Genomic DNA, 72,089 nt, shown 5'->3' on the forward strand with positions numbered 1-72,089 from the left:
ATTGGTAAAATTTTAAACGACAGCAAATAATGACTAAGAAAGCAATAAAGAAAGGAAAGATAGATTACGAAAGTAAACTTGCGCAAAACATAAAAACAGATAGTAAAAGCTTTTCTCGATATATAAAATGGAAAAGAGTGACTAAAGTAAATGTTGGTCCCTTAGAAGATGAGAAGGGGGATTTAATAATGGGAAATGTGGAAATGGCTGAGACTTTAAACAATTATTTTGCTTCGGTCTTCACAGTGGAAGACACAAAAATCATGCCAAAAATTGCTGGTCACGGGAATGTGGGAAGGGAAGACCTTGAGATAATCACTATCACTAGTGGGGTAGTGCTGGACAGGCTCATGGAACTCAAGGTAGACAAGTCCCCTGGTCCTGATGAAATGCATCCCAGGGTATTAAAAGAGATGGCGGAAGTTATAGCAGATGCATTCGTTATAATCAACCAAAATTCTCTGGACTCTGGGAAGGTACCAGTGGATTGGAGACCAGCTAATGTAACGCCTCTGTTTAAAAAAGGGGGCAGACAAAAGGCAAGTAACTTTAGGCCGGTTAGTTTAACATCTGTAGTGGGGAAAATGCTTGAAACTATCATTAAGGAAGAAGTAGTGGGACATCTAGATGGGAACAGTGCAATCAAGCAGACGCAACATGGATTCATGAAGGGGAAACCATGTTTAACTAATTTACTGGAATTCTTTGAGGCTATAACGAGCATGGTGGATAGAGGTGTACTGATGGATGTGGTGTATTTAGATTTCCAAAAGGCATTCGATAAGCTGCCACACAAAAGGTTACTGCAGAAGATAAAGGTACGCGGAGTCAGAGGAAATGTATCAGCATGGATCGAGAATTGACTGGCTAACAGAAAGCAGAGAGTCGGGATAAATGGGTCCTTTTCGGGTTGGAAATCGGTGGTTAGTGGTGTGCCACAGGGGTCGGTGCTGGGATCACAACTGTTTACAATATACATAGATGACCTGGAAGAGGGGACAGAGTGTAGTGTAACAAAATTTGCAGATGACACAAAGATTAGTGGGAAAGCGGGTTGTGTAGAGGACACAGAGAGGCTGCAAAGAGATTTAGATAGGTTAAGCAAATGGGCTAAGGTTTGGCAGATGGAATACAATGTCGGAAAATGTGAGGTTATCCACTTTGGAAAAAAAAACAGTAAAAGGGAATATTATTTGAATGGGGAGAAATTACAACATGCTGCGGTGCAGAGGGACCTGGGGGTCCTTGTGCATGAATCCCAAAAAGTTAGTTTGCAAGTGCAGCAGGTAATCAGGAAGGCGAATGGAATGTTGGCCTTCATTGCGAGAGGGATGGAGTACAAAAGCAGCGAGGACCTTCTGCAACTGTATAGGGTATTGGTGAGGCCGCACCTGGAGTACTGCATGCAGTTTTGGTCACCTTACTTAAGGAAGGATATACTAGCTTTGGAGGGGGTACAGAGACGATTCACTCGGCTGATTCCGGAGATGAGGGGGTTACCTTATGATGATAGATTGAGTAGACTGGGGCTTTACTCGTTGGAGTTCAGAAGGATGAGGGATGATCTTATAGAAACATTTAAAATAATGAAAGAGATAGACAAGATAGAGGCAGAGAGGTTGTTTCCATTGGTCGGGGAGACTAGAACTAAGGGGCACAGCCTCAAAATACAGGGCAGCCAATTTAAAACCGAGTTGAGAAGGAATTTCTTCTCCTGCAGGGTTGTGAATCTGTGGAATTCTCTGCCTGAGGAAGCAGTTGAGGCTAGCTCATTGAATGTATTCAAATCACAGATAGATAGATTTTTTACTAATAAGGGAATTAAGGGTTATGGGGAGCGGGCGGGTATGTGGAGCTGAGTCGACGGCCAGATCAGCCATGATCTTGTTGAATGGCGGAGCAGGCTCGAGGGGCTCGATGGCCGACTCCCATTCCTAATTCTTATGTTCTTATGTTCTAAACCAGTGTCTAATGGTAAGGCAGAGAGAGCAGTGCAAACCATGAGCAGGGCTTGAAGAGGGTAACGGAAGGCTCACTGCAGACTCGCCTATCCCGAGTCCTGCTTAGATACACCACTCGCTCATTGGGATCCCACCTGCTGAACTGCTCATGAAAAGAGCACTTAAGACAAGGCTCTCGTTAGTTCACTCTGATCTACATGAACAGGTAGAGAGCAGGCGGCTTCAACAAAGTACATACCATGATAGCGCCAATGTGTCACGCGAAATTGAAATCAATGATCCTGTATTTGTATTGAATTATGGACAAGGTTCCAAGTGGCTCCCGGCACTGTCATGGCCAAAGTGGGGAGCAGGGTGTTTCGGGTCAAACTTTCAAATGGACTCATTCACCGGAAACACTTGGACCAAATCAAACTCAGATTCACGGACTATCCTGAGCAACCCACTTTGGACCTTACCTTTTTTGATCCCCCAACATGTACACCAGTGGCAACCGGCACCACGGTTGGCCACAAAGCAGAACCCATCATCCACAGCAGCCCAGCAGGGCCCACCTCACCAGGCAGCCCAGCAAGGCCAGCTGCACAGCAGCCCAGCAAGGGCCCAACAATTGATTCTCCAATATCAGCTTTCACATCGAGACGATCAACCAGGGCAAGAAGGGCCCCAGATCGACTCACATTGTAAATAGTTGCACTATTGACTTTGTGGGGAAGTGTTGTTATATTTGTGGACTTGTATTTACTCTGTACAGCCACCCTTGGGAGCACAGGTATTTAAGGAAGACTCAGGTTGAAGAGGCACTCTGGAGACCTGCAATAAAAGACTAAGTTCACACTTTACTTTGAGCTCAGTGTTCAGTCTGACTCTTTCTCCATACATAACAATTTCAGTTTACTTGAAGTAATAATATACATAATGTTGGTTTACTGGAAAAAATACTGTTTATTGGTTTACTTGAAAAAATAATGCACATGATTCTCGTTTACTTGAAAAAAGAATTACGTTTATTAAACATTTGTACATTTGTACTGCACTTTAATAAAAACATTTGTATCAAACTTTAAAGTTTTCAATTAATATCACTTAGATAACAATAAAAGAAGAACAAAAGAACAGCAAAACAACAACCGCAGCAAACAAATTTTAGCTGCAGCCATCTCTCCTCCACCTTATTCAAACACTGCTGCGCCGCCTGCCCTTATTGCCCTTGTCCCTCTTGCACTTGCTACTACCCTTGTCCGTTGGCGCAGCTTTAGCCCTATTGCCGGTGAGCCCAAGATATTTGTTCCTGTCTCGGGTATGGGCTGCACTTCTTGGTTAACAGACAGGAGACGGCAATATGGAAGGCCCGGCTTGGGCCTCTTCAGCCTCTTTGGGCTGTGGATCAACCAAGGTTGGTGTGGGGATTGGAGTGGGAGTGGCATCAATTGATGCCGTCAATTGCTGCTGGTCAATGACAGCCTGGGCGTGTTCCCGTATTGCACCAGCTATCTCGGATATTCCCTCCCTAATCTCTCCCGATAGTGTTGCAACTCCTGCCAACAGTCTTGCTTCCATTCCTCGTGGCAGTCCTGCTACTTCTGCCAACAGTCCCGCTATTTCTCCCCTCATCCCACTCATGGTCTCAATAAGCGATTTGGTTAGCTCAATGCTCTCCCCACTCATTCCCATGAGCTCTGCCACCTTCGATGTATCATGCATTTCAGGAGAGCAGTGCTTAGCTCGTCACCCGTACCCTCGGTGTGGTGTGCTGCAACCCATCGGAGGATGTACAACCACGAAATGTCGCTTGCGTCATAGTGTCATCAAAAGGGCTTGCCTCTCCTCCAGCACCACCTCCTCCAAATTCAATGTCACCATCTCATTATTACCGGCATCTTCCTGCTCCCCCTGATTCAACTCCTCCTCCTCCTCTTCATGCTCGTCCTCATTGAACTGTGGAAGATCTTGCTCATCATCCACTGGTTCTGGTGCCATGGCGGAGGGTTGTCCTTCAATCAGTGATATGTGTGCAACATCTGCAAAATATAACAGCACAGTTGAATGGTTAGCAGCAGGGGAGGGGGCAGGGTGACATGAGTCGGCTATAATAGCGCAGCCTCATTTGAAGGACCACGATGAATGATAGCACATTCATAGCCGGCAGAGAGTACATCCCATTTAAACCAAAGCGTAGCCCACACAGTACTTAACATTTAGCCAACCCAGACTGTGGAATTTGCAGGACATACCTTCTGTCAGGAAGCTGGGCCCAGCTTGCACAAGGGTGGTCGATCTTCTGGAGCCAGCACCAATCATATCAGCGACCCTCATTTCTAAGGGTGTTAGTGGGGGCATATTTGGTACACCTCCGCCGTTTTTTGTCCACTCACGATTGTTGTGTGACAACTTCTTCTGCAAAGTTGAAAATACAACTTTTTAAGAAAGGGGCCTTCTGCTGTCCTGGCACACTCAGATAATCACTTTTCCAATTCTAGTAATTGCAGTGCATACATAAAAATTTTAGTTACACTAACGACTTGGCCAAGGTCCTGCCACTTCTTGCGGCACTGCTTGCCGTCCCTCTGGATGGACACCACTGCCGAAAACTCCTCTGCCACTCGGTCCCAAGCTTTATTCATTGTTGAGGATTTCAACTTGCCAACACCCTTCTTGCCAATCTGCGGCCATCTCCTTTCAATGGCATCTACAAGGGCCTCATTGTGGTCCTCAGTAAATTTCTTGGCCCCTTTCCTTTCAGATTCAGTCTCCATTGTTAGGATATATATGAACGATGAGTTCTCTGGATTTCTTTTTTACTTTTGAAGCTCCCCGATTTCACAGGTACTCACAGATCTGCTGGCTCTTTAAAAATGGCAGACTCGTGATGTGGGGGTTGAAAATGGGAGTTTTTTTCCCGCATGCGCAGAGGACGGGCCTCCGTTTATCGGCGCTATAAATTGGCTCCACCCACAGAAACTAAGGTCTTACTGCGCGGTGCCAAATTTAAACAGAAAAATGGCAAACTTTGGATTTTATTGGGCGCTGCCGCGGCTTATAAATATCGGCCGGTAATCTTACACAGCGCTAAAAAAAATCCATGTCGAATTTTGGGCCCCAGAGGTTTGTAGAATTGTGTTATTTCCTTGTATATCTTTATATGTATCCATGTACAGTTAACTTTTCTGGTCAGAAAGTTGTAGAATTTGGAAGGCATTTTGAAAAGTTAGCACAAGTTTTCAGCCTGTAAAAGTGTTAGGAAAAAAATAATGTGGTTTTAAAATTAAGTACAATTTGCAAAAGCATTCAAATATGTTGTTAATAATTCAACTTTTAAAATTATTTTTGCCTTTTCCCCCTGAACTTTCCAGTTCAGTAAATCTAAAGGTCTTTGGCAGTCATGGGAAGCAGTAATCCGAATAAACAAAATCTTGCATCTAGTTACAGTTTGATATGACTTAACTGGGGCAGAGATGCGAACTCAGAAACTCACAGGAGCTAATTACTCTGTAAGGTGCTAAACACCAACTGTATATTTTACAATGCACCGAACTACCCATAGCCAGCTAGAACCTGGGCAGAATTTTCTGAGCGACATTGGTGGGTCGGGTGGGAAAGTGTTCTTTTTTACAGCATGTCGGCACTCCTCTGTTAACCCACTGCCATGTGCCTTTCCCAAATGTCGGGCCTGCCAGCGTTGAGCAGACCTGACACGCAGTGGCGGGACAGGCAATTGAAATCATTCGTAGCTTGTTCATAACCACTTAACAATGCTTTTTTTCCAGCTTTTTGATTTTGACAGGCGCGCACCGGTTTCCTGCTGTGCCGAGACCTCATCAATTAGGCTGAAACATAGAAACATAGAAAATAGGTGCAGGAGTAGGCCATTCGTCCCTTTGAGCCTGCACCGCCATTCAATAAGATCATGGCTGATCATTCACCTCAGTACCCCTTTCCTGCTTTCTCTCCATATCCCTTGATCCCTTTAGCCGTAAGGGCCATATCTAACTCGCTCTTGAATATATCCAATGAACTGGCATCAACAACTCTCTGCGGGAGGGAATTCCACAGGTTAACAACTCCCTGAGTGAAGAAGTTTCTCCTCATCTCAGTCCTAAATGGCCTACCCCTTATCCTTAGACTGTGTCCCTTGGTTCTGGACTTCCCCAACATCGGGAACATTCTTCCTGCATCTAACCTGTCCAGTCCCGTCAGAATTTTATATGTTTCTATGAGATCCCCTCTCATCCTTCTAAACTCCAGTGAATACAGGCCCAGTCGATCCAGTCTCTCCTCATATGTCAGTCCTGGTATCCCGGGAATCAGTCTGGTGAACCTTCGCTGCACTCCCTCAATAGCAAGAACATCCTTCCTCAGTTAGGAGACCAAAATTTAACACAATATTCCAAGTGAGGCCTCACTAAGGCCCTGCACAAGTGCAGTAAGACCACCCTGCTCCTATAGTCAAATCCCCTAGCTATGAAGGCCAACATACCATTTGTCTTCTTCACCGTTTGCTGTACCTGCATGCCAACTTTCAATGACTGATGTACCATGACACCCAGGTCTCGTTGCGCCTCACCTTTTCCTAATCTGCTGCCATTCAGATAATATTCTGCCTTCACGTTTTTGCCACCAAAGTGGATAACCTAACATTTATCCACACTATACTGCATCTGCCATGCATTTGCCCACTCATCTAACCTGTCCAAGTCACCCTGCAACCTCTTAACGTCTTCCTCACAGCTCACACCGCCACTCAGCTTAGTGTCATCTGCAAACTTGGAGATATTACACTCAATACCTTCATCTAAATCATGAATGTATATTATAAATAGCTGGGGTCCCTGCACTGAGCCCTGAGGCACCCCACTAGTCACTGCCTGCCATTCTGAAAAGGACCCGTTTATCCCGACTCTCTGCTTCCTGTCTGCCAACCAGTTCTCTATCCACATCAACACATTACCCCCAGTTCCATGTACTTAAATTTTGCACAACAATCTCTTGTGTGGGACCCTATCAAAAGCCTTTTGAAAGTCCAAATACACCACATCCACTGGTTCTCCCTTGTCCACTCTACCAGTTAAATCCTCAAAAAATTCTAGAAGATTTGTCAAGCATGATTTCACTTTCATAAATCCATGCTGACTTGAACCGATCCAGTCACTGCTTTCCAAATGCGCTGCTATTTCATCTTTAAGAATTGATTCCAACATTTTCCCCACTACTGATGTCAGGCTAACCGGTCTATAATTACTCGTTTTCTCTCTCCCTCCTTTTTTAAAAAGTAGTGTTACATTAGCTACCCTCCAGTCCATAGGAACTGATCCAGAGTCGATAAACAGTTGGAAAATGATCACCAAAGCATCCACTATTTCTCGGGCCACTTCCTTGAGTACTCTGGAATGCAGACTATCAGGCCCTGGGGATTTATCGGCCTTCAATACCATCAATTTCTCTCACACAATTTCCCGCCTAATAAGGATTTCCTTCAGTTCCTCCTTCTCACTAGATCCTCGGTCCCTAGTACTTCCGGAAGGTTATTTGTGTCTTCCTTCGTGAAGACAGAACCAAAGTATTTCTTTAACTGGTCCGCCATTTCTTTGTTCCCCATTATAATTTCACCTGAATCAGACTGCAAGGGACCTACGTTTGTCTTCACTAATCGTTTTCTCTTCACATATCTGTAGAAGCTTTTGCAGTCAGTTTTTATGTTCCCAGCAAGCTTACTCTCATACTCTATTTTCCCCCTCCTAATTAAACCCTTTGTCCTCCTCTGCTGAATTCTAAATTTCTCCCAGTCCTCAGGTTTGCTGCTTTTTCTGGCCAATTTATATGCCTCTTCCTTGGATTTAACACTATCCTTAATTTCACTTGTTAGCCACGGTTGAGCCACCTTCCCCATTTTGTTTTTATTCCAGACAGGGATGTACAATTGTTGAAATTAATCCATGTGATTTTTAAATATTTGCCATTGCCTATCCACCGTCAACTGTTTAAGTATAACTCGCCAGTCTATTCTAGCCAATTCACGTCTCATAACATCGAAGTTACCTTTCCTTAAGTTCAAGACCCTAGTCTCTGAATTAACTGTGTCACTCTGCATCTTAATAAAGAATTCTACCATATTATGGTCACTCTTCCCAAAGGGCCTCACACAACAAGATTGCTAATTAGTCTTTTCTCATTACACATCACCCAGTCTAGGATGGCCAGTCCTCTAGTTGGCTCCTCGACATATTGGTCTAGAAAACCATCTCTAATACACTCCAGGAAATCCTCCTCCACCGCATTGCTACCAGTTTGGTTAGCCCAATCAATAGTAGATTAAAGTCGCCCATGATAACTGCTGTACCTTTATTGCACACATCCCTAATTTCTTGTTTGATGCTGTCCCCAACCTCACTACTACTGTTTGGTGGTCTGTACACAACTCCCACTAGCATTTTCTGCCCTTTGCTATTCCGTAGCTCCACCCATACCGATTCCACATCATCCAAGCTAATGTCCTTCCTTACTATTGCGTTAATTTCCTCTTTAACCAGCAACGCCACCCCGCCTCCTTTTCCTTTCTGTCTATCCTTCCTGAATGTTGAATACCCCTGTATGTCGAGTTCCCTGCCTTGGTCACCCTGGAGCCATGTCTCCGTGATGCCAATACATCATATCCGTTAACAGCTATCTGTGCAGTTAATTCATCCACCTTATTACAAATACTCCTCACAGTGAGGCACAGAGCCTTCAGGCTTGTCTTATTAACACACTTTGCCCCTTTAGAATTTTGCTGTAATGTGACCCTTTTTGCTTTTTGCCTTGGGTTTCTCTGCCCTCCACTTTTACTTTTCTTCTTTCTATCTTTTGCTTCTGCCCCCATTCTACTTCTCTCTGTCTCCCTGCATAGGTTCCCATCCCCTTGCCATATTAGTTTAACCCCCCCCCCCCCCCAACAGCACTAGCAAACACTCCCCCTAGGACATTGGTTCTGGTCCTGCCCAGGTTTGTACTGGTCCCACCTCCCCGAGAACTGGTTCCAATGTCCCAGGAATTTGAATCCCTCCCTTCTGCACCATTCCTCAAGTATTCATCTGAGCTATCCTGCAATTCCTACTCTGATTAGCACGTGGCACTGGTACCAATCCCAAGATTTCTACCTTTGAGGTCCTACTTTTTAATTTAGCTCCTAGCTCCCTAAATTCGTCTTGCAGGACCTGATCCCGTTTTTTATCTATATTGTTGGTCCCTATATGCACCACGACAACTGGCTGTTCACCCTCCCCCTTCAAAATGTCCTGCACCCACTCTGAGACAGACAGGAGGTGGCTTGCCATTCTTTCAGCTGATGAGTTGACAGCTTCAAATGTCAAGTCAAAGCTCCCAGCTGAATCAGATATCTTCCCTTAGTCACGATCATCTCTAAACTGCATTTGCACAACATATTGAATCAGCATGCTGCAAGTCTTCACACAAGTCTCCATCCAGTCTGACCTCATTACCTCTCTCACCATTGACAGATCTCTTCTGTCATCTCTGCTTCTCCTGCCATCTATTCCATCAGCATGGGTGCCCTTTATACTCTCTCACCTTGTTCCTTAGAATTCCACCGCAATCAGCCCCAACAATTTCAGTAGCACCAGGCACACCAGCACACACACCAACAAAACCAACCTTCTCCACAATCAACTGATGCTGCACAGGACGGAGGGTATCAGCACCCGACCATATTGCTGCCTGGGAGGCCAGGGATGGCATGATCCTGGGCAGATTTGCTTCACTTGATGCAGTACACCCTGGCTGCCACATGATGCGCCAGGTTGGCACCAGCCCACACCAACACCATAAAACATCCCTACAATGTCCGCGCCATTCCTTTCACATCACCATTGTGGGGGGAGGTGGGGGGAGAAGGGGGAGGTACCATTACGTCTTACCATTCACTGCAACTCACTAAGCCACTTCCAAAGGTGCATACAAATCTGTCCAAGAATTCAAAGGGCTAGATTTTCCATTATTTTTGCATGCATGATGCCCACTTAACATCCATTTTACCGCTGAAATAACATGTAATGCCCAGATAGCACCCATTTAGTCACAAAATGGAAACTGACGCCCATTTTTTGTACACTTATTGCCGAGCATTACTTTCGCCATATGCGTGACGCTGGGGAAAAAAAATATTGGCCCGCCCACTTTTTGGGGGCGAATCATCAGAATGAGTGAAACCAACACCCTTAATATCACCCAGCATTACTTTCCGCAGATAATTAACGCCGAGATTCAACTAGACCAACTGCCCACTTTTTTTTGTCGTAAAGATCACATTTGGCGAAACTAACGCCCAGGAGATCGCCCAGCGTCACTTTCACCACCTCGCACACATTTCGTCCACAATATCGCTCGCCTAAAACATCGCTCTGAAAAAGTGAAACTGTTCTGAAAGAATCACAGTGGTGCAGGTCGCTTCATTGAAAAGTCTGCTTCAACTTCGGGAGAGTTTGGATTGACTCTGGAGTGCTTCTCAGTTGAAGTGACCATCTCAACAGACATATTTTCAGACTCTGCACGATTGGGTTTTGTAGTAGGTGTCTTTTAGTTTGGAAATTATTGCTTCTGATCAATCACTATTATACTTTCACTGGAATGGGGCCAGCCATTTCTTAGCCTGCATCAATTAATACGCAGACGCTGCAGAGTGCAAATGGCACATCTAATGCACATCATTACGTGCCCAATCTAAGCCATGCCAGAATGAGGAGGAGGACCAGGCCATACACACCCTGCACTTACAGGGACAAGAGGTCTTACCTTGATGTGTCCGAGCACCACCTGCCTTCGGAGACTGCGATTCCACAGGGTGGTGATCAATGAAATATGCAAGCTCATCAGGTCAGATATGCAGCCTGTCATCAGGACATCACTGTCGGTCAAGATCAAGGTCAACGCAGCACTGTCATTTTACGCGTCTGGTTCCTTTCAGGCCTCCACGGTCAAGATATCCTCTCTGTCTCACCATGCCACACATCGCTGCACAGAGGCCCTGTACGCTCGTAGGATGAACTTTATCAGCTTCCCCATGACCACACAGGCTCAGACTGACAGGGCTGGAGCATTCTACTGCATTGCTAAGTTCCCCAGGGTGCAGGGAGAAATACAATGCACTCACATTGCCACACGGTCACCTTCTTAGGACATAGATCTTTTTTGCAAAAGGAAACGATTTCACTCCCTGAAGGTCCAACTAGTTGCCGACCACAACCAGATAATAATGGCAGTGAATGCCAAATGTCCAGGCACCTTCGATGAGGCTCACATCCTGCGTCAGAGCGCTGTCTCTGACATCTTTAAGAGTCAGCCACAAGGACAATGCTGGATGTTTGGTGATAACTGATATGGCCCAGCCACCTGGCTGATGACCCACCCTACGTAACACCCACACCGAGGCCGAGAAGCGATACAACCAGAGTCACAGAGACACATCAAAGTGGTCCAGAAAACAATAACTGTGCTTAAGCAACGCTTCAGATGCCTGGAGCACTCAGGAGGGGAGCTACAATACAACACTGAGCGAGTAGCTAAATTTGTGGTCATGTGCTCCATGCTGCACAACCTGGCTATCAGGAGGGGACAAGAATTGCCAGAAGGGACAGATGGTCCACCTCAGGAGAGAGAAAGAGAAGGACGAGGGGCTGGACGCTGAGCTAGGGTCAGACAATCAGGCTGGCTATTCAACCATGCCCACGACCCCCTCCAGACCGCAGGAAAGAGCCCGTGGTGACTACATAGCTGCAAGACATTACGTCAGGATTCATAACTGAATGATTTGCTTGAAAGAACAATGCTGTGATTGACAACGCTGACACACTGCTGTGTGTGTGCAGCTCAGACATCAATGGTGAGCATCACCTTGGTGCCAGTCAAAGTTTAAGTTGATTCAAGCTAAGTTTTATTTCACTCTTTCATGTTAAGGAATCACCAGTGTGTAACGGTCCAGGTATCTGAGATAATGCGCAACAAGGTTATGTTGAATAAAAAACATTTTATATGACCATTGATCTCAAATCATAAGTATCACGGGCAAAAACACCCCACCCCCACCCCACTTTTTCGACCATTGACATGAATCAAATGGTCAATATGTCCAGCAACACAGAATACAAATGCAAAGCAGAAGCGTGATCCCCAACCACCATACATTACACCAAATTGCATACACCCAGATGGAGCTATAACACAGCCATTACCTGTGGCATGCACTTCACTTTCCTTCCCCCCTCCCCTTCTTCTCCCCACCTCTACCCTTTCCCCTCCTCGCTGCACGCCGCCTGGTCGAAGAGCTCCTCAGGCACTGCCTCATTGGGGAGGGATGAAGGCAGAGCCAGTGGTTGCACGGGTACGGGAGCGGGGGGGTGCCAAGGTGGGAACATTCTCGGATTCAGAAACAGGATCTTGGTCCTGCATCTCACAAGTCATTAGCAGTGGTGCTGCGGATCCTAGAGGCGGAGTGCCGTGCTCGGGGACCACTGGGAGGCCTGTGCCAGCAGTGTTTCTGGCTATCGCCTCCAGGGCCTCCGCTGTCCACAGAACGTACTCAGTCATGGTGGCAAGCTGTCGGGATATGCCCCCCAATGCATCGAGGATCTAGTCACCAATGTCTACAGTCCTCCTGGACAATTGGACCATCTCTCCATTCTCATATAGCACTCGTGGACCGGACCTGCCACGTCCACGAGGCCTCCACGGGATCGGCGCCATCCTGGGGACAAATGGGGTGCCCTGTGGCGAGGTGCTTCAGCCCGGTACCTCCAGAGTGGAGGCAGGAATGGCTGGAGGAACACTAGATGTCCTTGGGGTGGAATGCTTTCTGGAGCATGGTGATGCAGGTTCCTCAAAGTCCACGCTCTCATCCGTAGAGAACAGATCCAGCAGATTGACAGGGTGAATCAGAGCTCCTCAGCACCAGATGTAGGATCGTCCAGCGAGTCCGGCCCTGAGCCCCCACCTTCTGGCCTCTGTGGCCTTGTCTGGGACCGCGCTGCTGGCTGAGCTGCAAAACGCAAATGAGGTTATTAGAGGAGAAGGGGGTGCTAGGTCACAAGGTGATTCCAGCGCAGCACACAGCATATGCACGGCAAAAGCACCACCGCTATCAAAATCAACGCAGGCATCACATTTCATGATCATCAACACATTCTGCATTGCAATGATTTTCATTAGGCCAGCATTATTTATAGGACAATTTTAGAAATCATCTATCATATATGATTGTTCAGATACGAGTGGGTGTGCAATCTATTGACTTTACATCATGCAATGGTGTAAACTTTACTCATGTGGCAAGTCTTCAGGGTCTGTAGATGTTTCCATGGCCGTCCGGGGGTGCTTCCCCACGAGTGCGAGCACCTGCTCTTCCAGCTCAGTGATGTCACTGGTGACTGGTGGGCCCCATCCGTTCGCCTCTGCACGGACCTTATCGTCGATAGCTTCTTCTGTAAAAGGTAACAGGACGAAATAGCATGAGATCATTGCGTGATATTATTGCTCGGTACTATTATGTCTTCAGACTAGATGATGCAAGCTCAAAGTAAGTGTGACCGTAGTCCTTTATTACAGATCTCAGGGTGCCTCTCCAGCCTGTGAGGCCTCCTTATATACAGATGCTCCCAAGGGATTGTGGGATCCCTTGGGAGTCCAGGGGATACGCCCTCTGGTGGTTAGACATGGTAATTACAGGTTTACATACATAACAACACTCCCCCCAAAGTCAATAGTGTAACAATTTACAATGTGAGTCGATCTGGGGCCTTCCTTTCCCTGGTTGATCATCTCGGTGCAAATGATGGTGTTGGTGAATCGTTTGTTGGGCCTTCGCTGGGCTACTGTGCAGCTGGCCTTGCTGGACTGTTGGGGGTGGTGAGTCTTGCTGGGCTGCTGCGGGTGCTGGGTTCTGCTTCGTGGTCAACCGCTGGGTCGGGTGCCACTTGTGCGTGTGTTGGAAGGTCGAAAAAGGTAGAGTCTATTGTGGGTTGTTCTGGATAGTCGGTAAATCTGAGTTTGGTTTGGTCCAAGTGTTTTCTGCAGGTGAATCCATTTGCGAGTTTGACCACAAACAACCTAATCCCCTCTTTGGCCAAAATGGTGCCAGCAATCCACTTGGGACCTTGGCCATAGTTTAACACAAATACAGGATTAATTACTTCAATTTCGCGTGACACATAGAAACATAGAAACATAGAAAATAGGTGCAGGAGCAGGCCATTCAGCCCTTCTAGCCTGCACCGCCATTCAATGAGTTCATGGCTGAATATGAAACTTCAGTACCCCCTTCGTGCTTTCTCGCCATACCCCTTGATCCCCCGAGTAGTAAGGACTTCATCTAACTCCCTTTTGAATATATTTAGTGAATTGGCCTCAACTACTTTCTGTGGTAGAGAATTCCACAGGTTCACCACTCTCTGGGTGAAGAAGTTTCTCCTCATCTCGGTCCTAAATGGCTTACCCCTTATCCTTAGACTGTGACCCCTGGTTCTGGACTTCCCCAACATTGGGAACATTCTTCCTGCATCTAACCTGTCTAAACCCGTCAGAATTTTAAACGTTTCTATGAGGTCCCCTCTCATTCTTCTGAACTCCAGTGAATACAAGCCCAGTTGATCCAGTCTTTCTTGATAGGTCAGTCCCACCATCCCGGGAATCAGTCTGGTGAATCTTCGCTGCACTCCCTCAATAGCAAGAATGTCCTTCCTCAAGTTAGGAGACCAAAACTGTACACAATACTCCAGGTGTGGCCTCACCAAGGCCCTGTACAACTGTAGCAATACCTCCCTGCCTCTGTACTCAAATCCCCTTGCTATGAAGGCCAACATGCCATTTGCTTTCTTAACCGCCTGCTGTACCTGCATGCCAACCTTCAATGACTGATGTACCATGACACCCAGGTCTCGTTGCACTTTCCCTTTTCCTAATCTGTCACCATTCAGCTAATAGTCTGTCTCTCTGTTTTTACCACCAAAGTGGATAACCTCACATTTATCCACATTATACTTCATCTGCCATGCATTTGTCCACTCACCTAATCTATCCAAGTCACTCTGCAGCCTCATAGCATCCTCCTCGCAGATCACACTGCCACCCAACTTAGTGTCATCCGCAAATTTGGTGATACTACATTTAATCCCCTCGTCTAAATCATTAATGTACAATGTAAACAGCTGGGGCCCCAGCACAGAACCTTGCGGTACCCCACTAGTTACTGCCTGCCATTCTGAAAAGTACCCATTTACTCCTACTCTTTGCTTCCTGTCTGACAACCAGTTCTCAATCCACGTCAGCACACTACCCCCAATCCCATGTGCTTTAACTTTGCACATTAATCTCTTTTGTGGGACCTTGTCGAAAGCTTTCTGAAAGTCCAAATATGCCACATCAACTGGTTCTCCTTTGTCCACTTTACTGGAAACATCCTCAAAAAATTCCAGAAGATTTGTCAAGCATGATTTCCCTTTCACAAATCCATGCTGACTTGGACCTATCATGTCACCATTTTCCAAATGCGCTGCTATGACATCCTTAATAATTGATTCCATCATTTTACCCACTACTGAGGTCAGGCTGACCGGTCTATAATTCCCTGTTTTCTCTCTCCCTCCTTTTTTAAAAAGTGGGGTTACATTGGCTACCCTCCTCTCGATAGGAACTGATCCAGAGTCAATGGAATGTTGGAAAATGACTGTCAATGCATCCGCTATTTCCAAGGCCACCTCCTTAAGTACCCTGGGATGCAGTCCATCAGGCCCTGGGGATTTATCGGCCTTCAATCCCATCAATTTCCCCAACACAATTTCCCGACTAATAAAGATTTCCCTCAGTTCCTCCTCCTTACTAGACCCTCTGACCCCTTTTATATCCGGAAGGTTGTTTGTGTCCTCCTTAGTGAATACCGAACCAAAGTACTTGTTCAATTGGTCTGCCATTTTTTTGTTCCCCGTTATGACTTCCCCTGATTCTGACTGCAGGGGACCTACGTTTGTCTTTACTAACCTTTTTCTCTTTACATACCGATAGAAACTTTTGCAATCCGCCTTAATGTTCCCTGCAAGCTTCTTCTCGTACTCCATTTTCCCTGCCCTAATCAAACCCTTTGTCCTCTTCTGCTGAGTTCTAAATTTCTCCCAGTCCCCAGGTTCGCTGCTATTTCTGGCCAATTTGTATGCCACTTCCTTGGCTTTAATACTATCCCTGATTTCCCTAGATAGCCACGGTTGAGCCACCTTCCCTTTTTTATTTTTACGCCATTTGCATGATCATGATATGTTGAAACCGCCTGCTCTCTACCTGCTCATGTAGATTCGGGTGGACTAACGAGAACCTTGTCTTACGTTCCTTTTCATGAGCAGTTCAGCGGAAGGGACCCGGGTGAGCAAGTGGGGTCTTGTGCGGTAATTAAGCAGGATTCAGGATAAGCACGTCTGCAGTGAGCTTTCAGTTACCATTTACAAGCTCTGCTTGATTGTTTGAACTGCTCGTTCTGCCTGACCATTGGACGCTGGCTTAAACAGGGCAGACGTGACATGTTTGACCCCATTGCGGGTCATGAATTCCTTGAATTTGGTACTGGTATAGCATGGCCCATGTCACTTACAAGGACATCAGGCAGGCTGTGCATGGCAAACATGGCCCGTAGGCTTTCAATGGTGGCAGTGGACATGCTTGCCGACATTATCACACATTCAATCTATTTGGAGTACGTATCTACAACCACTAAAAACATTTTTCCCAAGAATGGGCCTGCATAGTCGACATGAATCCTAGACCACGGTTTGAAAGGCCAAGACCATAAACTAAGTGGCGCCTCCCTGGGTGCATTGCTTAACTGCGAACATGTATTGCATTTGTGCACACGGGACTCTAAGTCTGCATCGATACCGGGGCCATCACATGTCGGATCTGGCTATCGCTTTCATCATTACAATGCCTGGGTGGGTACTGTGGAGATCATTAATGAAAGTGTCCCTGCCCTTTTTTGGTACCACTACCCGATTACCCCAGAGCAGGCAGTCTGCCTGTATAGACATTTCATCCTAGCGCCGCTGGTACGGCTTTATTTCTTCCTGCATCTCTAACTGGACACCAAACCAACTCCCATGGAGCATACAGTTTTTTTACTGAGGACAGTAAGGAGTCCTGGCACGTCCAGGTTCTAATCTGTCGGGTGGTAACAGGTGATTGCTCACTCTCGAATGCTTCCATTACCATAACTAAATCTGCAGGCTGTGCCATCTCCACAGTTTTCTGTGCCTGGCCTGTGGCGGATGGCGTAGTTGTATGTAGACAACATGAGCGCCCATCTCTGGATGCGGGCCGATGCATTCGTATTTATCCCCTTATTTTCAGAAAAGAGGGATATAAGGGGTTTATGGTCGGTTTCCAATTCAAATTTGAGCCCGAACAGATATTGATGCATTTTCTTTACCCCGTAAACACACGCTAACGCTTCTTTTTCGATCATGCTGCAGGCTCTCTCGGCCTTAGACAGACTTCTGGATGCAAAAGCAACCGGTTGCAATTTCCCAAATTCATTAGCTTGTTGCAATGCACACCCGACCCCGCACGACGACGCATCACCAAAAGTTTACATGGATTGTACAACACAAGCAATTTGATTGAACATAACAGCTTCCTAGCTTTCTCAAAGGCATTTTCTTGGCTTTTACCCCATATCCATTCATCTCCCTTATGCAGTAAAGAGTGCAGGGGTTCTAACAATGTGCAAAGACTCGGTAAGAAGTTACCAAAGTAGTTCAGGAGTCCTCGAAAAGGCCGCAGCTCCGTCACGTTCTAGTCTTGGTGCGTTCTCGATTGCCTCCGGCTTCGAATTGGTGGGCCTGATGCCGTCCACCAGTGACAATACCAAACAAATCCTCTCCGTCCATTATAGGCACCAAATTCAGGCAAATATCTGGCTGGTAACAGCTAATTTTTTTTTCCTTATTTGCTCTAAAGCTCTAAATTCACCCTCCTTCCTCCCAAAGCAGCCACATCACACCCACACACGCCTTCACTCCTTCTCAGCTCCCTCTCTCTCTGCCTCCTCTTCTGCGCATGTCATGATGTCCCTTAACTGCCTGAATCGTGGAAATTGAGCGTTATCATGCCATTGCTAAGGGCAGCAACATTCTACTGCAGAAGGTCAGAGAGATTTAACATTACCTCCCATTTCATATCGCTCGCGGTAATGCCCAATTTCAAAAATGGAGACTAGTGGCTTTGAGAATGGGCAACAAGCCAGCGATCTGAAAACCCATTTTTATCGCCCACATCAGAAATAGCGCCAATTTTTGGCCAATCTGCACAAAAGTGTAAAATCTAGCCCCATGTATTGAAAATAAAGGTTTGAATGTTTGACACCACATTAACAGAAACTTTACATGAACATTGCATAAAACACCCAAGGACCTACCATTGTATGTTATTAGTTGGCATGACTGCACTAAGATGAGGGTGAAGAATGTGTGGTGTGGCTAGTGAGATGGGGAAGTAATAATGTAGAGAGAGAAATGGGTGGAGGTGCATGGTAAGTTGGTGTGAGTAAGGAGGTGCAGGAGTAGGGTAGGGAAGGTAGAGTGATGGAGATATGATGAGAGGCACAGCAGGATGAAGTTGAGTGTGGCTTTGTACTAACTTTTTGTGATCTACTGAGATCATTGAAAGGCTTGCGGCACTGCACCAAGGTCCTCCTGATGACATCCCTGCTTGTGCCCTACTCTGCAATGTGCAACCAGGCTGCGTTGGTCTCTTAGTTAGGTCTCTTCTGGGCAGAGAAAAGAATCTCCCTGTGTGCTGTGACTCCCTTCAATAAGCATATGGAGGGAGTCATGGGAGAGCCTGGGTGCAGCGCTGTGCCTTTGTGCAGTGCTTGTCAGTGTTTGTAGCAGCTCAATGCTGTAGAACACTGACAGCACAAATGTCAAAATAAATTTGCGCATGGGTCCTTTAAGGAAACCGACTGATGACACATCATGAAATTACCTCATCAGACCCGCATCTTTCAATTGGCCGGGAAACGCACTTGGCAAGCTTAACAAGCCCAATCAGTAGAAAATCATTCTACGCAGCGGCCTGGAGCCAGCAGCGAGACCGGGACCCGTCACTGACGTCACCCACCAAGGACCCACCGAGGTTGGTCAAATCCAGCGCAGGGAATTTTGAGGGCAGTAGCAAAGCAGTTGAAATGAGTTTGTCTTGCAAAACGAAAAGTCAATTTTTAACAATTCTCCATTAAATTGAACACTGCAAATTAGTGCTGAGAGATGTGCATGCATCTGGAGAAAACAGTTTTTGCAATCTACAGCCTGAAGAAAATCTGTGAATATATTGTGTAAATCGGTAGAAACCAACTTTAATGATCCCTAACTATTCTTATCCCTTAATCTCTCCCTCCTTGTAAACTTCCCAACTCATATTCACAACCACCTCCATGATCTTGCCTCTCGTGGCATTGCTACGACCATCGTGCCAATCGCAGATAAGGCCATCTCTGACCACTTCCTTGTATCTCTCTCCACCCACATTGCCTTCCACTGAGCCCACCCCCCACCCCACCCCTACTTCCTTCTGTGTCCGCTCTGGAAAAAACTCTCTCCCAAATTTCTTACAACTGCACTTTTGAAATACTAACTGTCCAACCTTTGGCCCTCCATTCACCACGACATTTTTGCAGTTACCGATCTGTTCAGCCATACCCTTACCATCACCTTTGATGCCATAGTCCCTGTTAAAACAATTACTCTCTCTCGCCTTGGCCGCTCCCCCTGATAAAGCCCTCATCTTAGCTCCCTTAAGTCCAAGGGACGCAGACTTGAACGGATATGGTGGACAACTGGTTTAGCCATTCACCACCAGATCTGGCTGGACCACATAAAGCATTATCGGGCCCTGCTCTCGTCTGCCGAAACTGGTCACTATTCCAGGATCATTCTCTAATGCAAACATAATCCCCGGCTGCGATTCTCTACTGCTAACACTCTTCTTAAACCCCTCTCCCCTGTCTCCTCCACCCTCACTTCCAACCATAAGTGTGAGGAGCTCATGGACTTCTTTGTCTCTAAGATTGAAACCATCCATCCAGCTGCGTCTGCCACTTCCCTTCCTTCCCCCAGCCCACTGGGCCAAACTTCCTCTATGGTTTCCCCCTCCCCTAGCCCTGAACTCGCATCCTTCTCCAGTTTCTCTCCAATTTCCCCTCATGACCTCTACGTGCTCATCTTGTCCATGAGACCCACTTCCTGCTCCTTCGACCCTATTCCCGCTAAACTGCTGACCACTCAACTTCCTTTTCTGGCTCCCATGTTAGCCGACATTATTAATGTTTCTCTCTCCTCAGGTACTGTCCTGCTCTCCTTCAAATCTGCGTCATCGCCCCTCTTCTCAAAAAAGCAACCACTTGACTACACCGTCATTGCAAATTATCGCTCCATCTCCAACCTCCCTTTCCTCTCCAAAGTCCTTGAACATATTGTCACCTCCCAAATCCATTCCCATCTTTCCCAGAACTCCATGTTTGAATCCCTCCAATCAGGTTTCCGTCTCTGTCGCAGTACCGAAACAGCTCTTATCAAATTCACTAATAACATCCTTTGTGACTGTGACAAATGTAAACTATCCCTCCTCGTCCTTCTCGACTTGTCTGCAGCCTTTGACCACAGTTGACCACTCCATCTTCCCCCGCTCTCCACCGTCGTCCAGCTGAGTGGGACTGCACTTGCCTGGTTCCAGTCTTATATATCAATCGGCAGAGAATCACCTGCAATGGTTTCTCTTTCCGCTCCCGCATCATTACCTCTGGGGTCCCCCAAAGATTTATCCTTGGCCCCCTCCTATTTTTCATCTACATGCCGCCCCTCGAGCTCATCATCTGAAAACACAGTGCCAGTTTCCACATGTACGCTGATGACGACAAGCTCTACCTCACGACCAGTTCTCTCGACCCCTCCACGATATCTCTCAACTGTCAGACTGCTTGTCCGACATCCAGAACTGAATAAGCAGAAAGTTTCTCCAATTAAATATTGAGAAGACTGAAGCCATTGTCTTCAGTCCATAGCCACCAACTCCATCCCTCTCCCTAGCAATTTGTCTGAGGCTGAAGTGGACTGTTTGTAATATTGGTGTCATATTAAACCCTGAACTGAGCATCTGACCACATATCCATGCCATCACTAAGACCGCCTATTTCCACTTCCGTAACATCGCCCGTCTCCGTTCCTGCCCCAACTCAACTGCTGCTAAAACTCTCATCCATGCGTTTGTTACCTTTAGATTTGACTATTCCAACGCACTCCTGGCTGGTCTCCTACATTCTACCTTATGTAAACTTGAGGTCATCCAAAACTCGGCTGTTTGAGTCCTAACTCGCACTAAGTCCCGCTTACCCATCATCCCTGTGATCACTGACCTACATTGGTTCCTGGATAAGCAACATTTCAATTTTAAAATTCTCATTCTTGTTTTCAAATCCCCCCATGGCCTCACCCCTCCAGCCACACAACCCCCCGAGATATCTACGCTCCTCTAATTTTGCCCTTGCAACCCTGATTTTAATCGCTGAAACATCGGTGGCCGTACCTTCAACTGCCTAGGGCCTAAGTTCTGGAATTTCCCCCTAAACCTCTCACCCCTCTCTACCTCTCTTTCCTCCTTTAAGGCGTTCCTTAAAATCGAACCTCTTTGACAAACTTTTGATCATCTGCCCTAATATCTCATTATGTGGCTTCGTGTCAAATTTATTATTGTCTCATAACAATCCTGTGAAGCGTCTTGGGAAGTTTTACTATGTTAAAGGCACTATATAAATACAATTTACTGTTGTTGTCCAGGTATGTCCTGTCCACAAAAAGCAGGACAAATCCAATCCAGCCAATTACCACCCCATCAGTCTACTCTCCATCATCAGCAAAGTGATGGAAGGTGTTGACAGTGCTATCAAGCGACATTTATTCACCAATAACCTGCTCACCAATGCTCAGTTTGGGTCCGCCAAGATCACTCGGTTCCAGACCTCATCACAGCCTTGGTTCAAACATGGGCAAAACAATTGAATTCCAGAGGTGAGGTGAGAGTGACTTCCTTTGACATCAAGGCAGCATTTGAGCGACTGTGGCATCAGGAAGCCCTAGTAAATCTGAAATCAATGCGAATCAGGCTGAAAACTCTCCACTGGCTGGAGTCATATCTAGCACAAAGGAAGATGGTTGTGGTGGTTGGAGGTCAATTATCACAGCCCCAGGACATCGCTGCAGGAGTTCCTGAGGGCAGTTACCTAGGCCCAACCATTTTCAGATGCTCCATCAATGACCTTCCCTCCATCATAAGGTCAGAAGTGGGGATGTTCGTTGATGACTGCACAGTGTTCAGTACCATTCACAACTCCTCAGATAATGAAGCAATCCATATTTGACATTCAGGCTTGGGCTGATAAGTACAAGTAACATTCACCACTTGCCTGGATGAGTACAGATTTTGAGTCTCATCTGCAATCTCAGTTGCCGTCACAGGAAAGTCTTCATCAATTGCACCTAGCGTGATGATCGCACATTCACTCTCAGCACATAGGTCCTCTTGTGGCAAACTGGACAAGACTTTTGCGATTAAGCTTTGCTTTGAAGTACGATATTCAATCATGTAGTCATATTGGGACAACAACACTGCCCAACGTTGCATTTTCGATGCGGCCATTGTAGGGATGGCAGATTTGGGCCTCGATCTTGCTAGGAGTGGTTTTTGATCTGTTAGCAGGGTAAACTCTTTGTCGATCAGGAACTGTTGGAATTTCTTAATTCCAAACACTATGGCAAGTGCTTCCTTTTCAATTTGCGTGTAGTTTCTTTCGTTCTTTGTGAGGGTTCATGATGTGAATGTGATTGGTTTCTCTTGGCTGTCATCCAATTACGTTGTTTATGGCAGCTTCCACTCAGTAGCTGGAAGCATCACATGCTAATTTCTAGAACTAGGGGGCATAGTTTCAGAATAAGGGGTTGCACATTTAAAACGGAAATGAGGAAAAATTTAATCTCTCAGAGGATCGCCAATCTTTGGAATTCTCTACCCCAGAGAGCTGTGGAGGCTGGATCATTGAATATATTTAAGGTGGAGATAGACAGATTTCTGAATGATAAGGGAGTCAAGGGCTATGGGGAGCGGGCAGAGAAGTGAGGTTGAGGCCAAAATCAGATCAGCCATGATCTTACTGAATGGCGGAGCAGGCCCGAGGTGCCAGGTGGCCTACTCCAGTTCCTATTTCGTATGTTCTTATGTTCTTAAGCTCACACTCTGTGTCGTAGTGCACAAGTAGAGCATCACTAGAGAGACTTCTCTTATAAACTTCGTAAGCTTCCTGTTGCGCTTTCATTCGCTTCCACTGGACAGCCTTCTTGAGAACCTCAAGCTAACATGGTCGCTAACTCAGGTAAGAAAAGCACATTGTACTGGACCATTTGTAAGAAAGATCTTAACTCAGACATTTCCAGGCTTTGGAGCATTGATGACAGCCTCAACCTTTTCCTTCACTGGTTGCAAGCCATTTGCATCAACTTTCACACAACCTCGGGCTGCACAAAAGTTCATTTGCTCCTTTTCAATTTGATATTGAGGGCATTCGCCATTTGGCGCACTATATCTAGCACTTCGAGATTTTCTTCCTTGCTGCTTGTTGCGATCAGCACATCACCTTGATTGCATAAGCAATTTGAAACTCCTTGCAAAATTTTATCCATCGTAGCCTGGAAGATTTTGGGGGAGGACGTTACACCATGCGGCAGCTTAATGTATGAACACAGTTTGAGTTGATGGTGAGATACTGTTGACATTCAGCTGAGCGAAAGCGTGCGACAGGTCAAGTTTGGAGAAGACCTTTGACACAGAGAGTGCTGCATACAAATCTTGCAATGTAGGTAATGGGTACTGCTCATCGTCAACTACTTGGTCGATAGTAATTTTGTAGTCACCGCACAAGCGCAGTTTTGTCTGCTTTGGGCACCACCACAATCGAGGTAGCCCATTCACTTTTGTCAATTTTTACCAGCACTCCGTTCCCTCTGAGCTTCGCTAGCTCTTCCTCCACTTGGCATTTCAATGCATAGGGGACCCGCCTTGCCTCACAATAGACAGGCTTTGTATTAGACTTGATGTGAATATGGGTGTCATACCCAGTGATACCCTCATAACTCTCTGTGAAGTGCTTTCGTACTTGTTCAACATTGTGTGGAGTCACTTCTTTGAAGCATCTGTACTGAAGATCTTTTTCAACTATTCTTTGCCCATGAGAGTTGGTCTGTTGCTGTGACTCGCTACAATAATAGGCAGCTTTACTGACTGGCCATTGTGTTGAAACGTACATTACATTTGTCCACATGTCTTGAGGATTTCTCTGGAGAAAATTTTTAACTCAACGGTACTCTTTGTAATTGGTATTTAATTAAACTTACTCTCCTATATGTCCTTACTTGTGATAGAGCAGTCTGACGCCATGTCAATATACATGTCAATATATTGCTCGTTTATCAATAGTATTAAACAGGCAATCACTCATTGTGACAAATTCAACTACCTTAATCAAAGATTTATTCAATCAAGCAGCTGTATCTTAGAAACTATAATTGTTAGATTTTAATTAGCTTAAAAAAAACACACTTCAAATCATTTGTTCCTCCCTCTTTAATTCCAGTGCATAAAACACCAGTAAGGAATGTGATGCTGATAATGTAAACGCTCTTTGTTCTCTTCAGTATTGACAGTGCTCTAGCTTGTCCTGGTACAAGTGTGGTAATGAGCAACAATGGCTGACCTAAAGAATTAACCTTCTCTTACACAGTTGCATTTATTGGCATTTTATTTGCATTTACTCACCAATCTCCTGTGCCTCACGGTGAGTCAGAGATCAATGTTATCCTTATCTGCTATGAATAAATAAATATCCTAAGCACTTAAATAAATTACTGTGTGTAATTTGGGGGAGCAGCTCTTTATTATTTATCTGTTTCAGATGTGAATTTTAATCCAAAGGCTTAAAAATATGTAAGGGGTGATCCGGCGATTTTGCTCACTGGCAGAGTACCTTGGAAAATCTGGGATGTAGTTGGATCCTGGGAAATCACCTCCGTGCCTTTCAGTTCTGCGTGGAGGGGATTCCTGTACGGGCTACTCTTGCACACTCTCCACTTTGCCACCCTCGTCTGCCGGCCGGACATGCCATGGTGCACCATCTTGCCGTTCGGAGGAGGCGGAGGTCCCCAATAGAATGCTCTCTACGCGGGAGTCCTCCCTTTATTTATTGGGTATTTGGCCTGGAGGGTGTTGCACGGAGCAGTCTCATGCAATCGGTTTTTAAGTCGGTTCATGGACTCCCTGTAATTTTTGCGGTCTGGAGGAGTCCATGTTCCACATTCACGCTGTATGTGTGAGGTTGCAGCCCCTCTTCCAATATTTGAAGGGGCTGCTCTTCAAATTCTGTTTGCAATTCAGTCCCATGCTCCTGATCTTTGGGCACCCTGTGCGGAGGGGAGCGGGCAAGTTGGAAGGCCTCCTCATAGGACTGCTCCTGGGCATGGCCAAGGTGGCCATCAATCGGTCCAGGCAGCAGGCGGTCGAGGGGGTCAATCAGCCTGACTGTCTGCCTCTCTTCTGCGGTTACATCCGAACCAGGGTGTCCCTGGAGATGGAGCACGCAGTGTCCACTGGTATGCTCGCGGCCTTCCGCGAGAGGTGGTCGCCGGGAGGACTGTAGTGCATCATCACCCCCAGCAACCAAATTTTAATTTGATCCATTAACGCCCAAAGTTTAATTGGTTTATTTTGTCAGTTTTATTGCCCCCTTTAATCAGAGGGCACTTGATTTACTGTTCAACTTTAAAGTAGTTGTAGTTGGATCCTGGATCCCGATTGATATCTTTGCAGCCATGCTGCAACCTGCTGGTACTACGCCACTGGCCCTGTGGAAACTCTGGCCAATCTAATTTTGTCCTTATTCCCTGCATTACATCCAGTGTTGCTGAAAACAGTCTTTCCCCCCTGCTACTCTTCTTCTTTTATGGTATGTATCTCTGCTTATTATTTAATATAAAATCCAAATGGACCAATGTTTGCATGGGTTTCTTGACCAAATTATTAATGCAGCAATCAAAGTCTGGCCAAGAATTTTGATTGAGCTGTGCCCGTTTTCCGACGCAAAATAAGCTCCTAAGCATCTAATATGATGGGCGCAGTGCATGGCTCACGTCTCCAGCCTCACAACTCACAATACTTCCCTCCTCAGTTTCCCTTTAGTCTCCTACAATCAGTGCACCACACTTCACTCCAACTCCTTCTCCTCATACTCATTATTGCAACCCTCACAGTTTACAAACTGCATACCAGCTATTCGGTCATGTCAGGCATATTCACTGAACACCTCACAAGACTGTCACTAACACACTCCCTTCTTTCTTGCAGAAGGTGATGTCCTTTCGACAAGATGTTAAACTGAGATCCTGTCTGCCCTTTCAGGTGGATCTAAAAGATCCCATGACAGTATTCAAAGAAATGCAGGGTGGGAAAGCAAAATTGTGAGCAGGACACAAAAAATCTGCAAAGGGGCATAGTCATCATAGGCAGTCCCTCGGAATCGAGGAAGACGCTTCCACTCCTGAAGTGAAATTGAATGTAATTAAATGTTTTAGAAAAAACACATTTGAAATGTGTTTTAATATGATTTAATAGGGTTAAAAATAAACTTAACCTTAATGGACAGAGTTTTTCATATAAAAATGAGTGATTACATTTAATTTTTCTATGTCTTAAAACTCTTACGCCAGTAAAAGTAAGCTATACACCTGCTTTTACCAGACGTAAGAGTTTGAAGACCATTTGCTGGGTAAGAGTTGTGCAAATAGCCCAATCTCTGCCCCACGGATGTCCTTCTTGTGGGGATGCAGATGATCTATCTAAAGAAATTTTGACAGATCACAAAAGACGATTCTTGGTGCATCGCATTGCGCGCCGAGAACTGGCATTTGCGAGGCCTTGCCGGGTGCGTGCACATTTCGTACGGACCCGGCAAAGCCGGAATTTTCAGCCCAATGTTTCATCTGAAAGACAGCACCTCCAACAATGCAGGACTCCCTGAGTACAGCAGCAGAGTGTCCACCTAGGTTTTGTGCTCATGTATCTGGAGTGAGGACTTGAACCCACGACCTTCTGATTCGGAGGTAAGAATGCTACTCACTGTAAGTGGTTTCTCTTAGGTGTTTTCGACGCACCCCCACGTTACAATAGTTCTAGACCTAGGAGTGATTACTGTACTGAACAGATGAATGAGTCATGGACAAATACCTTGGTCTCAACCAGCAATGCTTTATTCAAGTTAAAACACACCTGCACCCAGTAAGAACACACCCTGGTAGTGTAATGCAAACAAACACAGTGCTACACACAGTCTGGCCTGTCTAGATAGGCCCCTATCGCGAAGTACCCAATGTCTAAAACCTCGCCCTTAAAACCCTTACTAAGATTTGGTTGGGAGAACACACGATGCCCCCTCACACCGTGGCTGTGATCTTAAAATTGCGTGGCAGAGATGATGCTCACCGATTCGTTGGCTTACTCGCTGCTTCTCCTAGTGAAAATGTGTCTCTTCTGGTTTCTTCTCCCCATCCCACGCGGAGTGCTCGGTTCTTGTAGAGGCGAAGCAGCGAGAACAAGAAAGAGAGCGATGTAGCCACACGGCCCCTTTTATAGCCCCACACTGTTTGCCTTTTCCACCCGAATAAATTTTGTTCTTGTTTCGAAGCTTCCTGTTGGTGTGGCTTCTGGGTATTCCACTGATGGCTGGTGTGGAGTTTCGCTTCCACCCGGTCTGGGACTTACTGGCTTTCTATTGTTCTGGTAAACCCGCCTCTCGGGGTTATCTCATCCAGGAAATGGCTTGCTGACTGATCAGTTCATCTGATCTAACCCTGACGAGTTCACATTGCTTAACAATGGACCCTCCATTTACACATTACCTGTGGTGAGTTGCCTTATCCTGGCCATTGTCTTACCAGACAACCTCTGCCCATCATTTCAAGTCCAACATGGAAAAGTACCTGGACCCTTCCCACAAACAGGCTTCCAGTTTTTTCTGCAGTGAGAAAATATTAAAACGCAATGTCCAGATAATGTCCAACAATTCTTGGTGACCTGATGCCTACATCACTGAGTCACAGCTCCTGCAAAGTGTCTCACATCCTATAATGCATGCTGGTACACAGAAGGTTCACAACCTAGGTCCTTGCTCCCTGACTACCATCCATTCCATGAATTCTGACTGATTGTGACTGCAGGGTTGTGACTGCAGGATCTGGAGACAACAAATTAATACTGTGCATTGCTCCTGCAGGCAAAGACAGCACACAATGCCAGGAAACATTATACTACTGGAGGACTATAGTGACTAGAATAACATTTGACACTATCTGAAGACAAAGCTTTGGTCACAATTAGCTTCCACTTTGGTCTGGCAGTGAGGGATGAATATGTGGGCTTCTCTATGCCTTCAATGGGTTTGTGAGAATAGAATGTATACCTTCCTGTTTTAAAGGCTCTATGTATTCTTAAATCTCTTAAGCAGCTATTGCTTCTTACATAAGAAATCCACAAATAGCTGATTAAGATAGAATGCTGCTCAAGCACGTCAAAGTTAATAGTATTGTTTTCAGAGGCTGCAACCAGAAGACAGTGGAAAATATTGCTGAAGAGCAAAATCTTGCAGTCCCCTTTTCCTCTGCCAAAACTGACGATCATTCTCAGTAGCCCAGAGACCCACTTAAGGGAATGCAGACTCTGTAGATGATGAATTGACATGTAGTTAAACACAGAACACAAAGAAGCCAGAGGATGCAGATGTGGAAATGGAGCGTGATGTAGTTGAATGCAGAGGTGAGACACAACCCCTGCCTGCAAAAAAACACCTTAGGATCACAGAGGTCCTGCAATAAAGAAAAGGATTCCAGCAGAGCATCAGACATAAATGCAAGTTCTGCATGGCCTCTCCCAAGATGTTCAGCAAATGGCTGGGATGGCAGTAAAGTTCACTGCCCTGCTGTGTATCAACATCCAGTGGGGTTCATTGAAGGGAAGCCTGGAGAAAGTTGCAGTAGAATCTTCAAACCTTCCCCCGCTTCATGAGAGATTCAAGCAAGACAGTCAACTTGCACTGAATAAAGACCGCAGCTCTTGGATGACCATCCGGAGATTATACAGTGCAGCATCTCGGACGGACTAAAGTATATTCAGGTGACTCTCTCCAAGGGATTTAAGGATCTTTCTGCTTACATGAGGTCCATTCTCCCACTAATTAGCAGTACCAGTGGAGAAGCTTGTGTGCATGGGGCTGCAATTGCAACTCCTCAGATAATGAGTAGTCTGTGCCCGCATGCTGCAAGACCTGGACAACATCCAGGCTTGGGCTGATAAGTGGCAAGTAACATTCGCACCACACAAGTGGCAGGCAATAACAATCTCCAAGAAGAAAAAGTCTAAGCATCTCCCCTTGACATTCAAAGGGATTTCCATCATATAATCCCCCACCATCATTATCCTGGGGGTCACCATTGACCAGAAACTGTTCTGTTCTTGTAGCCACATAAATACTGTGGCTACAAGAGCAGAACAGACGTTGGATATTCTGTGGCGAGTGACTCGCCACCGAGGCACAACTTAAGAGTGTGATGCAATACTCTCCACTTGCCTGGGTGAGTGCAGCTCCAACAACACTCAAGAAGCTCAACATCATCCAGGACAAAACAGTCCACTTGATTGCCACCCCATCCAGGTTACAGATGTAGTACCAGAGGACTAGAGGACTGTTAATGTTGTACCTTTGTTTAAAAAGAGAGTAATTACAGGCCAGTCAGCCTAACTTTGGTCGTGGGAAAATGATTAGAAAAAATCCTGAGGGACAGGATAAATCTTCATTTGGAAAGACAGGGATTAATCAAGGACAGTCAGCATAGATTTGTTAAGGGAAGGTCGTGTCTGACCAACATGATTGAATTTTTTGAGGTGGTAACCAGGAGGGTCGATGAGGGCAGTGCATATGATGTAGTGTATATGGATTTGAGCAAAGCTTTTGATAAGATCCCACATGGCAGACTGGCCATGAAAGTAATAATCCATGGCATCCAGGGCAAAGTGGCAAGTTGGATCCAAAATTGGCTCGGAGGCAGGAAGCAAAGGGTACTGGTTGATGGGTGTTTTTATGACTGGAAGGCTGTTTCCAGTGGGGTTCTGCAGGGCTCAGTGCTGGGTCCCTTGCTTTTTGTGGTATATATCAATGACTTCGACTTAAATGTTGGGGGTACGATTAAGAAATTTGCAGATGACACTAAAGTGGGCTGTGTGGTTGATAATGAAGAAGAAAGCTGTGGACTGCAGGAAGATATCAATGTACTGGTCAGGTGGGCAGAAAAGTGGCAAATAGAATTCAATTCGGCTAAGTATGAGGTAATGCATTTGGGGAGGTCTATTATCATCATCATAGGAAGTTCCTTGAAATCGAGGAAGACTTGCTTCCACTCTAAAAGTGAGTTCTCAGGTGAATGTACAGTCTAATACGGGAATTACAGTCTCTGTCACAGGTGGGACAGACAGTCGTTGAACGAAAGGATGGGTGGGGAGTCTGGTTTGCTGCACACTCCTTCTGCTGCCTGAACTTGTTTTCTGCATGCTCTCGGCGACAAGACTCGAGGTGCTCAGCGCCCTCCTGGATGCTCTTCTTCCACCCAGGGTGGTCTTTGGCCAGGGATTCCCAGGTGTCGGTGGGGATGTTGTACTTTATCAAGGAGGCTTTGAGGGTGTCCTTGAAATGTTTCCTCTGCCCACCTGGGGATCGCTTGCCGTGTAGGAGTTCCGAGTAGGGCGCTTGCTTTGGGAATCTTGTGTCGGGCATGCGGACGATGTGGCACCCCCAACGGAGCTGGTCGAGTCTGGTCAATGCTTCAATGCTGGGGATGTTGGCCTGATCGAGAATACTGATGTTGGTGTGTCTATCCTCTCAGGGGATTTGCAAGATCTTGCGGAGACAGCATTGGTGGTATTTCTCCAGCGATTTGAGTTGTCTACTGTATATGGTCCACATCTCTGAGCCATATAGGAGCCCTGTAGACCATAAGCTTGGTGCCAGATTTGAGGTACTGGTCTTTGAACACTCTCTTCCTCAGGCGATTGAAGGCTGCTCTGGTGCACTGGAGGCAGTGTTGGACCTCGTTGTCGATGTTTGCTCTTGCTGATAGTTGGCTCCCGAGGTATGGAAAGTGGTCCACGTTGTCCAAGGCCGCGCATGGATTTTGATGACCGGGCTCAAGTTTCAGCCTGAGTTGCTCCTTTTTTTTTGGAATGGTTTAGAATGGAACATCTTAGAAATTGCAATTCTCGGCATTTAATTTGCTCCAGTTCTAGTGAGTTAGAATAGTTTCATTTTCGAACAGATTTTTTTTTCAAAAGGGGGCATGTCCAGCCACTTTCGCCTGCTTTGCAAGTCTAGGTAGTGAAAACTTACTCCAAACTAACTTAGAATGGAGTAAGTGTAGATTTTTGTACGCTCAGAAAAACCTTGCCTACACTTTATAAATTAGGTGCAGGGAACAAGAGATGGGGAGAGGGGTGGCGGTGGGGGGGGTGGGGGGTGCAAGCATTAAACACTTCACTTTTACAAATAAAGAGCCATCATCAATAATAAATGATAAATAAATCAATAAATCAACCAATAAATCAATCAAAAAAATAAAAAAATAAAAAATAAAAAAAATAATACAAAATCAAACAAAAAAAATTAAAAAATTAAAAATAAAAAAAGTAATAAAAAATCAATCAATAAATAAAAAATTAAGTTTCTACTCACCTACTACAGCACCGGGAGCCCTCCAACAGTGTGCTGGACGGGGCACCCCCCAGGAGATGCCAGTCAGGCAGGCCCTGCCGACGACAACAACGCCATTTCTGGCAGGGTCCGCCCCCAGCGAGATGCCAGGTGGACGGGCCCTGCTGCTGCCGCCGACACCACTTCGGTCGGGGCCCGCACCCAGGAGATGCCAGGCGGGCGGGCCCCGCCGCCGATGAGGTAAGGGCTGTCAGGCCACTCGGCCCGGGATAGGGCCGACATCCCTTCGGACAGGGAGAGAGTTGGCGACCGGAGACAGGATGCGCTGAGAGGGCCAGCAGCTACTGCGCACGCGCGTAGCCTCCACTGCTCACGCGCGCAGCTGCCGGCACTGTTTTTGGTGCAGGGCTGTAGCTCCGCCCCCAGCAGCTCCTGCTGCACCACGCCGAGCTGGAAACGGGCCTACAGATATCGGAGAATCGCGAGGTAAGTATTCGGCGCAATTTCTGTTCTACAAATTAGACGGGCCTCGCCGATGTGCGCCGTTCTAACAGGGGTCCGAAACTTGAGCCCTAAGTCTTACAGATGTTTAGTATAAGGCCCATGCTTTCGTACACCTCGGTGAAGCTGTTGATGACGGCTTGGAGTTCAGCCTCTGAATGTGCGCAGATGCAAGTGTCGTATGCGTACTGTAGTCCGATGACAGAGGATGGGATGGCCTTGGATCTAGCCTGAAGGCAACGAAGGTTGAACAGGTTGCCACTGGTTATATAGTTTAGTTCCACTCCAGCGGGGAGCTTGTTGAGTCTGAGATGGAGCATTGCAGCGAGGAAAATCGAGAAGAGGGTTGGCGTGATGACGCAGCCCTGCTTGACCCCGGTCCGGACGTGGATTGGGTCTGTGGTGAATCCATTGGTCAGGATCATGGCTTGCATGTCGTTGTAGAGCAGGCGAAGGATGGTGACAAACTTTTGGGAGCAGCCGAAATGGAGGAAGACGTTCCATAGTCCCTCGCGGTTAACAGTGTCAAAGGCTTTGTGAGGTTAAAGAAGGCCATGTACAAGGGTTGGTGCTGTTCCCTGCATTTCTTTTGTAGTTGTTGCGCAGTGAATATTATGTCCGTTGCACCCCTTAGTGGATGGAAGCTGCCTTGTGACTCTGGGAGGAGCTCTTCAGCCACAGGGAGAAGACAGTTGAGGAGGATTCTAGTGATGACTTTCGCAGTGGCTGACAACTGGGAGATTCCTCCGTAGTTGCCGCAGTCGGACTTGTCCCCTTTTATAAAGATGGTCACGATTACGACATCTCTGAGATCTCCAGGCATGCACTCCCCCTTCTAGATGAGAGAGATGAGTTCATGCATTCGCGCCAATAGTGCCTCTCCGGCATATTTTAGTGCCTCAGCGGGGATTCCATCTGCTCCCGTAGCCTTGTTATTCTTGAGCTGACAGATGGCCTTTTCTACCTTGTGCAGGGCTGGGGTTTTACTGAGGTGGTGGCGAGTAGCATGCTGCGGGATGGAGTCGAGGACACTCGTGTCAAAGGCAGAGTCTCACTTAAGGATATCTTCGAGTTGCTCCTTCCAGCGGCCTCGGTGTCCTTGATGAGTGTCTCCCCATTCTTGGCCAGCAGTGGGTGGGGCCTTGGGTGCTTGTGCCGTAGGTGGACTTAACTGTGGTGAAGAATTCTCGCACGTCATGGCTGTCGGCCAGCTTTCTCCACCCATCATCTATTCTTTCGGTCGCGGGTTTTTTGTTGGACCTCGGCCTTCAGCCGCCTGTAGAGCTGCTTTGCTGCTCCTGAGTTGGATTGTTGCTTTAAGTTCAGAAATGCCCTGCGCTTGCAGTTTATTACCACTTGGATCTCCTGGTCATTCTCATCAAACCAGTCCTGGTGTTTCCTGGTTGAGTGACTGAGCCTCTCTTCACAGGCACTGGTTATGGAGGCCTGCAGGGCAGACGAAGTACTGTGGGCATTCTGCGTCTCGGAGTCATCAAGGGTCGCCAGGTTGGCAGTGAGGCGTTGGCTGTATAGGACTTGCTTAGCTGGGTCTTTGAGTGCTCCAATGATGATTTTTCTGCGGCATTGCTTCTGTTGCCGTCGTCGCTTTGGGGCTATATTAATGTTGATAATGGAACAGATTAGGCAGTGGTCCATCCAGCAGTCATCGGCTCCTGTCATGGTGCGGGTGATGTTGAACGTTCTTGCAATCCCTTGCTCGATCAATAACGTAGTCGAGCAGCTGCCAATGCTTGGAGCGAGGGTGTTGTCACAATGCCTTCTACTTGTACTTCTGGCAGAACTAGAAGTGTTGGTGATGACAAAGTTGTGTTCTCGGCATTTTTGTCAGGAGCAGGGTACTGCTGGAGTTGGTTTTCCCTACCCTCTCTCTGCCGATCACGCCTCTCCAGGGGACCGTGTCCTTACCGACTCTGGTGTTGAAGTCACCGAGGAGGATCAGTTTGTCGTCCATCGGGACGCGGGACAGGAATTGTTCGAGGCTGCAGTAGAATATCTCTTTGGCCTCATCTCTTGCGTCGAGTGTTGGGGCATATGCACTGGTAACTGTGGTGCACTGGTTCCGGGATAGGGTAAGCCGGAGAGTCATGAGACATTCATAGGGGGAGTCTCTGAGGCGGTCGACCAGCTCGTTCTTGATGGCGAAACCAAATCCATGGAGGCGGCGTTCTTCTTCTGATTTGTCTTTCCAGAAGAAGGTGTAACCTCCACCTTGCTCTTTGAACTGGCCTTCCAGTGCCCACCGGGTCTCGCTTAGGGCGGTGATATCAACATCGAAGCATTTGAGTTCCCAGGCAACGATGGCAGTGCAGCGTTCTGGTCTGTCGCTGTTGGGATTGTCCATGAGTGTCCTGACGTTCCAGGTCCCAAACTTCATTTTGAAGGGTGGGTGATGCCTGTGCATGAGTTCTTTTAGCATGGGGTGGCTGTTGCACCCCAGCTACCACAGGGGCTTAGCAGAGCAAGGTCTTGGTCCAGTGGCAAGTCGACTGGAGAGCAGGCTCTACTGGATGGGCCTAGTTGCCTACGGCAGGGTGCAAGATATAAGCTCGGCGCTGAGCAGCGCCCTTCGATGTGGTGATGAGAAAACCAAGACCTGGCTGACGGCAGGCATTGGGATGGTCAGAGGTCCACTTTGTAGAAGGAGGAAAGGTCAGAGAGGTCAGAGTGGTCACAGCCATTGCGCACATCACGTGCTCGACAGAGACTCCGTCATTGAATTGGGCCAGCGGCCGGGGGGAGGCCAAGATGTCGCTGGTGGGAGGAAGGCCCGAACGTCGCCAGAGGGATGGAGGCCCAGATGTCATCGGTGGAGTGAAGGCCTGAATGTCGTCGGTAGAGTGAAGGCCCGGATGTTGCCGGAGGGATGGAGGCCCGAGCATTGCCGAAGGGATGGAGACCCGAATGTCGTCGGAGTGATGGAGGCCCGAACGTTGTCGGAGAGATGGAGGCCTGAACGTTGCTGGAGGAATGGAGGCCCGGATGTCATTGGTGGAGTGAAGGCCCGAATGTTGTCGATAGAGTGAAGGCCTGAACGTCGTCGGAGAGATGGCGGTCCGAACGTTGCTGGAGGGATGGAGGTCCAAAGGGGGGAAGGCGCGTGCATTAGGGTGAGGAGTGAAGGTTGGGCCCAAACCTGTGGTTGGAATTGGTTGGAGGCTCGCCGCCGTTGAGATCACCAGGGATCGGTTGCAGCAGCTGAGTCGGCCATTGTAGCTCATAATGGCGGGTGAAATAAAAGCTCCCTAGGGAGCTATTTTCGAACAAACCTTTCTCTGGCCATCTGCTGCCATCCTTCACCTCTCTCTCCTTCAATCGTTCCCCCATCCCCACTGTTTAAGTCCCGCCTCTCCCTAACAATGGGTGCAGTTCGACCCCCAAAGTATTTTCTTACCCCTAAAACCCGTGCTGCAAAGGTCCACTGCCCATCTCCCATCACCCAATCAAGACTTACCTTCCAGATTGACCTCCCTGCTGCCAAATCCCTCCAACTGGACTCTCGCTGGGGAGGTCTAACAAGGCAAGGGAATACACATTAAATGGTACAACACTGAAAAGTCTACAGGAATAAAGGGACCTTGGTGTGCAAGTCCACAGATCCCTGAAGACAGCAGGCTAGGTAGATAAGGTGGTTAAGAAGGCATATGGAATACTTACCTTTATTAGTCGAGGTATCGAATACAAGAGCAAGGAGGTTATGCTTGAACTGTACAAAATACTGGTTAGGCTGCAGCTGGAGTACTGTGTGCAGTTCTGGTCACCACATTACAGGAAAGATGTGATTGCACTGGAAAGGGCGCAGAGGAGATTTACAAGAATGTTGCCTGGACTGGAGATTTTTGACTATGAGGAAATATTGGAGATACTGGGTCTGTTTTCTTTGGAACGGAGGAGGCTGAGGGGAGACCTGATTGAGTTGTATAAAATTATGAGGGACCCGGATAGAGTGGATAGGAAGGACCTGTTTCCCTTGGCAGAGGGGTCAACAACCAGGGAGAATAGATTTAAAGTAATGGGGGGGTGGATGTTTAGAGGAGATATGAGGGGAAACTGCTTCACCCAGAGGGTGGTGGGGCTCTGGAACTCACTGCCTGAAAGGGTGGCACTGGCAGAACACCCTCACCACATTTAAAAGATACTTGGATGTGCATTTAAAGTGCCGTAACCTATAGGGCTGCAAACCAAGAGCTGGAAAGTGGGATTAGGCTGGATAGCTCTTTGTCGGCCGATGCGGACACGATGGGCCGAAATGGCCTCCTTTCGTGCTGCAAATTTCTATGATTCTAAGATTCACCACCTTAAACATACACTCCCTCTACCACTGGCACACCATGGCTGCAGTGTGTACCATCGACAAGATGCACTGCAACAACTCAAGTGGTTGGGAAAATGTTGGAGTCCATTATTAAAGAAGCAGTAGCAGGATATTTGGATAAGCAAAATTTGGTCAGGCAGAGTCAGCATGGATTTATGACAAATTTTCTGGAGTTCTTTGAGGATGTAATGAACAGGGTGGATAAAGGGGAACCAGTAGATGTGGTGTATTTGGACTTCCAGAAGGCATTTAACAAGGCGCCACATAAAAGGTTGCTGCACAAGATAAAAGTTCACGGGGTTGGGGGTAATATATTAGCATGGATAGAGGATTGGCTAACTAACAGAGAACAGAGAATTGGGATAAATGGTTCATTCTCTGGTTGGCAACCGTAACTAATGGGGTGCCACAGGGATCAGTGCTGCGACCACAACTATTTACAATCGATATTAATGACTTGGAAGAAGGGACTGAGTGTAATGTAGCCAAGTTTGCTGATGATACAAAGATGGGAGGAAAAGCAATGTGTGAGGAGAACACACAAAATCTGCAAAAGGACATAGACAGGCTAAGTGAGTGGGCAAAAATTTGGCAGATGGAGTATAATGTTGGAAAGTGTGAGGTCATGCACTTTGGCAGAAAAAAATCAAAGAGCAAGTTATTATTTAAATGGAGAAAGATTTCAAAGTGCTGCAGTACAGCGGGACGTGGGGGTACTTGTGTATGAAACACAAAAGGATAGTATGCAGGTACAGCAGGTGATCAGGAAGACCAATGGTATCTTGGCCTTTATTGCAAAGGAGATGGAGTATAAAAGCAGGGAAGTCTTGCTACAGCTATATAAGGTATTGGTGAGGCCACACCTGGAATACTGCGTGCAGTTTTGGTTCCCATATTTATGAAAGGATATACTTGCTTTGGAGGCAGTTCAGAGAAAGTTCACTAGGTTGGTTCTGGAGCTGAGGGGGTTGACTTATGAGCAAAGGTTGAGTAGGTTGGGCCTCTACTCACTGGAATTCAGAAGAATGAGAGGTGATCTTATCGAAATGTATAAAATTATGAGGGGGCTTGACAAGGTGGATGCAGAGAGGATGTTTCCACTGATGGGGGAGACTAGAACTAGAGGGCATGATCTTAGAATAAAGGGCCGCCCATTTAAAACAGAGATGAGGAGAAATTTCTTCTCTCAGAGGGTTGTAAATCTGTGGAATTCGCTGCCTCAAAGAGCTGTGGAAGTTGGGACATTGAATAAATTTAAGACGGAAATAGATGGTTTCTTGAACGATAAGGGGTTATGGGGAGCGGGCGGGGAAGTGGAGCTGAGTCCATGATCAGATTAGCCATGATCTTATTGAATGGCGGAGCAGGCTCGAGGGGTCGTATGGCCTACTCCTGTTCCTATTTATGTTCTTATGTTCTAACTCGCTAAGGCTTCTTCAGCACCGCCTAAACTCATAACCTCTATCACCTAGAAGGACAAGGAAAGCAAGTTCATGGAAACACCACCAGTTCTAAGTTCCCCTCCAAGTCACATGCCATCCTGACATATCATCGCTTGGTCAAAATCCTGGAACTCCATACCCATCAGCACTGTGGGAGTACCTTCACCACACGGACTGTGGCAGTTCAAGAAGGCGGCTCACCACTACCTTCAGAAGGGCAGTTAGGAATGGGCAATAAATGCTGGCCTTGCCATGATACCCATATCCCATGAATGAATTTTTTAAAAGCTGTGCTGCAAAACATTTAATGACCATATCAAATCAAGCAAGGTAAGATGAGCCAGCCACAACTTCAAAAAATACACTGTACTAAGCACTTACAATCACCTCCTCCTCAACATGTGCCATGGGATCTTTGACATCCACGTGAGAGGGCAGTTGATGCCTCAGTATCCAGAAATTAGCACCTCTAACAGGTCAGCATTCCGTCAGTACCGCATTTAAATTGTCAGTCTAGCTTATTTGCTTTGGAGTGGGACTTGATCCCACAGCCTTCTGATGCAGGCACAAGAATGTTATAACTGAGCCAGGACTGATACCTTGTGCTTGGGGATTCCTTTCCATGCAGAGACATGTCTAAAAACAAAATGTTCTTCTTGATGGAACACTATGTTGTATTTAACAAGTTTCAAAGCCAACTTTTCCCCCTTAATGCAAATCATTGATTCTCTTAGCAAATAATTAAAATTGAAAATTACTTAAAGTTACAAGTAGCCAAACATATAAAAGTATTACCATGGGATCCTTGGCTTAGAAATAAAGTCATAGTGTACAAAAGCAAGGACGTTATGTTAAACATTTATGAATCACTGGTTAGACCTCAGCTAGAGTATTCTGTGGAAATACTGACTATCACAGTTTAGGATGGACGTCAAGGCATTGGAAAGAGTGTAGGATTTACCAGAATGATACCAGGGATGAGAGACATTTTTTATTTGTTCATGGGATGTGGGCGTCGCTGACAAGGTCAGCATTTATTGCCCATCCCTAATTGCCCTTGAGACGGTGGTGGTGATCTGCCTTCTTAAATCGTTGCAGTCTGTGTGGTGAAGTACTCTCATAGCGGGGGGGAGTTCAGGATTTTGACCCAATGACGATGAAGGAGCAGCAATACATTTCCAAGTCAAGATAGTGTATAACTTGGAGGAAAAATTGGAAGTGATGGTGTTCCCATGCGCCTGCTGCCCTTGTCCTTCTTGGTGATAGAGGTCATGGGTTTGGGAGGTGCTGTTGAAGAAGCCTTGGCAAGTTGCTGCAGTGCATCTTCTAGACAGTGCACCGGTGGTGGAGGGTGTGAATGTTTAAGATGGTGGATGGGGTGCCAATCAAGCGGGCTGCTTTGTTCTGGATGCTCTCGGACTTTGTGAGTGTTGATGGAGCTGCACTCCTCCAGGCAAATGGAGAGTAGTCTTGTAGATGGTGGAAAGGTTTTGGGGAGTCAGAAGGTGAGAAACTCACCGCAGAATACCCAATCTCTGACCTATTCTTTAGTATTTACCATAGTATTCACGTGGCAGCTCCAATTAATTTCTGGTCAATGGTGACCCCCCAGGATGTCGATGATGGGGGATTTGGCGAAGGTAATGCCATTAAATGTCAAGAGGCGTTGGTTAGACGCTCTCTTGTTGGAAATAGTCATTGCCTGGCACTTGTGTGGCGCGAATGTTACTTGTCACTTGTCGGCCCAAGTCTGAATGTTGTAGATGTCTTGCTGCGTGCATCCTTCATTCTCTGAGGATTTGCGAATGGCACTGAACACTGTGCAATCATCAGCGAACATCCCCACATCTGACCTTAAGGTGGAGAGAAGGCCATTGATGAAGCAGCTGAAGATGATTGGGCCTAGGACACTGCCCTAAGGAAGTCCTGCAGCAATGTCCTGGGGCTGAGATGATTGGCCTCCAACAAACACAACCATCTTTCTTTGTGCTAGGTATGACTCCAGCCAGTGGAGAGTTTTCCCCCTGATTCCCATTGACTTCAATTTTACTAGGGCTCCTTGATGCCGCACTCGATCAAATGCTGCTTTGATGTCAAGGGCAATCACTCTCACCTCACCTCTGGAATTCAGCTCTTTTGTCCATGTTTGGACCAAGGCTATAATGAGGGCTGGAGCCGGGTGATCCTTGCTGAACCCAAACTGAACATCGGTAAGCAGATTATTGGTGACTAAGTGTCACTTGATAGCACTGTCGACGACACCTTCCATCACTTTGCTGATGATTGAGAGTAGACTGATGGGGTGGTAATTGGCCGGATTGGATTTGTCCTGCTTTTTGTGGACAGGACATACCTGGGCAGTTTTCCACATTGTCGGGTAAATGCCAGTGTTGTAGCTGTACTGGAACAGCTTGGCTCGAGGTGCAGCTCGATCTGGAGCACATGTCTTCAGCACAACAGTCGGGGCACTTAGCCTTTGCTGAATTCACTGTGCTCAGCCATTTCTGATGTCATGTGGAGTGAATCGAATTGGCTGAAGACTGGCTTCTGTGATGATGGAGACCTCAGGAAGAGGCGGAGAGGGATCCACTCGTCATTTCTGGCTGAAGATGGTTGCAAATGCTTCAGTCTTGTCTTTTGTACTCACATGCTGGGCTCCACCATCATTGAGGATGGGAGTTATGTGGAGAGATTAGAGAAGCTGAAATTGTTGACCTTAAAGCAGGGAAAATAAAGGTGGATTTAATAGAGGTGTTCAAAATTATGAAGGGTTTTGATACAGTAAATAAGGAGATACTGTTTCCACTGGCAGAAAGTAAGCAGAGGACACAGATTTATGGTAATTGCCAATAGAACCAGAGGGGAGATTTGGAGATTTTTTAGACAGCGAGTTATGATCCGGGAGTTGGAAGCAGATTCAATTGTAACTTTCAAAAGTTATTAGATTAATACTTGAAAATGTTAAAATTGCATGGTTATGGGGTAAGAGTGGAACTAATTAGAGCACTCAAATATTTAGAGCAATTTGATTGGTTCCCCTTTTTCTATTGTTGTTGATGCTCCAGCCTGATTTTAACCTCATCCCACCTAATGAGAACGGGGCAGGTTTGAGTCGGACATCAAATTTACACCCTGCCGATTTTAGACTCCATTGAAGTCAATGGGACTCGGATAGGGGGTAAATGGGCATCTGACCGATTCCGACGTGTTCTTGTCAAGGATCATCATCATAGGTGGTCCCTCGAACGAATATGATTTGCTTCCACGAGAGTTCACAGATGTTTCAATGAAGGACCTGATGTTCCAGTCCTCAACTCCAGTTGAGGGGGTAGAAGATGCCTGTTGGTGAATTTTTTTAACGTGTGGTGACCGTTGCACATCAGCCACCACACAGGCTTGACAGAGCTAGGTCCTTATCCAGTGGCAAGGGTTAACCAGGACGACTGGAGACCTGCTCTGCTGCACGGACTTAGTGCGCACACATATCGCAGTGCGGGCAGGCCCATGCTGCCCCTGGGCCCTCGGCTCTTCTGGGCCCCGTACCCTCATTCGCCGCACCTTCGCCCATGATGTTCCAGGATATCCTGAACTTCGTGATATCTATTTTTGAATTCAATTTATTTTAAATTTGGAGCAGAAATTCCCAATCACCCCGGTTGGAGGCAGTAACCTCGACGGGCCACGTAGTGCTGCCAAATTTCAATGCCCCTCACCTTCCGTTAAAGGGGAGGGACGTTGCCAGCTCTGCAGGCCCTTTGATGCCATCCACTGGGCTACCAGAGCTAAGAGGTGCCATGGCCGCAGTCCGGCACTGAAACAGAGTGCCGGGCTGCACGATCGCGGTCCAAACCTCGCAACATCGTTTGACCGCGGCCAGACTGGTAAGGGTGGTAAAAAAAAAGGAAGGCAGCGCGTTGCGCAGCGCAACTCCCCTCTAAGTTTCGCCCCGCAATGGGTGTCCAGCCCGGTTCACGACCCGCGAGGCTGGCGTGAGCATTGCCCGTGACGGCCTCATGGGGCGCTGGCCAAAAGGGGTCGCCGCGCACGGCAATGATGTAATCGCTGGGGACGCAGCTATCAGCGAGGCACGACACTAATGCAGTCAGGCCTCCACTAATCCCACGTAAATTAATGGGAGCTGGTAGCGCTGCCCCTCCCCCCCCAGGCAAAAACGTTTTCGTGCTCTGTTAACGGGAGGCACACAACAGGGGAATTTCGGTCTCTTTGTTAATGGGGGTTTTCATTTTTTTCTTTCTGCTTGCTGATTACTACCTGGAACTTGCGTATGAAAAGCTGTAATTCCTGAAATATGATATCCAAAGTGGGACATAGGAAGTATGATAGACAGACAGTAAATTTGTACAGTTGTACCATTTCTATTGGATCGATGGTTACATATTGATGGTTTTGTACTTTTATTGTTATAATTATAAGAGAAGAATAAACTAGTTATCCGAAAGATTCAAAATTCTATGTCACAATGCTTTTAATTATGCAGTGACTAGTGGAGTGTCGCAGGGCTCAGTGCTGGGACCCCAGCTCTTTACAATATACATTAACAATATAGATGAAGGAATTGAGTGTAATGTCTCCAAGTTTGCAGATGACACTAAACTGGGTGGCGGTGTGAGCTGTGAGGAGGACGCTAAGAGGCTGCAGGGTGACTTGGACAGGTGAGGTGAGTGGGTAAATGCATGGCAGATGCAGTATAATGTGGATAAATGTGAGGTTATCCTTTTTGGGGGCAAAAACGTGAAGGCAGAATATTATCTAAATGGCAGCAGATTAGGAAAAGGGGAGGTGCAACGAGACGTGGATGTCATGGTTCATCAGTCATTGAAAGTTGGCATGCAGGTACAGCAGACGGTGAAGAAGGCAAATGGTATGTTGGCCTTCATAGCTAGGGGATTTGAGTATAGGAGCAGGGAGGTCTTACTGCAATTGTACAGGGCCTTGGTGAGGCCTCACCTGGAATATTATGTACAGTTTTGGTCTCCTAATCTGAGGAAGGACATTCTTGCTATTGAGGGAGTGCAGCGAAGGTTCATCAGACTGATTCCAGGGATGGCTGGACTGACATATGAGGAGAGACTGGATCAACTGGGCCTTTATTCACTGGAGTTTAGAAGGATGAGAGGGGATCTCATAGAAACGTATAAGATTCTGACGGGACTGGACAGGTTAGATGCGGGAAGAATGTTCCCGATGTTGGGGAAGACCAGAACCAGGGGACATAGTCTTAGGATAAGGGGTAGGCCATTTAGGACTGAGATGAGGAGAAACTTCTTCACTCAGAGAGTTGTTAACCTGTGGAATTCCCTGCCGCAGAGAGTTGTTGATGCCAGTTCATTGGATATATTCAAGACGGAGTTAGATATATCCCTTACGGCTAAAGGGATCAAGGGGTATGGAGAGAAAACAGGAAAGGGGTACTGAGGAAATGATCAGCCAAGATCTTATTGAATGGCGGTGCAGGTTCGAAGGGCCGAATGGCCTACTCCTGCACCTATTTTTCTATGTTTTCTATGTTTAAGATATATTTCTTGTTTTGTGGCAGAGAAAGTCTGCCATCATCTCACAAAAAGTGGTTTGTAGAGGATATTCAGATTCATAGTGTTCATTCAATATGTGTGCATTATTGGAAACAACAATCACATTTGAGTGATAAAAAGTGGTGATTAGAGCAAAGGTTTCTTTTTCCATGTTGCTGGAAGTTCAGATAACATTGTACATTCAAACGGTTGAGACTTATTTATCAGCAGTTTACACAACCCTGGGAATAATTTCAGATGCCAAAATACATATGTAGATCATCTTCGAGTAATGAAATCAACTTCTTAGAATTAATTCCATTCTCCCAGTGGGAAGTCATGTACGCAGGCAACATGGATCAGAGAATCGTGGCTAAAATGTTTTAGCCCTATAAGTGCAGAATGAGACTTGTTGACCCAGGCATTTTGGATACCTTTGAGAGATTGTTGATTTTGAGTATCTGAAGCGTTATTTCAATTACAATACGTTAAGGCTATGTTGATCTCTCCAGAATATGTTTGTGCCAAAAGTGTGAACTTTTTCTCTCCATGGATTCTCTTCTTTCTGTTTACTCAGAAATGGCACATTCAAAATGGAAGTCACACTGCGGATGAGTTGGTAAATTGCACACAGCCTCACTGGAGAAGAGTCTTATGGTATTATAACTTGATCCCCAACCTGTATTTCCATGTAGTGAGGATCCATATTGGGAACAGGCGCCTTGCAAAATATGTCCAGGTTACTGCCACATCACTTCTTTGCAGGAGAAAAACTTGTTGACATATTAATATATTGATTAGGACAGATGGCCGAAAAAATCAGAAATAAATCAATTAAGTTAGAGGTGCTCTGTACCATGGAATGGAATGTGTCATTCTTTATTGTGTGTTGAAATAGTGTTAAAATGACCAAATACCTCATGAAAAACACAGATGCTGATTTTTCACATATTGATGTATCAGTTCTAAATGGTTAAGAACTGATGCAAATATTGTCACAATAATATTATATAAACATAGAAACATAGAAAATAGGTATAGGAGTAGGCCATTCGGCCTTCGAGCCTGCACCAACATTCAATATGATCGTGGCTGATCATGCAACTTTAGTACAGTGGGATTACATTAGCTACCCTCCAATCCATAGGAACTGATCCCGAGTCTATAGAATGTTGGAAAATGACCACCAATGCATCCACTATTTATAGGGCCACTTCCTTAAGTATTCTGGGATGCAGACTATGAGGCCCTGGGGATTTATCGGCCTTCAATCCCATCAATTTCCCTAACACAATTTCCTGACTCATAAGGATTTCCTTCAGTTCCTCTTTCTCGCTAGACCCTCGGTCCCCTAGGTTATTTGTGTCTCCCTTCGTGAAGATTGGTCTGCTATTTCTTTGTTCCCCATTATAAATTCCCCTGATTCTGACTGCAAGGGACCTACATTTGTCTTTACTAATCTTTTTCTCTTCACATATCCATAGAAGCTTTTGCAGTCAGTTTTTATGTTCCCTGCAAGCTTGCTCTCATACTCTATTTTCCCCCTCCTAATTAAACCCTTTGTCCTCCTCTGCTGAATTCTAAATTTCTCCCATTCCTCAGGTTTGCTGCTTTTTCTGGCCAATTTATATGCCTCTTCCTTGGATTTAACACTATCCCTAATTTCCCTTGTTAGCCACGGTTGAGCCACCTTCCCCGTTTTATTTTCATGCCAGACAGGGATGTATAATTGTTGAAGTTCATCCATGTGATCTTTAAATGTCTGCCATTGCCTACCCACCGTCAACCCTTTAAGTATTATTCTCCAGTCTATTCTAGTCCATTCACGTCACATACCATCAAAGTTACCTTTCTTTAAGTTCAGGACCCTAGTCTCTGAATTAACTGTGTCACGCTCCATCTTAATGAAGAATTCTACCATATTATGGTCACTCTTCCCCAAGGGGCCTCGCACAACAAGATTGCTAATTAATCCTCCATTTGCTATTATGCAAATAGCATTCAATTTTTCTGGGTCAGAGCATTTGCATACTTCTTCACACCTCCGACTGCAGATGTGGACCTGTAAAAGGAGCACACTAGTGTTGGGAGCAGAACCTTGCAACTCAGGTGAACAGGTTATGGACAACAAAACTGAAGTGTCAGAATAAGATTCAAATATTGTTACAGCCTTAGAATGGTTCAAAAGGCATCTCAACCCATAGGCAGCCTTTGCCAAGGCTGATGGGAAAGAGGGATAGGAAGTGACAGACAAAAGTGAAATGAAAGGGCAACCAATGTGCATGCATGAGTCTGAGCACAAGTAATGGAGCAACCTAGGACACCACCATCTGTTGATGGCTTGTAGTGAACAGTAGATATCTCAAGTTGCTGGAGAAATATCACCAACGATGTTTCCGCAAGATCCTACAAATCCCCTGGGAGGACAGGCGCACTAACATCAGCATCCTCATTCAGGCTAACATCCCCAGCATTGAAGCACTGACCACACTTGATCAGCTCCGCTGGGCAGGCCACATTGTTCGCATGCCAGACATGAAGCTCCCAAATCAAGTGCTCTACTTGGAGCTCCTTCATGGCAAATGAGCCAAAGGTGGGCAGTGGAAACGTTACAAGGACACCTTCAAAGCCTCCCTGATAAAGTGCGACATCCCCACTGACACCTGGGAGTTCCTGGCCCAAGATCGCCCTAAGTGGAGGAAGTGCATCCGAGAAGGTGCTGAGCACCTCAAGTCTCAACACCGAGAGCATGCAGAAATCAAGCGCAGGCAGTGGAAAGAGCGTGCGGCAAGCCAGTCCCACCCACCCCTTCCCTCAACGACTATCTGTCCCACCTGTAACAGAGTCTGTGGCTCTCATATTCATATTGGACTGTTCAGCCACCAAAGAACTCACTTCAGGCGCCGACTGGAATGGAGGCCTGCAGATACTTCAGAATGGAGAGGTACTTTTCAGGTGCATTTTTAATTCTAAATAATAGGTGCGAGGCTCGGAGGTGTACCGTTCTAATGACCAGTTCAAACTTGGGCCCTATAATATTATATTATAGTACAAAAGCAAAATACTGCGGATGCTGGAAATCTGAAATAAAAACAGAAAATGCTAGAAATACTCAATAGGTCAGGCAGCATCTGTGGAGAGAGAAACAGAATTAACATTTCAGGTTGATGACCTTTTAGCAGAACTGCAAACAAGTGCGGAGGTAGGGAAAGGGGGGATGGGGAGGAAAGAACAAAAGAGAAGGTCTGTATTAGGATGAAACGCAGGAGTGATTAAATGACAAAAGGTATGATTGTACAAGACAAAAGGAGATGGTAATGGGGCAAGTAAAGAAACAAAAGATGGGTCTGGAAGAGATGGAAATGGAAATAGCAGAATCATCAACAGCTGCCATCTGGAAAAAATGGTAGCATGGTTATGATCTGAAATTGTTGAACTCAATGTTCGGAAAGCTGTAAAGTGACAAGTCAAAAATGAGGCGCTGTTCCTCAAGCTTACGTTGAGCTTTGTTGGAAAAGTGTAAGAGGCAGAGGACCAAGAGGTCAGAGTGGGAGAGGAGTGGAGAATGAAAGTGACAGGCGACCGAAAGCTCGGGGTCACGCTTGCGGACTGAATGGAGGTGTTCCGCAAAGTGGTCACCCAATCTGCACTTGGTCTCCCCAATGTAGAGGAGACCACATCGTGAGCAGCGAATACAGTTTACTAAATTAAAAGAAGTACAAGTAAATCACTTTTTCACCTGGAAGGAATGTTTGGGACCTGGACGGTGCGAAAGGAAGAGGTAAAAGGGCAGGTGTTGCAGCTCCTGTGTTTGCACGAGTAGCTGCAATGGGAAGGCGAGAGGTTGTTGGGGGTGATTGAAGAGTAGGCCAGGGTGTCGCGGAGGGAGCTGTCCCTTCGGAATGCTGAAAGGTGAGGAGAGGGGAAGATTCTTTTTCGTGGTGAAATTAGGCTGGAGGTGGCGGAAATGGCGGAGGATGATCTATGGAATTTGGAGGCTGGTGGGGTGAAAGGTGAGAACAAGAGGAACCATATCATATTCTGGGAGGGAGGGGAAGGGGTGAGAGTAGAATTGCGGGAAATGGAACGGACACAGTCGAGGGCCATGTCAACCACGGTAGAGGGGAATCCTCGGTGGAGGAAAAAGGAAGTCACATCGGAAGCACTGATATGGGAGGTGGTGTTGTCAGGACAGATGCGACAGAGATGGAGAAACTGGGAGAATGGAACAGAGTCCTTACAGGAAGCGGGGTAGGAGCAAGTGTAGTCCAAGTAGCTGTGGGAGTCAGTCAGTTTATAGTGGCTGTTTGTCGCTAGCCTATCCCCATAGTATTATAATCAAGGGGTATGGTGAGAAAGCAGGAATGGGGTACTGAAGTGCATGTTCAACCATGAACTCATTGAATGGCGGTGCAGGCTAGAAGGGCCGAATGGCCTACTCCTGCACCTATTTTCTATGTTTCTATGTTTCTATAATATATAGTATAATAATATATAGTATAATACTATATTACTATTTAATACTATATATAATACTATTTTTAACTCTGAAGTATTATTTACCACATTTTGCTAACATTTCTCTTAAGTAGTACAGAACTTTTGTATAAATCTTTAAGAAAAATTATTTTGTTTTGATTATGTAGCACTCACTGCTGTATCAAACCGGCAACTTAGATCACATGCTCAGGTCCCGGAGTAGGGCTTGAACTCACAACCTTTTGATTCAGACTAAAGTACTATCACATAGCCAAACTGCCTCAGTGAACTGAAAAATAAATAGATATGCTGAAAGTGTAGGGCACTGGAACTAAGTAGATAACTCTTTCAGCTCGACAGTGCAAGTCAATTGGTTGTGTCGCCTCCTTCTGTGCTGTAAAATTATACTATTTTTCATATTTTCACTGGTACTGCATGAAATAAAGCAATCCAGAGTGATCAACAGCTATCATAGCCTGTTTGACTGCACCTGCCAATGTGCCTCTAACCATGTCTGCAGGCACTGTCACACCTACATACCAATGAATACAGCAAATTGTTTTCACAGGAGCCCAGTCAGCAGAATTGCGGATACAGAACTGTGCCATCTTCTGCAAGGACACCTACAGCTAGCATGTAGCATACAGCCAGTACAACCGATAATGTCAGATGCAGCCTTCAACCTGCCTCCACCTTTTTCCGGGAATACGGCAATGTTGACCCATGGGGCTGGTTCTGTAGAGTGGCAAACAGGGTCACCCTCCTTACATGTAGCTTATGCAGCACTACATCATCATCATCATCATCATAAGCAGTCCCTTGGAATCGGGGCGGCTCCAGGGGATGTGTCTACACAGCCGGCATGGGGGTGGGCTAGGGTCCAGCATGTCCGTGAGTGCCGGCAGTGTTGCGCATGCGCATTGGAGCGTGCGCACATGCGCAATGGCACAGAAACATTGGCAATCGGCCATCTTTAAAGGGAAAGGCTGCAAATTGATTTTTGGGTGCGTGGAGTAGTGGAAAGCCTTCTGATTCATTTTTTGTGCCTAAAGGAGTGCTGTTAGCAGTATTGTGGAGGAAATCAGCTGCTGGAATCAGTGAGTGCTCTGCATTGCTGCTAAACTTCCAGAAGGAGTACTGCATAGGTGCATGCAAAGTAAGGACTGTGTGTTTTGAAAAATCACTGAGTGTCAATTCAATACAGCAATGCAACAACGCGCACCAAGAACAAAGAATTTCTTTCATGGTGAAGTGGAGATACTAGTTAATGTCATTGAGAAGAGATGGCAGGAGCTGGACACCAGCAACAGAGGTTGCACAAATGTGGCACCCAAAGAAATGAAGAAACGCTGGAACTAAGTTGCAGAAGATTACTGCGCATTGGTGCATACCACGAGATCTGGAAGCCAGTGTAAAAAGAAATGGCATGACCTTGGTCAAGTAGTTAGTGAAGGTAATATTTTCATTTTTCAATAAAATTGCAATTATAAATGTGACCATCTGTATATGTTCCACCCTGCAAAAAGACACCCTCTCTAAAAAGTTATATTTTAATCTTTGTAGCAGAAATTGTCCCACAACTAAAGGGAAAGAACTCGAACAGGAGGAGGGCCGCAAAATCTGCACCCACTGACACCCTTGGAAGAGAGGATCGCTGCTATGATGAGTCGTACATGAAGAAAAACAATCAGTACAGCACAAGCTGGGCCCACACGCGAGGAGAGGGTAAGTCCCGAAAATGGATCGTGGCCCTTCAAATCAACCTTCTGCCTGGCCTGCTACATGTGAGACTACCCATGCCACACATCCTGTCCTCTCCTGTGCTGCTAACTATTTGACTGTTCTGCTATAGTTTGCAGAACATGATGCCAATCCTGAATATCTTGAAGATGCAGAGGAAGATTCAGATGCGGACAATCCAGATCAAGGCTCGGAAACTGGGCTCATTGGTATGTGTTATGGGGAGAATGTTGATCGTAATATGGATCAGTCCATATTACAGGACCTCATTCTGCCAAACACTTGCATTGGTTCTGGTACGACATTCCGTGGTTTCGGCATCTCCTCACCTTTCCATAGTGCTTTAAGTTCTGATGTGACATTCCTTGGTTTCACACCTTCTGAGGCTTCGGGTCCCAGTGGTGGTGGTGATGGTGGTGGTGGAATGCAGCTTGAAACACCCAGTGCCCCACCATCCCAGCCTGCACGTCCCACTGGAGGGGTGCCGCTTGAAACACCCAGGGCCCCACCGTCCCAGCCTGCGCCTCCCACTGGAGGGGTGCCGCGAGGCAGACCCATGCCGAGGAGAAGGAGAATCCCACCACGCTCTCCTGAGATGCAGCCTTCAACAGATGTGGTTCAGGTTGTGGCATTGGATGTGGAGACCAATGACCTTACCTGATCACTCGTGCAGACCGTCAGTGCAGTGGGTGATGAGGTAACGGGACTGTCGGGAGAATTAGCAGTAATGACACGGGAATTGAAGGAGGGAATGTCAGAGGGAGTGCAAGTGACGGCACAGGCCATCAGGGAAGGCATGCAAGTGATGCCACAGGCCCTCATGGAGGTAGCTGCTGCAATAAGGGCACACAGCCCGGCCAATCAAGAAGTGCACATTCACCGAGATGTGGATGAGAGATGGGTGCAGCCTTTCTTTGCTGCTGATGTTTCTGTTGTTACTGTTTTCAAATTGAAATTATTTTGCAAGTTTTGTAACTTTACAACTTTATAAGTGATCTTATGGTTTTTAAATGATCTTAGAGTGTAAATGCTCTCACATTTTGTACGTTATTTAAATTTACAACTAAAAAGTGATCTTAAAGTTTAAGTGAGAGAGTGTAAGTTTTTTCATTTTGAAATTGTTTTGTAAGTTTTGTTACTTTACAAGTTTATAAGTGATCTTAAAGTTTTTAAGTGATCTTAAAGAGTCATATTAAAGTAAAGTTTGATACAAGAATTATTTTATTACACTAAAGTGAAGTACATTGTAAACTTTTCAATAAAATATATTTTACATTAAAACTGAATCATGTTCCATTAACACACATCAACATTTAGGAACAGCTGAAAAAATAAACATGTCCATGCGGAACAGTTGTCGCTGAGGCCTCAGGCATCAGTAAAGCGTTCATGGATGAGCTGTTGGCGCAAGGCTCGAGCAATTGTTAAAGGAGTACAATGGGCCGCCCTCCTCCGATGTCGTGCTCCGACCTCAGGCACTTGCATGGTTTCCTGATCGTCGTCATCATCCAAATCAGTTTCCACATGATGGCTAAGTTATGCAGCAAGCAGCACACAACAGTGAAACATAGAAACATAGTGTCATGTATCTTACATTATTATATATAACTGTATCCTAACATGCTATACATGACTGTAATAAGATATGACCTGTAACCACCAGCATACTTTACCACCAGGGGTGCACTTGCAAGAGACAGGTATATAAGCACAGATCTCAGGCAAGTGCAGCATTCCAGAGCTGTGAAATAAAGGTGCAGGTCCAGAGTGACCTTGACTTCACGACATGCCTCGTGTGAATCTGTACTGAGGGGACAGAACTTTACACATAGAAACATAGAAAATAGGTGCAGGAGTAGGCCATTCAGCCCCTTCGAGCCTGCACCATCATTCAATAGGATCATGGCTGATCATTCACTCAGTACCCCTTTCCTGCTTTCTCTCCATACCCCTCGATTCCTTTAGCTGTAAGGGCCATATCTAACTCCCTCTTGAATATATCCAACGGACTGGCATCAACAACTCTCCGCAGCAGGGAATTCCACAGGTTAACAACTCTCTGAGTGAAGAAGTTTCTCCTCATCTCAGTTCTAAATGGCTTATCCCTTATCTTTAGACGATGTGCCCTGGTTCTGGAATTCCCCAACATCTGGAACATTCTTTCTGCATCTAACCTGTCCCATCCCATCAAAATTTTATATGTTTCTATGAGCACAATCCTTCTAAACTCCAATGTATAAAGGCCCAGTCGATCCAGTCTCTCCTCATATGTCAGTCCTGCCATCCCGGGAATCAGGCTGGTGAACCTTCGCTGCACTCCCTCAATAGCAAGAACGTCCTTCCTCAGATTAGGAGACCAAAACTGAACACAATATTTCAGGTGAGGCCTCACTAAGGCCCTGTACAACTGCAGTAAGACCTCCCTGCTCTTATACTCAAATCCCCTAGATATGAAGGCCAACATACCATTTGCCTTCTTCTGCACCTGCTGTACCTGCATGCCAACTTTCAATGACTGATGTACCATGACACCCAGGTCTCGTTGCACCTCCCCTTTTCCTAATCTGCCGCCATTCAGATAATATTCTGCCTTCATGTTTTTGCCCCCAAAGTGGATAACCTCACATTTATCCACGTTATACTGCATCTGCCACGCGTTTGCCCACTCACCTAACTTGTCCACGTCACTCTGCAGCCTTTTAGTGTCCTCCTCACAGCTCACACCGCCACCCAGCTTAGTGTCATCTGCAAACTTGGAGATATTACACTTAATTCACTCATCCAAATCATTAATGTATATTGTAAAGAGCTGGGATCCCAGCACTGAGCCCTGCAGCACCCCACTAGTCATTCCCTGCCATTCTGAAAAGAACCCGTTTATCCCGACTCTCCTCTTCCTGTCTGCCAATCAGTTCTCTACCCACGTCAGTACATTACCCCCAATACCATGTGCTTTCAATTTGCACACCAATCTCTTGTGTTGGACCTTGTCAAAAGCCTTTTGAAAGTCCAAATACACCACATCCACTGGTTCTCCCTTGTTCACTCTACCAGTTACATCCTCAAAAAATTCCAGAAGATTTATCAAGCATGATTTCCCTTTCATAAATCCATGCTGACTTGGACCGATCCTGTCACTGCTTTCCAAATGTGTTGCTATTTCATGTTTAATAATTGATTCCAACATTTTCCCCACTACTGATGTCAGGCTAACCAGTCTATAATTACCTGTTTTCTCTCTCCCTCCTTTCTTAAAAAGTGGTATTACATTAGCTACCCTCCAGTCCATAGGAACCAATCCAGAGTCGATAGACTGCTGGAAAATGATCAGCAATGCATCCACTATTTCTAGGGCCACTTCCTTAAGTACTCTGGGATGCAGACCATCAGACCCCGGGGATTTATCGGCCTTCAATCCCATAAATTTTCCTTACACAATTTGCCGACTAATAACAATTTCCTTCAGTTTCTCCTTCTCACTCGACGCTCAATCCCCTAGTATTTCCGGAAGATTATTTGTGTCTTCCTTCGTGAAGACAGAACCAAAGTAGTTCTTTCACTGGTCCACCATTTCTTTGTTCCCCATTATAAATTCACCTGAATCTGACTGCAAGGGATCTACGTTTGTTTTCACTATTCTTTTTCTCTTCACATATCTATAGAAGCTTTTGCAGTCAGTTTTTATGTTTCCAGCAAGCTTCCTCTCATACTCTATTTTCCCCCTCCTAATTAAACTTTTTGTCCTCCTCTGCTGTATCACAAAATTCTCCCAGTCCTCAGGTTTGCTGCTTTTTCTGGCCAATTTATATGCCTCTTCCTTGGATTTAACACTGTCCTTAATTTCCCCTGTTAGTCATGGTTGAGCCAGCTTCCCCATTTTATTTTTACTCCAGACAGGGATGTACAATTGTTGAAGTTCATCCATGTGATCTTTAAATGTTTGCCATTGTCTATCCATCATCAACCCTTCAATTATTGCTCGCCAGTCTAATCTAGCCAATTCACGTCTCATACCATCGAAGTTAGCTTTCCTTAAGTTCAGGACCCTAGTCTATGAATTAACTGTGTCACTCTCCATCTTAATAAAGAATTCTACCATATTATGGTCACTCTTCCCCAAGGGGCCTCGCACAACAAGATTGCTAATTAGTCCTTTCTCATTACACATCACTCAGTCGAGGATGGCCAGCCCTCTAGTTGGTTCCTCGACATATTGGTCTAGAAAACCATCCCTAATACACTCCAGGAAATCCTCCTCCACTGCATTACTACCAATTTGGTTAGCCCAATCAATATGTAGATTAAAGTCGCCCATGATATTGCACACATCCCTAATTTCTTGTTTGATGCTGTCCCCAACCTCACTACTACTGTTTTGTGGTCTGTGCACAACTCCCACTAGCGTTTTCTGCCCTTTGGTATTCCATAGCTCCACCCATACCGATTCTACATCATCCAAGCGAATATCCCTCCTTACTATTGCGTTAATTTCCTCTTTAACCAGCAACGCTACCCCACCTCCTTTTCCTTTCTGTCTATCCTTCCTAAATGTTGACTACCCTTGGATGTTGAGTTCCCAGCCTTGGTCACCCTGGAGCCATGTCTTCGTGATGCCAATTACATCATATCCGCTAACTGCGATCTGCGCAGTTAATTCGTCCACCTTATTCCGAATACTCCTCGAATTGAGGCACAGAGCCTTCAGGCTTGTCTTTTTAACACACTTTGCCCCTTTAGAATTTTGGTGTCATGTGGCCCTTTTTGCTTTTTGCCTTGGGTTTCTCTGCCCTCCACTTTTACTTTTCTTCTTTCTATCTTTTGCTTCTGACCCATTCTACTTCCCTCTGTCTCCCTGCATAGGTTCCCAACCCCCTGCCATATTATTTTACCCCCTCCCCAACAGCACTAGCAAACACTCCCACTAGGACATTGGTTCCGGTCCTGCCCAGGTGCAGACCAACCGGCTTGTACTGGTCCCACCTCCCCCAGAACCGGTTCCAATGTCCCAGGAATTTGAATCCCTCCCTTCTGCACCACTCCTCAAGCCACGTATTCATCTGAGCTATTCTGCAATTCCTACTCTGACTAGCACGTGGCACTGGTAGCAATCCTGAGATTACTACTTTTGAGGTCCTACTTTTTAATTTAGCTCCTCGCTCCCTAAATTCATCTTGTAGGACCTGATCCCATTTTTTACCTATATCATTGGTACCTATATGCACAACCGCAACTGGCTATTCACCCTCCCTCTTCAAAATGTCCTGCACCCGCTCCGAGACATCCTTGACCCTTGCACCAGGGAGGCAACGTACCATCCTGGAGTCTCGGTTGCGGCCGCAGAAACATCTATCTATTCACCTTACAATAGAATCCCCTGTCACTATAACTCTCCCACTTTTATTCCTGCTCTCCTGTGCAGCAGAGCCACCCACAATGCCATGAACTTGGCTGCTGCTGCTCTCCCCTGATGAGTCATCCCCCTCAGCAGGAGCCAAACTGGTGTATCTGTTTTGCAGGGGGATGACTGCAGGGGATCCCTGTACTACCTTCCTTCCACTGTTCTTCCTGTTGGTCACCCATCGTCTATCTGGCTGTGTACCCTTTACCTGCGGTGTGGCCAACTCACTAAACGTGCTATTCATGGCATCCTCAGCATCGCGGATGCTCCAGAGTAAATCCACCCGCAGCTCCAGTGCCACAATGCGGTCTGTCAGGTGCTGCAGGTGGATGCACTTCCCACACATGTAGTCATCACTGGAAGCATCCCTGATTTCCCACATCGTACAGGAGGAGCATAACACGTGCCCGAGCTCTCCTGCCATGACTTAACTCTTAGATTAACTTAATTTGGCAGCAACAATGCTAAAAGTTTACTTACTGATAAAGAAAAGAAAAAGAAAAACTACTCACCAATCACCTGCCAATCACTTACCCCCTTGGCTGTGATGTCACCCTTCTATTTCTTTGTACTTATTTTTTGCCTTGTCTCCCTGCTGCAGCTGCACTGGTAGGCCTCCTCTCTAACGACGAAGTCCCGCCGACTGATGGGCCTTTTGTAGGCTTCCCCAGACACCTGCTCCGCCTCCTCTCCGACGACGAACTCCTGTCGACTGATGGGCCTTTTGTAGGCCTCCCCGGACACCTGCTCCGTCTCCTCTCTGACGACGAACTCCTATCGACTGATGGGCCTTTTGTAGGCCTCCCCGGACACCTGCTCCGTCTCCTCTCTGACGACGAACTCCTGTCGACTGATGGGCCTTTTGTAGGCCTCCCCAGACACCCGCTCCGCCTCCTCTGCGACGACCGACAATCTCTGGGGAATATTGCAAGTGGCCTCCGGAAAGGTCAAGGCTTCGGAAACGTTGTTTCAAGATGCCAATGGTCTTCTCTATGATGCTGCATGTCGTAATATGCACCATGTTGTATTGATGGTCAGCTTCCGTCCAAGTTATGCGTAGGGGCGTCATGTGCCAGGTTGCCAGGCCATACATACCCTTTGTCTCCCAGTAGCCAGCTCTGCCCTTCTGGCTGCTGCTCAAACATATCAGGTAGAATGCTGTCGCGTAGGATGAAAGTATCATGGGTGCTGCCAGGGTACCTTGCATCGATTGACATGATGCGCTGCATGTTGTTACACACGAGCTGCACATTAATGGAGTTGTACTGCTCGGGATCCTCCACAGATGCTCAAAAGGCAATGTGGGTACAATCAATGCAGCCCTGTACCTTTGGGAAGCCAGCAATCCTTGAGAACCCCACAGCCCTGTCATGCATTGCTTGGGTGGTCATTGGGAACTTGATGCAGTCATTCCTCCACGCATACAGTGCAACCGCAACCTAGTGAATGCAGACATGTGTTGCAAGTTGAGAGATGGCGCACACATCTCCAGTTGTAGCTTGAAACGATTCTGAGGCATTAAAGGAAAGTACAGCTGTAACCTTCATTTCAACTAACAAAGCAGTCCACCTTCTGGTTCTCGCCTGTAAATCTCAGCAACTCACAGATCTCAATAACAACTTCTCTGCGGAAACGCAGCCTTTTGACACAATCAGCCTCGCTCAGGTGCAGGTACGAACGCCTGACTCAAAATTGCCGAGGTGGGTAAGGCCTCCTGCCCAGCAGCCTATGGGCTATGATGTTCCTGATGCAATGACCTCGAATCAATTCTCTCCTACGTAGCACATTGATGCAGAACCATTGCAAAATTCGCGGTGTTAATAATGCAGCACCCATACTTTAAGTATAACTTAAACTTTCAAAGTTCAATGCTGCAAAATGGCAGCACACCACTTCTCCTTCTCCCTCTACACAAGATACTTGGACCACACCCAAAGGTCTTTTATTCTCTCCCCCTCCCCTCTTCAGTGAAGTCACTTCTCTCTCCCCCTAGCCCCTGGCCAAACGGCCGAAGATATGCTGCTGCGTGCTTTAGTGAGCTTTGCTGCCGGGTGATCAATTTCCCGTCCCTAGCCCCGGCTGAACGGCCGAAGATATGCTGCTGCGTGCTTTAATGAGCTTTGCTGCTGGGTGATCGATTTCCAGCCCCTGGCCAAACTGATAAATGCTGCGGCTGCAGTAGGTGAGGTAGGGACTTTTATTTTTTTATTTATTGATTTATTGATTGATTTTTTTTTAATGTTAATTGTTAATTTTTTGATTTATTGATTTATTGATTGAGTGATTGATTGATTTATCATTTATTATTGATGATGGTTCTTTATTTTTAAAAGTGAAGATGTTTAGTACTCTCTCTTCCCCCCGCCCCCCCCGCCATCTCTGGCTAGCTGCGCTGATTTCTTAACTCTACACAAGGTTTTTCCTAGCTTACAAAAGTGGACACTTACTTCGTTCTAATTTCGTTTGGAGTAACTTTTCACAGTTCAAATGTGCAAAACAGGCATAAGTGGCTGAACACGCCCCCTTTTGAAAGAAAAACTGAACTAAAATGAAACTAAACTGACTCACTAGAATTGGAGCAAACTAAATGTGGAGAATTGCAATTTCTCGGATACTCCAAAAAAAACTAGTTGCTCCAAAAAAATAGGAGCAAATCCAGTTGAAACTTGGGCCCATAGTATGTAAATTGTATTACACATGCCATAATGGAAGGAAGAACACAGGGAGGGATTTCTATTACCCTATCTATATTCCTACTATTCCTCTATTTTAAAGGCAAAATTCACATTGATCAGGACAGCATGGCGAGGAACAGGTCGTAAATCTTATATCGTGAAACAAGTCACTTCATATTGGAAGGAAATGGTTAACTTATTTGGGAAGGAGATTCTGGAAAGTGTTGGAACTATGGTGATTGCGGGGATGCACAAAATATATGTATTAATCTTCTATGATTTGCATGATGTGTTACATCAACATAATCAATATAGTGATTGTGCACAAGCACATCATTGTGCATTTAACAGTGCCAAAATGGATAAATGTGCTTGGAACTAGGGGTCATAGTCTCAGGATAAGGGGTCGGCCAATTAGGACGGAGTTGAGGAGGAGAAATGTTGTCACTCAGAGGGTTGTGAATCTTTGGAAGTCTCTACCCCAGAAGGCTGTGTATGATCAGTTGGTGAGTATATTCAAGACCGAGATTGATAGAATTTTGGCAATGAAGCTAATCAAGGGATATGGGGATGGTGCAGGAAAGTGGAGTTGATGTAAACATTCAGCCATGATCTTATTGAATGGTCAAGCAGGCTCGAGGGGCCAGACGGCCTGCTCCTGCTCCGATTTCTTATGTTTCTTATGTCCTTATATTCATAATGTCCCATCTGCTCTCTTCACAGAGCAAGGTGAACTGTGTGGTCTACATCATCATCATCATCATCATCATAGGAAGTCCATCGGAATTGAGGAAGACTTGCTTCCAATCTAAACATGAGTCCTCAGGTGGCTGAACAGTCCAATACACCTGAAAGCATACACCTGAAAGCATACACCTGAAAGCACTGTTAACCAAAGCACTAACTGTCACTACACACTTCAAGCAGGTACAAACACAGATACACAAAAAATGAAGAGAATCGTAGTGATATTGAGAAGGAAGTACAGGCTGATGAAGGGGTAGCACTGTGTCTGCTGATGACGGGCTAGCGAGTCCAGAGCAGAGGTACAGAATGTTCAGTCTCCCACCTGAATGGTATGGAGAGACAAACCTTAAAGGGTCAGATTTCCAATGGAGACTGTTAGAGCAGCAACACCATATGGTGCAGTCACTTGCCTCCATGCACATTATCTTGGAATTTATTCTGGGAATTGGGGAGAATTTCAGCAAGCAGTTGTTCACAGCCAAGTCCCACGTGAATTATGTTGTAACACAATTGTTGTACGTGCTGCAATCTGCCACAGAACATCAGAGGCATCTGCAACGGAGAACTCAGTTATGCATCATGAATCATTGAACCATAGAAATTTACGGCAACGAAGGAGGCCATTTGGCCTATCATGTCTGTGCCGGCCGAAAAATAGCTACCCAGCCTAATCTCACTTTCCAGCCCCTGGTCCGTAGCCGTAGATTACGACACTGCATATGCATATCCAAGTAGTTTTTAAATATGATGAGGTTTCAGCCTCTATTACCCTTTCAAGCAGTGAGTTCCAGACCCCCACCATCCTCTGGTGAAAACATTTCTCCTCAACTCCCCTTTAATCCTTCTAACAATTATTTTAAATCTATGCCCCCTGGTTATTGAACTCTCTGCTCAGGGAACATAAGAACATAAGAACATAAGAATTAGGAACAGGAGTAGGCCATCGAGCCCCTCGAGCCTGCTCCGCCATTCAACAAGATCATGGCTGATCTGGCCATGGACTCAGCTCCACTTACCCGCCCGCTCCCCATAACCCTTAATTCCCTTATTGGTTAAAAATCAATTTATCTGTGATTTGAATACATTCAATGAGCTTGCCTCAATTGCTTCCTTGGGAAGAGAATTCCACAGATTCACAACCCTCTGGGAGAAGAAATTCCTTCTCAACTCGGTTTTAAATTGGCTCCCCCATATTTTGAGGCTGTGCCCCCTAGTTCTAGTCTCCCCGACCAGTGGAAACAACCTCTCTACCTCTATCTTGTCTATCCCTTTCATTATTTTAAATGTTTCTATAAGATCACCCCTCATCCTTCTGAACTCCAACGAGTAAAGACCCAGTCTACTCAATCTATCATCATAAGGTAACCCCCTCATCTCCGGAATCAGCCTAGTGAATCGTCTCTGTACCCCCTCCAAGGCTAATATATCCTTCCTTAAGTAAGGTGACCAAAACTGCAAGCACTACTCCAGGTGCGGCCTCACTAATACCCTGTACAGTTGCAGCAGGACCTCCCTGCTTTTATACTCCATCCCTCTCGCAATGAAGGCCAACATTCCATTCGCCTTCCTGATTACCTGCTGCACCTGCAAACTAACTTTTTGGGATTCATGCACAAGGACCCCCAGGTCCCTCTGCACCGCAGCATGTTGTAATTTCTACCCATTCAAATAATATTCCCTTTTACTGTTTTTTTTTCCAAGGTGGATGACCTTACATTTTCCGACATTGTATTCCATCTGCCAAACCTTAGCCCATTTGCTTAACCTATCTAAATCTCTTTGCAGCCTCTCTGTGTCCTCTACACAACCCGCTTTCCCACTAATCTTTGTGTCATCTGCAAATTTTGTTACACTACACTCTATCCCCTCTTCCAGGTCATCTATGTATATTGTAAACAGTTGTGGTTTCAGCACCGATCCCTGTGGCACACCACTAACCACCGATTTGCAACCCGAAAAGGACCCATTTATCCTGACTCTCTGCTTTCTGTTAGCCAGCCAATTCTTGATCCATGCTAATACATTTCCTCTGACTCCGTGTACCTTTATCTTCTAGAGTAACCTTTTCTGTGGCACCTTATCGAATGCCTTTTGGAAATCTAAATACACCACATCCATCGGTACACCTCTATCCACCATGCTCGTTATATCCTCAAAGAATTCCAGTAAATTAGTTAAACATGATTTCCCCTTCATGAATCCATGTTGCGTCTGCTTGATTGCACTATTCCTATCTAGATGTCATGTTATTTCTTCCTTAATGATAGCTTCAAGCATTTTCCCCACTACAGATATTAAACTAACCGGCCTATAGTTACCTGCCTTTTGTCTTCCCCCTTTTTTAAACAGAGGCATTACATTAGCTGCTTTCCAATCCGCTGGTACCTCCCCAGAGTCCAGAGAATTTTGGTAGATTATATGCATCTGCTATAACTTCCGCCATCTCTTTTAATACCCTGGGATGCATTTCATCAGGACTAGGGGACTTGTCTACCTTGAGTCCCATTAGCCTGTCCAGCACTACCCCTCCAGTGATAGTGATTATCTCAAGGTCCTCCCTTCCCACATTCCCGTGACCAGCAATTTTTGGCATGATTTTTGTGTCTTCCACTGTGAAGACCGAAGCAAAATAATTGTTTAAGGTCTCAGCCATTTCCACATTTCCCATTATTAAATCCCCCTTCTCATCTTCTAAGGGACCAACATTTACTTTAGTCACTCTTTTCCATTTTATATATCTGTAAAAGCTTTTACTATCTGTTTTTATGTTTTGCGCAAGTTTACTTTCGTCATCTATCTTTCCTTTCTTTATTGCTTTCTTAGTCATTCTTTGCTGTCGTTTAAAATTTTCCCAATCTTCTAGTTTCCCACTAACCTTGGCCACCTTATACACATTCATTTTTAATTTGATACTCTCCTTTATTTCCTTGGTTATCCACGGCTGGTTATCCCTTCTCTTACCGCCCTTCTTTTTCACTGGAATATATTTTTGTTGAGCACTATGAAAGAGCTCCTTAAAAGTCCTCCACTGTTCCTCAATTGTGCCACCATTTAGTCTGTGTTTCCAGTCTACTTTAGCCAACTCTGCCCTCATCCCACAATAGTCCCCTTTGTTTAAGCATAGTATGCTCGTTTGAGACGCTATTTCCTCACCCTCAATCTGTATTACAAATTCAACCATACTGTGAACATTCATTCCGAGAGGATCTTTTACAAGGAGATCGTTTATTATTCCTGTCTCATTACACAGGACCAGATCTAAGATAGCTTGCTCCCTTGTAGGTTCTGTAACATACTGGTCTAAGAAACAATCCCACATGCATTCTATGAATTCCTCCTCAAGGCTACCCCGTGCAATTTGATTTGACCAATCGATATGTAGATTAAAATCCCCCATGATTACTGCCGTTCCTTTTTCACATGCCTCCATTATTCCCTTGATTATTGTCCACCCCACCGTGAAGTTTTTATAAACTACGCCCACCAGTGACTTTTTCCCCTTACTATCTCTAATCTCCACCCACAGTGATTCAACATTTTGTTCATTGGAGCCAATATAATCTCTCACAACTGACCTGATATCATCCTTTACTAACAGAGCTACCCCACCTCCTTTCCCTTCTTGTCTATCCTTCCGAATTGTCAGATATCCCTGTATGTTTAATTCCCAGTCTTGGCCACCCTGCAACCATGTTTCTGTAATGGCCACCAAATCATACCCATTTGTAATGATTTGTGCCGTCAACTCATTTACTTTATTTCAAATGCTGCGTGCATTTAGGTAGAGTGTTTTAATCCTAGTTTTTAAACCATGATTTTTAGTTTTGACCCCTCCTGCAGCCCCTTTATATTCATACATATTGTCCCTTCCTATCACCTTGTGGTTTACACTTACCCCAGTGCTACTCTGCTCTGCTGCCTCCTGCCTTTTGCATTCTTTCTTGGGGTCCTGTTCATCTGAGCTCTCACCCACTCTAACTAGCTCAGAGCCCTCTCCTGGGTTCCGAATACTCCTCGCATTGAGGCACCGAGCTTTCATGCTTGCCTTTTTATTACACTTTGACCCTTTAGAATTTTGCTGTACAGTGGCCTTTTTTGTTTTTTGCCTTGGATTTCTCTGCCCTCCACTTTTACTTATCTCCTTTCTGTCTTTTGCTTCTGTTTCCATTTTGTTTCCCTCTGTCTCCTTGCATTGGTTCCCATCCCCCTGCCATATTAGCTTAACTCCTCCCCAACAGCACTAGCAAACACTCCCCCTAGGACATTGGTTCTAGTCCTGCCCAGGTGCAGACCGTCCGATTTGTACTGGTCCCACCTCCCCCAGAAACGGTTCCAATGCCCCAGGAATTTTAATCCCTCCCTGCTGCACCACTGCTCAAGCCATGTATTTATCTGAGCTATCCTGCGATTCCTACTCTGACTAGCACGTGGCACTGGTAGCAATCCCGAGATTACTATTTTTGCGGTCCTACGTTCTAATTTAGCTCCGAACTCCTTAAATTCATCTCGTAGGACCTCATCCCTTTTTTTACCTATATCGTTGGTACCAATGTGCACCACGACAACTGGCTGTTCACCCTCCCTTTTCAGAATGTCCTGCACCCACTCCAAGACATTCTTGACCCTTGCACCAAGGAGGCAACGTACCAACATACCATCCTGGAGTCTCGGTATCCACTCGGCCCCTAATAATTTTATACACCTCAATTAAATCACCTCTCAGCCTTCTCTGTTCCAAAAAAAACAATCCACCCTATCCAATCTTTCCTCATAGCTAAAATTCTTATGTCCTGGCAACATCCTCGTAAATCTCCTCTGTACTCTCACTAGTGCGATCACATCCTTCCTGTAATGTGACCAGAACTGTACATAGTACTCTAGGTGTGGCCTAACCAGTGTTTTATACAGTTCTAGCATAAGCTCCCTGATCTTATAATCTGTGCCTTGGCTAATAAAAGAAAGTATCCTGTATGCTTTGTTAACTGTCTTATCTAACTGTCCTGCTACATTCAGGGATCTGTGGACATGCACTCCAAGGTTCCTCTGTTCCTCTACACTTCTCAGTATCCTACCATTTATTGTGTATGCCTTTGCTTTGTTAGCCCTCCCCAAATGCATTACCTCACACTTCACCGGATTGAATTCCATTTGCTACTTTTCTGCCCACCTGACCAGTCCATTGATATCTTCCTGCAGTCCGCAGCTTTCTTCCTCACTATCAATTACATGGCCAATTTTTGTATGATCTGAAAACTTCTTAATCATGCCACCTACATTTAAGTCTAATTCATTGATATATACCATGAAAAGCAAGGGACCTAGTACTGAGCCCTATGGAGCACCACTGAAAACAGCCTTCCTGTCATAAGAACATAAGAAATAGGAGCAGGAGTAGGCCGTTCAGCCCCTTTAGCCTGCTCCGCCGTTCAGCAAGATCATGGTTGATCTTCCACCTCAACTCCACTTAACTTCACTATCCCCATATCCCTTGATTCCCTTACCATCCAAAAATCTATCGATCTCAGAAAAACACTCGTCAACCATTACCCTTTACTTCCTGCCATGAAGCCAATTTTGGATCCAATATGTTACTTTCCCCGGATCCCATGGACTTTTACTTTTCTGACCAGTCTGCTATGTGGGACCTCGTCAAAAGCCTTGCTAAAATCCTTATAGACTACTTAAAATGCACTAGCCTCATCAACCCTTCTTGTTACCTCCTCAAAAAATTCAATCAAATTAGTCAGGCATGAACTTCCCTAAACAAATAATTAACCAATAATTTGTCCACCACTGAGATTAGGCTGACTGGTCTGTAACTACTTGGTCTATCCTTTACTCCCTTTTTAAACAACGGTACAATATTAGCAGTCCTCCAGTCCTCTGGCACCATGCGTGTAGCCAGAAAGGATTGGAAAATGATGGCCAGAGCCTCCGCTATTTCCTCCCTTTGACATGAGGCTCAGGCCATTTTAACTCCTAGACCTAATTTAAATATGACTGGCAGGATGTCCTCCCAATCTATAGTCAAATTGGGCAGCGTCGAACTCTCGTGCGTCATTTCTGGGTCCAGTATATAAAGAGCATTTAAAACGCGGATGTGTCTCTTAAAGCAAGGTTACATCATTGCTTTCAGTTCTTGCTGGGCAGCTCATTTGGAGGGCTGTTTCAGGAGCCCTACTTTCAGTTCATGCTGTGGTAGTGATGGGACATAGCCCCATGGGAGTGGCAGTGACGCTATAAGAGCAGTGCATGTTGGCCTCTCTCAGGATGTCAGCAAGTCTGCTCCTTTGCCACCCCCTCAATTAATATGCACCATGAAGCCAGAAAATCAGCTCGAGTTGCAGCAGTCTGCAGCCAGGCCCTCACAGGCTTGAGCACCCAGAAGAACCCATCGACCACGAGCATCTCAAGGATCCCAACCTGAACAACAACAGCCTTCCATCAGCTTTGCCCAGTCAACTATGGGAGCACCTTGTAAGAGTGTTCGAGCTAAGAAACCTTCTTTTACAAAAAGCACCATAGGTTGGCACTGGGATGAGAAATGAATGGATAGCAATTATTTTTATGGGAATTACATTTCTCACTTTTATCACTTTTGGCACTTTTGGCTGCAGTATGACTTAATAGCTGCTGAGTCTACATTGTCAGTATGTTGTTGATCTAGAGGTTGTCCGAATGGAATGAATGTCCCATAATCTAGGATTAAGGGAGTCGTGAAGGATATAACAAGGATTATTAATGCAGAGAGGCTTTGTGTAAGTTGTCAGGGCAGAGGAATGAGTAAGTCACTGGAGCAATTAATTCATCCCTCACATTTCTAGCTGCAAAGTGCTGAGGTCGCCATCCTCCTTCTGCTACTTACTCACCTTTCCCCTGGTCCTCCTCGCCCGATGAACACTGCTACTATTGCTATGCATCCTCCAAATGCAGGCTATTCTGTAAAACGAGGTTGTGTAGTATGCAGCACACCAGAACAAAGCAGGAGACTCTGTGTGGGGATGTATTGCCAGAGCTGTGTCCACAAGCAAAGCTCTACTTGAACAACCTGGTGGTGCAGTCAATAATGATCATGGTGGTTCCCTGGCCTTGATTATACATGTGCCGCTCAGGCGTGGTGGGGTTGCGGAGGGGTGTCATGAGCAACGCTGGTAGCAGTGTATCCTTTGTCCCCCAGCAGCCATCATACTGGGTTCTTGGGAGGGTAGGATATTGGAGGATGGTAGAGTGTAGCAGAATAAATGTCCTTCCAGATTATGAATTTAATGTCCAACTTTAAAATATCCCATAATTGGGGATATGTGTACATAATTAATGTGCTACAGAACGTAGCCTCACCAGCTACAAAGTTTTCTGGGAGAGAAGATATTGTTCATTCACTTTCCAGATTTTTCTCTTCTTATGAAATGTTAAAAGATTTATGAGACACCAAAAGAATTTCTCTCAGCAGAATTATCAGGTTACACTGTCAAACTTTCCAGTTTCAAGCAATCTTACAGTACTTACAGTTAGTTAATGCGAAACAACATGTATTTCACAGTAAAAATAGAAAATGCTGGAAATACTCAGCAGGCCAGGCAACATCTGCGGAGAGAGAAACGACCTGAAACATTGGGCTGGACTTTCCCCTGATGATCGCTGGGCTATCGCCCATCTATCGCCCAATAGGCAGGCTATCGCCCATTTTGCCTTAAAAGTGGAAAGTTGGGCCGGGACATCACCCAAAGATTGCCGGCCCACCTTCGGCACACAAGAATTTCACATCGCCGAGGTGATCGCCCACCACAACTTTCACCACATCGCCCACACATCGCCATGCTGATCGGTCACCGAAAAGATCGCTGGAGATCGCTGGAGAAAAGCTGCTCCCAACTGGCACTGTTCGGCAGCACTCAGCACTAAGAATGCCATTTTGAATGTCGGAGGAAGTGGGGCTTATGAGGAGAATTAATTTATGAGTTATTTTAAAGGCCTTACTGACTCTTTGGCAATCATCCGGTCACATTTCTATTTATTGAGGACAAAATTTAGGGCAATAGTGATGGGGTCTGTAATTTCTCTACCATTATTGGTGAATAATCACAGACTGAAGATGGGAGAAGGTATATTGAAGAGCATTATGTGCCCAATCAAAGAGATGGCAGACTGCTGCGGAGGAGGAGACCTTACACCCGACGAATTTACAGGGAAAAGCAATCATACCTGAACTTGTCCGATAACACGTGCCTTAGGAGGCTGCGCTTCTGAAAGGAGGTCATCACTGAGGTATGCCAGCTCATCAAGGGAGATCTACAGCCTACCAGCACCATCAGGACCGCACTGCCCATTGAGGTAAAGGTTACTGCGGCACTTTCCTTCGACACATCGGGCTCCTTTCAGGCCTCAGCTAGCGACATTTGTGGTATCTCTCAGCACGCCACACATTGCTCCATTCAACATATGACTAAAGCCCTTTATGCACGCAGGATGGACTTTATAAACTTCCCTATGACCAGGGAGGCACAGACCGACAGGATTTTGGGGTTCTCGAGAATAGCAAACTTCCTCAAGGTGCAGGGAGCAATAGACTGTGCGCACTTTGCCCTGAGAGTACCTTTACAGGATGCGGAGGTGTTTCATAACAAAAGGGATTCCACTCCCAGAATGTACAGCTAGTTGTCGACCACAACCAAATAATCATGGCAGTAAATGCTCATTTTCCAGGCAGCAATCATGATGCGCACATCTTGTGTGAGAGTACTGTCTTTGACCTGTTTAACTGTCAGCCACGAGGTCAGGGTTGAATGCAGTGGGATAAAGGATATGGCCTTGCCAGCTGGCTCATGATCCCCCTGCATAATCCCCAGACGGAAGCCGAGAAGCGCTACAACAAAAGCCATATAGCTACATACAATATCGTCGAAAAGACAATTGGAGTGCTGAAGCAGCACTTCAGATGCCTGGAGAACTCTGGAGGCAGCCTACAACACCACCCTGACCAGGTCGCTGAGTTTATTGTGCTGTGCTGCATGTTGCATAACCTAGCTATAAGGAGAGGACAATAATTGCCAGATGGGGCTGCTGGTCCACCTCAGGAGGGAGGACAAGAAGAAGATGAGGAGGAGGAAGATGACGAGGACCTCAGGGAGGACAATCAGCCTGGTGATGAACCCATGCCCCCACGCCCCCTCGCAAGACTGGAAAAGCCCCGTGGGAGTTATGCAGCTACAAAACTCTTGTGTCAGCAGCTCATGAATGAACGCTTTGCATGAACTGACAGTTACAGTTACAGTTACGGAAAGACAACAGTTACAGTTGCATTATGTTTCATCCTTGCCTGGCCTGGCCTGGCCATTGTTTTCCAATATGATTATCGAAATGCGTCAACAGACTGCCTTGTGGCATGCGATACTGTCGGGAGACGGCACTGCACTCCAAGGTCCCATCCCACCAACCGCCAGTACAGATGTGAGTCAGGAGGAAGAACTTCCTTCTGGCTCGGAAGTCGTTTCATTGAAACGTCTTCTCCTCCTCCATCCCCGAAAGGATTCTGCCACCGTCACCATCCCCACAGCACCAGGCCTTGAAGTCCCCTGCTGCCAGTCGTCCTGGTCCCGTTACCCGATTACAATGGGGGGGCTAAGGTACGGGGAGTATATTAGGATCTGGACGGATATACTAGGGGACCGAGGGTCTAGTAAGAAGGAGGAACTGAAGGATATCCTTATTAGGCGGGAAATTGTGGTGGGGAAATTGATGGGATTGCAGACCGATAAATCCCCAGGGCCTGATTGTCTGCATCCCAGAGTACTTAAGGAGGTGGCCCTAGAAATAGTGGATGCATTGGTAATCATTTTCCAACAGTCTATTGAATCTGGATCAGTTCCTATGGACTGGAGGGTAGCTAATGTCACACCACTTTTTAAAAAAGGAGAGAAAAAACGGGTAATTATAGACCAGTTAGCCTGACATCAGTAGTGGGGAAAATGTTGGAATCTATTATTAAGGATGAAATAGCAGTGCATTTGGAAAGCGGTGACAGGATCGGTCCCAGTCAGCATTGGTGAGGCCACACCTGGAGTATTGTGTACAGTTTTGGTCTCCTAACCTGAGGAAGGACATTCTTGCTATTGAGGGAGTGCAGTGAAGGTTCACCAGACTGATTCCCGGGATGGCGGGACTGACCTATCAAGAAAGACTGGATCAACTGGGCTTGTATTCACTGGAGTTCAGAAGAATGAGAGGGGACCTCATAGAAACATTTAAAATTCTGACGGGGTTGGACAGGTTAGATGCAGGAAGAATGTTCCCAATGTTGGGGAAGTCCAGAACCAGAGGTCACAGTCTAAGGATAAGGGGTAAGCCATTTAGGATCGAGATGCGGAGGAACTTCTTCACCCAGAGAGTGGTGAACCTGTGGAATTCTCTACCAGAGAAAGTTGTTGAGGCCAATTCACTAAATATATTCAAAAAGGAGTTAGATGAGGTCCTTACTACTAGGGGGATCAAGGGGTATGGCGAGAAAGCAGGAATGGGGTATTGAAGTTGAATGTTCAGCCATGAACTCATTGAATGGCGGTGCAGGCTAGAAGGGCCGAATGGCCTATTCCTGCACCTATTTTCTATGTTTCTATGTTTCTATGAAAAGGAAATCATGCTTGACCAATCCTCTGGAATTTTTTTAGGATGTAACTAGTAGAGTGGACAAAGGAGAACCAGTGGATGTGGTGTATTTGGACATTCAAAAGGCCTTTGACAAGGTACCACATAAGAGTTTGATGCACAAGATTAAGGCACATGGTATTGGGGGTAATGTACTGGCGTGGATAGAGAATTGGTTGGCAGGCAGGAAGCAGAGAGTCGGGATAAACGGGTCCTTTTCGGAATGGGAGGCAGTAACTAGTGGAGTACCGCAGGGCTCAGTGCTGGCTCTTCACAATATACATTAATGATTTGGATGAAGGAATTGAGTGTAATATCTCCAAGTTTGCAGATGACACTTAGCTGGGTGGCAGTGTGAGCTGTGAGGAGGACGCTAAGAGGCTGCAGGGTGATTTGGACAGGTTAGGAGAGTGGGCAAATGCACAGCAGATGCAGTATAATGTGGATAAATGAGAGGTTATCCACTTTGGTGGCAAAAACACGAAGGCAGAATATTATCTGAATGGCGGCAGATATATAGGAAAAGGGGAGGTGCAACGAGAACTGGGTTTCATGGTTCATCAGTCTTTGAAAGTTGGCATGCAGGTATAGCAGGCGGTGAAGAAGGCAAATGGCATGTTGGCCTTCATAGCTAGGGGATTTGAGTATAGGAGCAGGGAGGTCTTACTGCAATTACTGCCTTGGTGAGGCTTCACCTGGAATATTGTGTTCAGTTTTGGTCTCCTAATCTGAGGAAGGACGTTCTTGCTATTGAGGGAGTACAGCGAAGGTTCACCAGATTGATTCCAGGGATGGCTGGACTGACATATGAGGAGAGACTGAATCAACTGGGCCTTTATTCACTGGAGCTTAGAAGGATGAGAGGGGACCTCATAGAAACATATAAAATTCTGACGGGACGGGACAGGTTAGATGCGGGAAGAATGTTCCCGATGTTGGGCAAGTCCAGAACCAGGGGACACAGTCTTAGGATAAGGGGTAGGCCATTTAGGACTGAGATGAGGAGAAACTTCTTCACTCAGACAGTTGTTAATCTGTGGAATTCCCTGCCGCAGAGAGTTGTTGATGCCAGTTCATTGGATATATTCAAGAGGGAGTTACATGTGGCCCTTACGCCTAAAGGGATCAAGGGGTATGGAGAGAAAGCGGGAAAGGGGTACTGAGGTGAATGATCAGCCATGATCTTATTGAATGGTGGTACAGGCTCGAAGGGTCAAAGGGCCTACTCCTGCACCTATTTTCTATGTTTCTATGTTTCTATGAAGCGTGGCCGCAGGTAGGAAGGCGGGGGGGGGGGGGGGGGGGGGTGTTATTATTATTGTTCTCATTGTTCTTCTTCTTGTTGTATTTTAAATGTATTGTTGGATGACTGTTGGGGATGGATGTTAGAGTTAAAAAAAAATTAATTCTTCAATAATTAAAATATTTTATTGCATTTTACAATTGTTGTGCAGTGTCTTATAATAATGTAAGGGAAGGTAAAACATGAATACAACTGTTGGAAAACAATGGCTAGGCCAGGCCAGGCAAAGATGAAACGTAATGCAACTGCAACTGTTGTTTTTCTGTAACTGTAACTGTAACTGCCAGTTCATGCAAAGCGTTCATTTATGAGCTGCTGACGCAAGAGTTTTGCAGCTGCGTAATTCCCATGGGGTTTTTCCAGTCTTGCGAGGGGATGTGGGGGCATGGGTTCATCGTCAGGCTGATTGTCCTCACTGAGGTCCTCGTCATCATCCTCCTCCTCGTCTTCCTCTTGTCCTCCCTCCTGAGGTGGACCGGCAGCCCCATCAGGCAATTATTGTCCTCTCCTTATAGCTAGGTTATGCAATATGCAACACACCACAATAAACTCAGCGACCTGGTCAGGGTGGTGTTGTAGGCTGCCTCCAGAGTGGTCCAGGCATCTGAAGCACTGCTTCAGCACTCCAATTGTCTTTTCGACGATATTGTTTGTAGCTATATGGCTTTCGTTGTAGTGCTTCTAGGCTTCCGTCTGGGGATTATGCAGGGGCGTCATGAGCCAGCTGGCAAGACTATATTCTTTATCCCCCAGCATCCAACCGTGATCTTGTGGCTGACTATTACACAGGTCAGAGACAGTGCTCTCACGCAAGATGTGTGCATCATGGATGCTGCCTGGAAAATTAGCATTTACTGTCAGATTATTTGATTGTGGTCTACAACGAGCTGTACATTCAGGGAGTGGAACCTCTTTCAGTTCCGAAACACCTCCGCGTCCTCTAAAGGTGTTCTTAAGGTAAAGTGCATACAGTCTATTGCTCCCTGCACCTTGGGGAAGTTTGCTATTCTCGAGAACCCCAAAGCCCTGTCGGTCTGTGCCTCCCTGGTCAAAGGGAAGTTTATAAAGTCCATCCTGCGTGCGTTAAAGGCTTTAGTCCCCTGTTGAATGGAGCAACGTGTGGCGTGCTGAGAGATACCACAAATGTCGCTAGCTGAGGCCTGAAAGGAGCCCGATGTGTCAAAGGAAAATGCCGGAGTAACCTTTACCTCAACGGGCAGTGCGGTCCTGATGGTGCTAGTAGGCTGCAGATCTCCCTTGATGAGCTGGCATACCTCAGCGATGACCACCTTTCAGAAGCGCAGCCTCCTAAGACACATGTTATCGGACAAGTTCAGGTATGATTGCTTTTCCCTGTAAATTCGTCGGGTGTAAGGTCTCCTCCTCCGCAGCAGTCTGCCATCTCTTTGATTGGACACATAATGCTCTTCAATATACCTTCTCCCATCTTCAGTCTGCAGCATGTGATTATTCAC

The sequence above is a fragment of the Pristiophorus japonicus genome, chromosome 2, assembly GCF_044704955.1.
Source record: "Pristiophorus japonicus isolate sPriJap1 chromosome 2, sPriJap1.hap1, whole genome shotgun sequence".
Lineage (NCBI taxonomy): Eukaryota > Metazoa > Chordata > Chondrichthyes > Pristiophoridae > Pristiophorus > Pristiophorus japonicus.